Here is a 72,089-nt window from a genome sequence, read left to right on the forward strand (position 1 = left end):
GAGGTAAGTGCACTTTTGGCATTCCTCTCACAGAGGTAAGTACACAGCTGGCATTCCTCTCAGAGGTAGGTACACAGCTGGCATTCCTCTCAGAGGTAGGTACACAGCTGGCATTCCTCTCACAGACAATGACACAGACCTGGAATCCTGTTATAAAAGCCAGTGAGGTTTTGTAACAATTTGAAGGAGGCCGACCAATGGGAAGCGGCGCTGCGCGTCACATGACGGCGCTTTATATAACACTTGTGTGGACGGCTCTTATTCGGCGTATTGCAGGAATGGAGCAGCTCAGGGACCCCGGAGGGGGGAAATGAGAGAAGCCCGGTCCGGGGACAAGGCAGGATGGGCACCCAGGAGGCAGAAGACCGTCTAATGCTGGAGTTTGCCGCCCAGGCTTTCCAGGCGAAAAACTTCCAGTTGGCATGTGAGATGTATGAGCGGCAGCCGGCCGGGGTGGTGGACTGGCGGGCACAGTGCCTGGCATGTACAGGGAAGATACACGATGCCTTCAGCTTGTACCAGGAGGCGGCGGCTGAGGACTCGCTGTGTGAGGAACAGATGGAGACTTTGGTATCTCTCCTGGCAGAGGAGATCCGGAGAAGAGAGCCGCCATCCCCGGAGAGGAGCCGCTGGGGGGTCCTGACATGTGCGGGGTGCCTGGGCATGCTGTATGAGCCGGTGACTGTGCCATGTGGGCACACCTTCTGCAGGAAGTGCCTGGATGGGGGGCAGTGCGGAGTGTGTCAGGAGGAAACCCACCATCACTATAGAATCAATGTGCTGCTCAGCAATGTCATCAGCAAGTGGTTCCCCTGCCAGGACCAGGCTGCCAGGCTCACCCAGGAGGGCAGTGCCCTGTACAAGGACAACCGATTGGAAGAAGCACTGGACAGATATACCCAGGCCATCACATTAGGTAATGGACTCCTTATTGTGTGCCCCCTTCCTGTGGCATCGCCGGTGTCACAGGGCATCCATCCCCACCCGCTCATAGCTGCCTCTGATTGTGTGCCCCCTTCCTGTGGCATCGCTGGGGTCACAGGGCATCCATACCCACCCGCTCATATCTGCCTCTGGTTGTGTGCCCCCTTCCTGTGGCATCGCTGGGGTCACAGGGCATCCATCCCCACCCGCTCATATCTGCATCTGATTTAAAGGAATGGTAAAGCCCAAACAAAAAAAAAAAGTTACCCTATGTGGGGGTGGGGGGATTGGGGGGGGGGCTGGTGCTGTGCCCACACTATGCGGGTCAACTGCTTCTTTTTGTCTAGATCAGCCTTTCTCATCCATTTCCTTCCACAGAACTCTGGATGAGAAACCCTGACCTAGGCGATCGGAGAACCCAAATATAATTACCCAATCCCCATCCTACAAGACCAGTTCCTGTGGCTCCGACCCTCACAGTCTTGTGCAGTGGACTGCTCCTGCTCATCAAGCCCATACACCCACTCCAGATGTGAGGATGCCAGGAACAGTCCACTGCTGGATCGTGGGGGAGCACCGTTTGCCAGTGGAATGGAGGATTGGGTGAGTATACAGCTATCTCCTCTGCCCTGGACAAAACAAGTGGTTGATCTGTGTAGTAATTAGAACTTTTTTTTGCCCGGAGTTGGGCTTTAAAGATGAACCCAACAGTAAACTCAAAAATGTCTCTCATGGAGTGGGGCTCCACCCGCAATGCAAGGGTTAGCTGCTTGTGTCTTAAAGTGAACTTGATGTAAAAATGGGTGAACAGGCCAGGCAGGATTTGGAATGCAGAAGAGATGATTTGTCTCTGCAATAAAGTTTCCTGCCTGCCCTGTGCAGAGAGCTGTGCTCATGCAGCCCGCTGGAGAAATTTGGCAATGCTGAAGCTGAGTGAATTCCTGCAAGTATATCGGCCCAGGCAATGAAAGCGGCCAGCGATCAATACCCAGAGCATTCTTCCCACTGATCACCAGTGTAAGGGAGCATTCTTCCCACTGATCACCAGTGTAAGGGAGCATTCTTCCCACTGATCACCAGTGTAAGGGAGCATTCTTCCCACTGATCACCAGTGTAAGGGAGCATTCTTCCCACTGATCACCAGTGTAAGGGGGCATTCTTCCCACTGATCACCAGTGTAAGGGGCATTCTTCTCACTGATCACCAGTGTAAGGGGCATTCTTCCCACTGATCACCAGTGTAAGGGGGCTTTCTTCCCACTGATCACCAGTGTAAGGGGGCATTCTTCCCACTGATCACCAGTGTAAGGGGGCATTCTTCCCACTGATCACTAGTGTAAGGGGGCATTCTTCCCCCGGGTCACCAGTGTAAGGGGGCTTTCTTCTCACTGATCACCAGTGTAAGGGAGCTTTCTTCCCACTGATCACCAGTGTAAGGGGGCATTCTTCCCACTGATCACCAGTGTAAGGGGGCATTCTTCCCACTGATCTCCAGTGTAAGGGGGCATTCTTCCCACTGATCACCAGTGTAAGGGGGCATTCTTCCCACTGATCACCAGTGTAAGGGGGCATTCTTCCCACTGATCACCAGTGTAAGGGGGCATTCTTCCCACTGATCGCCAGTGTAAGGGAGCATTCTTCCCACTGATGACCAGTGTAAGGGGGCATTCTTCCCACTGATGACCAGTGTAAGGGGGCATTCTTCCCACTGATGACCAGTGTAAGGGGGCATTCTTCCCACTGATGACCAGTGTAAGGGGGCATTCTTCCCACTGATGACCAGTGTAAGGGGGCATTCTTCCCACTGATCGCCAGTGTAAGGGAGCATTCTTCCCACTGATCACCAGTGTAAGGGGGCATTCTTCCCACTGATCACCAGTGTAAGGGGGCATTCTTCCCACTGATCACCAGTGTAAGGGGGCATTCTTCCCACTGATCACCAGTGTAAGGGGGCATTCTTCCCACTGATCGCCAGTGTAAGGGGGCATTCTTCCCACTGATCGCCAGTGTAAGGGGGCATTCTTCCCACTGATCACCAGTGTAAGGGGGCATTCTTCCCACTGATCACCAGTGTAAGGGGGCATTCTTCCCACTGATCGCCAGTGTAAGGGGGCATTCTTCCCACTGATCGCCAGTGTAAGGGGGCATTCTTCCCACTGATCGCCAGTGTAAGGGGGCATTCTTCCCACTGATCGCCAGTGTAAGGGGGCATTCTTCCCACTGATCGCCAGTGTAAGGGGGCATTCTTCCCACTGATGACCAGTGTAAGGGGGCATTCTTCCCACTGATGACCAGTGTAAGGGGGCATTCTTCCCACTGATGACCAGTGTAAGGGGGCATTCTTCCCACTGATGACCAGTGTAAGGGAGCTTTCTTCCCACTGATCGCCAGTGTAAGGGGGCATTCTTCCCACTGATCACCAGTGTAAGGGGGCATTCTTCCCACTGATCACCAGTGTAAGGGGGCATTCTTCCCCCGGGTCACCAGTGTAAGGGGGCTTTCTTCCCACTGATCACCAGTGTAAGGGGGCATTCTTCCCACTGATCACCAGTGTAAGGGGGCATTCTTCCCACTGATCACTAGTGTAAGGGGGCATTCTTCCCCCGGGTCACCAGTGTAAGGGGGCTTTCTTCTCACTGATCACCAGTGTAAGGGAGCTTTCTTCCCACTGATCACCAGTGTAAGGGGGCATTCTTTCCACTGATCACCAGTGTAAGGGGGCATTCTTCCCACTGATCTCCAGTGTAAGGGGGCATTCTTCCCACTGATCACCAGTGTAAGGGGGCATTCTTCCCACTGATCACCAGTGTAAGGGGGCATTCTTCCCACTGATCGCCAGTGTAAGGGGGCATTCTTCCCACTGATCGCCAGTGTAAGGGGGCATTCTTCCCACTGATCACCAGTGTAAGGGGGCATTCTTCCCACTGATCACTAGTGTAAGGGGGCATTCTTCCCCCGGGTCACCAGTGTAAGGGGGCTTTCTTCTCACTGATCACCAGTGTAAGGGAGCTTTCTTCCCACTGATCACCAGTGTAAGGGGGCATTCTTCCCACTGATCACCAGTGTAAGGGGGCATTCTTCCCACTGATCTCCAGTGTAAGGGGGCATTCTTCCCACTGATCACCAGTGTAAGGGGGCATTCTTCCCACTGATCACCAGTGTAAGGGGGCATTCTTCCCACTGATCGCCAGTGTAAGGAAGCATTCTTCCCACTGATCGCCAGTGTAAGGGGGCATTCTTCCCACTGATCGCCAGTGTAAGGGAGCATTCTTCCCACTGATGACCAGTGTAAGGGGGCATTCTTCCCACTGATGACCAGTGTAAGGGGGCATTCTTCCCACTGATGACCAGTGTAAGGGGGCATTCTTCCCACTGATCGCCAGTGTAAGGGGGCATTCTTCCCACTGATCACCAGTGTAAGGGAGCATTCTTCCCACTGATCACCAGTGTAAGGGGGCATTCTTCCCACTGATCACCAGTGTAAGGGGGCATTCTTCCCACTGATCACCAGTGTAAGGGCATTCTTCCCACTGATCACCAGTGTAAGGGGGCATCCTCCCCACTGATCACCAGTGAAAGGGGGCATTCTTCCCACTGATCACCAGTGTAAGGGAGCATTCTTCCCACCCATCACCAGTGTAAGGGAGCATTCTTCCCACTGATGACCAGTGTAAGGGGGCATTCTTCCCACTGATCACCAGTGTAAGGGGGCTTTCTTCCCACTGATCACCAGTGTAAGGGGGCTTTCTTCCCACTGATCACCAGTGTAAGGTGGCATTCATCCCACTGATCACCAGTGTAAGGTGGCATTCATCCCACTGATCACCAGTGTAAGGGGGCATTCTTCCCACTGATCACCAGTGTAAGGGGGCATTCTTCCCACTGATCACCAGTGTAAGGGGGCATTCTTCCCACTGATCACCAGTGTGAGGTGGCTTTCTTCCCACTGATCACCAGTGTAAGGGGGCTTTCTTCCCACTGATGACCAGTGTAAGGGGGCATTCTTCCCACTGATGACCAGTGTAAGGGGGCATTCTTCCCACTGATGACCAGTGTAAGGGGGCATTCTTCCCACTGATGACCAGTGTAAGGGGGCATTCTTCCCACTGATCGCCAGTGTAAGGGAGCATTCTTCCCACTGATCACCAGTGTAAGGGGGCATTCTTCCCACTGATCACCAGTGTAAGGGGGCATTCTTCCCACTGATCACCAGTGTAAGGGGGCATTCTTCCCACTGATCACCAGTGTAAGGGGGCATTCTTCCCACTGATCGCCAGTGTAAGGGGGCATTCTTCCCACTGATCGCCAGTGTAAGGGGGCATTCTTCCCACTGATCGCCAGTGTAAGGGAGCATTCTTCCCACTGATGACCAGTGTAAGGGGGCATTCTTCCCACTGATGACCAGTGTAAGGGGGCATTCTTCCCACTGATGACCAGTGTAAGGGGGCATTCTTCCCACTGATGACCAGTGTAAGGGGGCATTCTTCCCACTGATCGCCAGTGTAAGGGAGCTTTCTTCCCACTGATCGCCAGTGTAAGGGGGCATTCTTCCCACTGATCACCAGTGTAAGGGGGCATTCTTCCCACTGATCACCAGTGTAAGGGGGCATTCTTCCCCCGGGTCACCAGTGTAAGGGGGCTTTCTTCCCACTGATCACCAGTGTAAGGGGGCATTCTTCCCACTGATCACCAGTGTAAGGGGGCATTCTTCCCACTGATCACTAGTGTAAGGGGGCATTCTTCCCCCGGGTCACCAGTGTAAGGGGGCTTTCTTCTCACTGATCACCAGTGTAAGGGAGCTTTCTTCCCACTGATCACCAGTGTAAGGGGGCATTCTTCCCACTGATCACCAGTGTAAGGGGGCATTCTTCCCACTGATCTCCAGTGTAAGGGGGCATTCTTCCCACTGATCACCAGTGTAAGGGGGCATTCTTCCCACTGATCACCAGTGTAAGGGGGCATTCTTCCCACTGATCGCCAGTGTAAGGGGGCATTCTTCCCACTCATCGCCAGTGTAAGGGGGCATTCTTCCCACTGATCACCAGTGTAAGGGGGCATTCTTCCCACTGATCACTAGTGTAAGGGGGCATTCTTCCCCCGGGTCACCAGTGTAAGGGGGCTTTCTTCTCACTGATCACCAGTGTAAGGGAGCTTTCTTCCCACTGATCACCAGTGTAAGGGGGCATTCTTCCCACTGATCTCCAGTGTAAGGGGGCATTCTTCCCACTGATCACCAGTGTAAGGGGGCATTCTTCCCACTGATCACCAGTGTAAGGGGGCATTCTTCCCACTGATCGCCAGTGTAAGGGGGCATTCTTCCCACTGATCGCCAGTGTAAGGGGGCATTCTTCCCACTGATCGCCAGTGTAAGGGAGCATTCTTCCCACTGATGACCAGTGTAAGGGGGCATTCTTCCCACTGATGACCAGTGTAAGGGGGCATTCTTCCCACTGATGACCAGTGTAAGGGGGCATTCTTCCCACTGATGACCAGTGTAAGGGGGCATTCTTCCCACTGATCGCCAGTGTAAGGGAGCTTTCTTCCCACTGATCGCCAGTGTAAGGGGCATTCTTCCCACTGATCACCAATGTAAGGGAGCTTTCTTCCCACTGATCACCAGTGTAAGGGGGCATTCTTCCCACTGATCACCAGTGTAAGGGGGCATTCTTCCCACTGATCGCCAGTGTAAGGAAGCATTCTTCCCACTGATGACCAGTGTAAGGGGGCATTCTTCCCACTGATGACCAGTGTAAGGGGGCATTCTTCCCACTGATCACCAGTGTAAGGGGGCTTTCTTCCCACTGATCGCCAGTGTAAGGAGGCATTCTTCCCACTGATCGCCAGTGTAAGGAGGCATTCTTCCCACTGATCGCCAGTGTAAGGGGGCATTCTTTCCACTGATCGCCAGTGTAAGGGAGCATTCTTCCCACTGATCACCAGTGTAAGGGGGCATTCTTCCCACTGATCACCAGTGTAAGGGGGCATTCTTCCCACTGATCACCAGTGTAAGGGCATTCTTCCCACTGATCACCAGTGTAAGGGGGCATCCTCCCCACTGATCACCAGTGAAAGGGGGCATTCTTCCCACTGATCACCAGTGTAAGGGAGCATTCTTCCCACCCATCACCAGTGTAAGGGAGCATTCTTCCCACTGATGACCAGTGTAAGGGGGCATTCTTCCCACTGATCACCAGTGTAAGGGGGCTTTCTTCCCACTGATCACCAGTGTAAGGGGGCTTTCTTCCCACTGATCACCAGTGTAAGGTGGCATTCATCCCACTGATCACCAGTGTAAGGTGGCATTCATCCCACTGATCACCAGTGTAAGGGGGCATTCTTCCCACTGATCACCAGTGTAAGGGGGCATTCTTCCCACTGATCACCAGTGTAAGGGGGCATTCTTCCCACTGATCACCAGTGTGAGGTGGCTTTCTTCCCACTGATCACCAGTGTAAGGGGGCATTCTTCCCACTGATCACCAGTGTAAGGGGGCATTCTTCCCACTGATCACCAGTGTAAGGGGGCATTCTTCCCACTGATCACCAGTGTAAGGGGGCTTTCTTCCCACTGATCACCAATGTAAGGGGGCTTTCTTCCCACTGATCACCAGTGTAAGGGGGCTTTTCACTGATCACCAATGTAAGGGGACTTTCTTTCCACTGATTACCAGTGTATAGGACATTCTTCCCATGACCCTCAATCAATTTATTTTAGCTGGGGTACCCTGAAATCTGAAAACTAGAGTAAGGTGGAGAAAAGCTGGTCTAGACTAAAGACAGGACTTTGCGGTTAACAATGCTTTTTAAAAATGCAGTGAGACTATGTAAGCATCTGTTAGAAGCAGTTGACAATAAGAAGAGATGAAGGGTTAAAGTATGGCTCAGATGATTGTGTTCCTTGTGTAAGCACTCCTATTAGTGTAATTGGCCATGGACTGTAGAGGAATGAGTTATTAGTGATACATTCCACAGAGAGAGATCATCTGACCCAGTGATTCCAGCTATCACACTACACACAAAAATGACCTTCTTCCTTCTTGTGGAATATACTAGAATTCTGTTAGTGAGTATTACACTATACATACTGGATATCAGGTAATGTGATTGGTGTAGAAACACCATTTGTGTGTGTGCCAAACTGCCAATTAGCCACTTTATTGATTGATTTTTCTTTTTTTTTTCTTTTTTATTTCTATAACCCTGCTTACATGTATAACTTAGAAAAGGAAAAAGAGCAAACATTTCTATTGGTTGCTGGGGTGTGATTTTTAGGTTCTGTGATTTGGGGGGGGGGGTGGTGATGGGCATAACTCCCAAGGTGGGATTGGCATATATCCTGCGTTGGTGACAAGGGACTTCCGGAGCTCACCAATGGCACTGATTTTTATAGTACTGTGCCAGGTTACCTTTAAAGTGGAACTCCAGGCAAAACTTTTTTTTTTTGAACAGTGTGGGAGGGGTTGAGACCTGTATCAGTTTGATTTTTTTTTTTAGTTGCTGACTGTATCCCCTTAGGGGAGATTTCCCCTTCCTAGTTATGGGGTGTCACCGGGACAGAAGAGGCATATTTTTTCTAGTGGGATTGGGGAAGCGCTGGAAGGTTTTGCTTTCTGTTTGTTCCCCTGTTGGAGAGATTTTTCTCACTTCCTGTCATAATAAGAGTTGGTCACTGGCACAGGAAGTGAAGGGAAATTGACCCAGTGGGGATAAAGACAGCCAAAATTACTTTTAGGGAGCCTTTCACACTGTGTTTTTGCTTTGCTTTTACCCTGCAATAGAAATATTTCCCTTTTAAATCTTTGAAATCAATGTAAAATGCATAAAAAATGCACAACGGTTGGGTTTCTGATGCAATTTTTGAGTCACATGTCCATGTTTAACAAGTGCGTGCTTGGGGTCAGGCAGACAGAAAATGCACCAAAAACTTGATATGCATTTTTACCACGTTTTTAAATGGACCAATGTAAAAGGACCCTAACTCTACCTGGACCTGGACTCTCTATCCAAAGACAATAATGTGGATGGAGCGTCACTTTGGTATTTATGAGCCTAATATATATCCATCTGTCTTTTTATTTAATTAAATCATAAGTGCGGAACAGAAGGGGTTCACAGCTAATTCTACCCAAAACGAATGACTCTGTTGAATGGGCAGTGGTGGAAGTGAAGCATATGTGGGCAGCTTACCTCCAGGAACTAGACCCTCTCTTCTCAGGAACTCTTAGGTTCCCTTGATTTGACAGAACCATTCCTTGGTAATTACTGAAGCCACCCCCTGGCACCTGAAGCCTTCCTAAAAATGAGTTTTCCTTGCCAGGAACCTGACCACATTATTAACCAATTAAGCCCTGGAAGATTTTACCCCCTTCCTGACCAGGGCCTATTTTGTGATTCGGCACTGCGTGACTTTAACGGACAATTGCGCGTTCGTGCGACGCTGTACCTAAACGAATTTGACGTCCTTTTTTCCCCACAAACAAAGCTTTCTTTTGGTGGTATTTGATCACCTGTGTGATTTTTTTGATCATGCGCCATAAACAAAAAAAAGCTTCAATTTTGCAAAAATAACAATATTTTTCAATTTTTTTTATATGAAATTCCCCAAAAAAATGTAAAAATCAAAATTTTTTAACATTATCGGCCAATTTGTTTTATGCTACATATGTTTGGTAAAAAAAAAAAATCGCAAAAAGCATATTTTGATTGGTTTGCGCAAAAGTTATCGCGTTTACTAACAAAGGGAAAGATTTTTTGTCATTTTTGTTGTTTTTTTTTTAACGCGTAATGGCGGCAATCTGCGATTTTTTTTTTTTTTTGCGGTACTGCGACATTACGGCGGACTGACATTTTTGACACTTTTGGGGTTACCAGTGACATTACTACAGTAATCAGTGCTATACATATGCACTGTTACTGTAAAATGACACTGGCAGTGAAGGTGTTAACTTTTTTGAGAGGGAGGGGTTATGTGTGTCCCTAGGGGCGTGATTCTAACTGTGATTGGCTGTGGCTTGAGGTGTAGGAACAGTGATCAACGGTCCTACATAGTAGAACCGTATGATCACTATTCCTACACAGGGGAGAAGGACAGGCGGCTTGTTTACATCAGCCGCCTGCCTTTCGCCATCTCCACCGACGATCGCGAGTGACCGGCGGACGATCGGGTCCGCCGGTCACATGCGCGGGGGGGTCCGTGACCACGTGGAAGCGGGAGAACGCCTTCGGCGGCGCGCGTTCCCTCCCGAGACCCTCACAGGCTAGCAACGTGGTACTACGTCGCTTTGCCTGTGAGGGGCTGACCGCCGCAGTAAATAGTCATGCGGCGGTCGGCAAGTGGTTAACACAGTTACATTAAAGCGGAGCTACACCCTGTGCTGCCTCATTTGGCACCTTTGGGGGGGTAGGGGGACGGGGTACCTGTTTTTGATGGTTATCCACTCCCACTTCCTGGTGATTTCGCCATGCCGAGGTCACCCGGAAGTTTAGCCTCCATCCCCTGTCGCCAGGCCATTCACAAAGAACAGTGCACTTTGCGCATGTGCAATAAGGAACCAGCTGTGAAGCCGCAAGGCTTCACTGCCTGTTTCCCTTACAAGACATGGCGGCACCAGAGAGCCGATTGAAAAATCAACTGGGGTGCTGATATGGTGGGATACCTGGGCAGGTAAGTGTCCTAATATTAAAAGACAGCAGCTACAGTATTTGTAGCTGCTGACTTTTAATTTTTTGGTGGGGGGACTGGAGCTCCACTTTAGCCTCAAATGCAGGCTCTGCAGTAGCAGCTACTGGGGGTTAATCGGGGTCAGCCTTTTAGATTCAGCTGATGAGTGCCACCTTGAGCATCGGATATATGCAAGACGCTAGTGAGTATTCGAACATGCTTGTGCCCACTAGGTACTGAATTGTCAGGTTTAGGTGATCATACTCTGTAATGGCAGGTCCACCTAAACTGGTTGGATGGAGGCTAGCAGGTTCAACCTGTTGACTCCCCATAACCCGCAGTGGTGAGATGTGTCTTCACTATTACAGCTCATCCCCTGGCTAATAATTCAGAAGAGTGAGACGATTCCACAGGAGGACATTGACACAAGTGATCTAGGTAAGTTACAGGTCCAGCAGGTAGGTGGTGATAGAATACCCCTATCTTCTCACTGACGGAGTCTCTGATGGTCAGCGATTACATATGCCGCCATCTTTTTGGGGCATTGACATATCTGTGCCTGCAGGCTATAAGGCATACATTACTATACTATGCAGCTATAGGCAAAGGATATAGAAATATTTATTTCTGCTGAGAATGTTACAGAATATTTGTATTTTCCATTGCATTATCTAACGGTGTTTATTATTTGTGTGTTACAATATTATACAATAAAGAAATAATTGTCACTTCTTCAATCCTGAAATGACAAAGTAATAGAATTCGAGTTCTGTCCTGTTCTTTCTAGACATTTGTGTTTGTCACGCAGGGTTTTGAACGTTTTACCTGTAAATAGCGCGGGGTATTCTATTCGCTCTACACAGACATTTTCCCAGTCTATTAATACAGCACCACATGCTCTTTACAAGAAGCCTGACCGGTTTGCTCCTTGGGAAGTGTCGCTATGTAGAGAAATTGGGTCAGGAGAGCAGAGTTGCATAACTATAAAGAATATACCGTCTGCCAGTCTCCCTGCCCCCTCCTCCCTTCCAATCATTGTATAACCAGTGAGGTAACAAAGAACTAGGTCAAACATTGGCAACCTTTTTCAACATAGACTGCAATTTAAAACAGATAAGTGGAATATTTTACACAGTCTGTATTATAGAAACCACATTTGGTTGATTTTACATGGCAAGAAGAAAAGCTTGTTTAATGGACCTACATAGACAGCGTATCTGAGCAAATAGTGGGGGACGTCTGCTGTAGTATGTCAATTCCTGATCGCATTAGAATTTCTCTGATAAATGAATACTTGAAAACTGGGCTGACATAACCTGGGAGACAGAAAGAGGAGGCAGTCTTGTTGCTCAGACTCACCGTCCTGATGGTTGCCCTTATTTTCAAACTTGTACTGCAAATGGGAACAGTTTGCATTTGACTTGTTACTCAGTACAATACTGGAAGTTTGGTTCCACAGTACTGGCAGAAAAATAATTGTGTTGGATTCAATAAGTACAATGTATGTGTGCTTCTAGAACAGCTATGGTTATATATACTTCTAGGTTTAGATACACTACTTCTACAGTAACTATTTTTATATACTCTACTTCTAGAACATTTATCATTATATAATCTACTTCTAGAGCATCTTTCATTATAGATTTTACTTCTAGAACATTTATCGTTATATACTCTACTTCTTGAACATCTATCAGATACAGTAAACCCCCCTCCATTGCGGGGATTACGTTCCGGACCCAGCCGCGAAATAGAAAAACCCTATTAATATGCATTGTAGGCATGTTTTTTTTTACGGTCACTGTACGTGTAAAAGCATTTTAAGGTCTTTAAACACACTTTTAAAACAATAGAAATTAGAAAATCATTTAAACACATAAAAGATACTGAGAGACATAGCAAGAGCTATGGAAAAATACAAAAATATTTCATTTTTAATGATTTATATAGTAAAATAACATTACAAAAAAAAACGCAATATACCAGGAAGGCAAAAACTGAACCGCGATGGAGCGGGGGTTTACTGTACTCTACTTCTAGAACATCTATCTTTATACTGTATATTCTACTTCTAGAACATCTATCATTCTACTGTATATTCTACTTCTAGAACATCTATTATTCTATACTCTACTTCTTAAACATCTATCATTATATATTCTACACCTAGAACATCCATTATATATCCCGCAATATACCAGGACCGCAAAAATTAAACCGCGATGGAGCGTGGGTTTACTGTACTCTACTTCTAGAACATCTATCATTATACTGTATACTCTACATCTAGAACATGTATTATTCTATACTCTACTTCTAGAACATTTATATACTCTACTTCAAGAACATCTATCATTATATATTCTACACCTACAACATCTATAGCACAGTTCTATACTCTACTTCCAGAACATCTATAGTTCTATATTCTACTTCTAGAATAGCTATGGCTATATACTGTACGTCTGTAACTGCTATTCTTATATATGTTAAGTATGGGAATATACAGTATACAGAATAGCGTATAGAAAATATATAGCATTTATGGTATATACTGTACTTTTATACCAGCTTATGGTTATATATTCTTCTAGAACAGCTATAATTATATACTGTACTTGTATAACAGCTATGGCTATATACTGTACTTGTGTAACAGGCAGCTATAGCTATATCCTCCTATAGCATCCATGGACAGGATCGATTCTGAGACCAATATTTTGCATTTACTATACATGTAAAGCCTGGTACACACAGGTAGTTTTTAGAGCTGAAGCTCTGCAATGCATTCATGTTAGAAAGGCTACAGCTGGTCACACATTACTGACTAATAATATTAGGTTGAATGAACGGTTGAAAAATCTCTTTTGCGACAGGGCCAGTCATTCTTCATTCAAAGAGAAAAGGAAGGCATTAAAGCTGAACGCTTGAAAAGCCACTAAATACACAGATGAAATGCATACTGTATATGGAAGTAGCTTTTGTTGCTGGAAGGATCTGTATTTTTGACCATCCATGCCTTTACATAACTTTGTCACACACTAAAGGCCAGTTCATACCTTTGAGGTACGTTTAGGCACGGTTTACACGCGTTCTTAGGCGTGCTACCATTAAATTTCATTAGTACATGTGTTTTGATGAAAGCACATTTAAAGTCCTGCATGCTTTTAATGATGTGCTACCATCAAAAGGTGCATTCTATAGAGTTCAGTGCTAAAATTGTGTGTAAAATGTACCACACAGGTGTGAACCAGCCCGTAGTACTGTCTGTCAGACACCCTGTGACTGGACAGTGAAAAAAGAAGCAGTGTACACATGAGAGAATTTATCATTCTGCTCTCCCCTCCTATCAGCATGCTAATTGCACTGTAACACATCTGATTGGCTCTTTGTGCAGCCCCCCCCCCCCCCCCAGTCTGAACTCTGCAAAGGGAATTGCAAGACCTGATACCAAGTCAAATTGTAATTAAAAACACATAGAGATGTATAAAGGATTGCAGAGCTTCATTGGTTTTTGCATTTTATATCTGCCTGGAGCTGAGCTTTAAGTACACGTCGTGCACTGCTTCTGTTTCATGATAGACAGTAGTAATATTTCTAGGTGATCCCTTAGAATTCCCAAATGAACATGTCACTTATGAATGTAGGGTTGCTTGTGTTCCATCTATGGGACTCTGGATGCCATGGCAATTCATTTTGATGACACTATTTAGTGTGAAACATCTTTCTAAAGATCAGTTCAGTTTCTTTTCACACATAATGTCACAAAAAGACAGAGTATAAGAGAGCAGTGCAGGCAATGATGGTATAATTGGAATGTATGGAAGTGTCACAACCAGCAGAAATAATCTTATTGTGCTTTTTCTTCTTGCCGAAGTACTGCAGCATGGTTACATAAGGCAGTCATCGCTGCTTTACTTCCATTACTGCAGGTCAATGTAACAACATATAGGAGCCATTGAAATGTGTTTTTTGAATGTAATCTTTCTAGATATTTAAGTAAATGTGATGATCTTGTTGGGTTAATAAAGTGATATTGTGACTGCAAAACAAGCACTTTAGAGGTGTCTTCACATACCTTGGTAGCCCCAAATGAAGAGGCGCACAATTAGGTAATTCCTGATTTGTTTACAATGGTCAAGTTTTAAACAATTGACATGCTATGATTTTGAAGTGCCGAGGGAATTAGGATAATAAAGGTATGTTCACCTCTAGATACCTTCTTATTCTGTAACATTATCAGCGTACTTGTGTCATCCGCTCCGTATGTCCGCATGTCACCCCATCCGTTTGCGGGTGATATACGGACATAATGCATGTCAATGGGATTGCGGATGTCAGTGGATGACCATCCGCTGACATCCGATTTGCGTCCTTTCAGTTCTGTTCCGTTTTTTGGAACGTAACAGAACCCTATTTTTCTTCCGTTTAAAAAAACGGAAAGGACGCAAAATCGTATGTCAGCGGTGTCATCCGCTGACATCCGCAATCCTATGGACATGCATTATGTCCGTATATCATCCGCAAACGGATGGGATGATATGCGGACATACGGAGCGGATGACACAAGTGTCACCCGTGTCCGTAAAAAAAAATAGGGACTGAACAGACTAAATAAACTGAGCGCCCGTGTGAAAGTCTATTATAAGAGCAGGAGTTCTTTAATGTAAATAATCTTAACATTGGGTGTTAGGCTATGTTTGGATGTGCATCAAACCTTGCTGCTCCTCTGAAAAGTGATTCTCAGTGGCTTGATTTTCAGAGGCATTTGACAGGCAGTGAAGAGGAAATATGTCACCTCCTCGCCACCTGTTTTAACCCTGTAAATGCTTCATTACTGCGCTGCAACTACATGCATTACATGCAGCTGCAGGAAGGTTGTAACACTGCGTTATTCACTTAAATGGGTCACATACAGTCGAGGTACTGCCCGCCGAACATGACAGTGGGTATATTCTTGCAGTGACAACGCTGTCTGCATTTCCTTTTTAGGGGGGCAGTTGGGGGGCAAGTGAAAATGAGCCTTTAAAGAGGTTGTAAACCCTTTTTTTTTTTTTTTCTTTTTCACCCTGAAAAAGAAACCCATAATGAGCTAGTATGCATCGCATACAAGCTCATTATGAAATACTTACCTTAGAACGAGCCCCCGCCGTGCCGTCCGCTTACCTGTATGACGGGCGACATGTCCAGTCACCCGTCTTCCGGGATCGCGGCATCCAGCCATCTGATTGGCCGGAGCCGCGGTGACGTCACTCCCGCGCGGGAGCCGACAGTCACGGCACAGAGTTCTGAAGGAACAGCACCAGCGGCCGTTCCTTCAGAGCGCATGCGCCAGTGACATCACTGGCTGCATGTAAGGTAAATATCTCCTAAATGGTGCATGCTTAGGAGATATTTACAGTACCTATAGGTAAGCCTTATCATAGGCTTATCTATAGGTACAAGTGTCAGAGGAGGGTTTACTTCCTCTTTAATGTTGTGTTTTTTTTTTTTTTTTCAACTTTTTATATGTATAGTTTGTAAGTGTGTGTGCATGTAGTAATAATAATAATTCAAAATGTGTTCTCACAGAGTTCATAGAAACCAGTACTTGCTACAGTTCCCATGTAGAATATAAATATGAAAATAAACTGGCTTGATTTTAACAAAAATGTAAGTGCCGGTTCACATTTGTGCAATGCGGGAAAACTGCGAATATGCAGCATGATCCCGCATCACATCCGCACCTCTGGCAGTTCACACTGCCATATGCGATACGCAGGGGGTGTCAATTAAAAGGTAACGACACCCCCAGTTGCGATCTGCAAGTTCGCACAGAATCGGATCGCACTAGTGTGAGCCACTATGCGATCCAATTCTGCTGCAGATAAAAAAAAAAAGCCTCATGTGCGAGTTTAGTGTGGATGCGGTGCGAATTCAGCCATACAAAGTGTATGGCTGAAATTTGCACCGCACATGATATCACATGTAATTTAGGAGCAGTGCGCTCCGAATTACATGCGATCTCTGTGATCGCACTAATGTGAACCGGGGCTAAAATCTACTTTTTAGTATGTTCACACTATAACACACTGCATACAGTTTAATAAAGAAAATCACTTTCTATGATTTCTTGCTCAGTTTTTAGCTGGAGATGTTACCAGTAGCAGCACTTCCTGTTGCAGAGTGACAACATTAAGGGTCTTTTCACACGGAACGGAGTCCGTTCTGCTCAGCGGGGGATCGATCCGCCGATCCCCGTTGAGCAGACGAAGCTGTCAGATCCCCGCTGTCCTCTATGGGGAGATCAGATCTCCTCCAATCCCATCCAATCCGATCTGCCAGACGGATGGAAAATAGGGTTTCCAACCAGCCGGATTTCACGGAATCGGATATCAGCAGGTGTCAGCGAAGATGTCTCCGCTGACATCCGCTACCCCATAGGGATGCATGGAGCATCCGAACTGGTCCGCCTGAAAAACTGACAGGCGGATCGCATCGGATCGCCCGTGTGAAAGGGGCCTAAGCCACTGCCTTGCAATTAGCAGCATAGTTGTCAGCCTGCTGTGTGTACTCCTTTACATGGCTGTTTAGCTGCCTATCAGATCAATAAACCAGAAAAAGGGGGCCAGCCAATCAGTCCTCCCTTGTTGTGCCATATTACACGTAATTTCTTCCAATTCATCCACCATAAGCAAGATCTAACAATGAACACCTGATGTCTGTGGACACGTTCAGATCCCCTACATTAGGTTAAATCCCAAATCATGATCAATTTCATTCTGATTTAACAGCACCTGCATCCAGGTTTGGGTTCCTGTACTCATACACCATACAATGTGACTGTTGGATCCAACCAGGCAGCTGAATCTTTATAAATAAACTGAATTACCTATCTGTATGACTACTATGGTATTGTAACATAACCCCAATAGAGTATGATAGGGAATTACACTTTGTCTACTCAAACCTGGTCAGAATGAGGTAGGTGTGTCAGCTTTTTATTGATGCCTTTGTCCCATCTGAGAAACCTTTCTCCCACCTCTTGGCCTATTGATGGTGGTCACCGAGACAGGAAATCTCTCCAAGAGGGACAAATACAACAAAACAAAGACTTTCCTAGGAACGAAGGGTTAGAACATATTTTCTGTATCCTGCTGACAGTGGACACAGAGCAATGAAAATAGGCTTTACCCTTCCCTGCTTTGTCCTACAAACATAAAATGTGGCTGTAGCTCCTCTATAAAACAGCAGTATGGCATTCTGGTTTGGAAAAACTTCAGAACATAACCTGAAGAGATGAGAAAAGATTTAGAATGCTCATATACTATATGTATAAATTACTATCGGTCTGCGCTCCCTGTGAGATACATTTCGCTGGATTTGGACATATCAAGGTCTATTTAATTATGTTAATAGACATGGACTTTCCTTCCCAGATGACTATATAGTTAGAACTTACTCTAATAATTACATTTTAATGAGCATCCTTCTTTTTAATAACGTTAGAAGCCTAACATCATAAATGTGTTTAGAAATGCTTTATGAAATATCCCCACATGAGGGTACTTTGCCTCCTTAACTTATTAAAATGAGCTTGCAAACGCATGGAAATAAACACATAATGTCCCTTCGCTTATGTCCTGCTCAGTAAATTTGCCGGGTCTATAGTATAGGCGGTCCCCGGGTTACAAACAAGATAGGGACTGTGGGTTTGTTCCTAAGTCGAATTTGTTTGTAAGTTGGAACAGGTACATTTTTTAAGTTTAACTGCAGCCAAAAGAATAATTTTTAAGTTTTTTGGATAGCATAGGGAAGGGTTAACACCCCTGTACTAGTGTGAACCACCATGCAATCCGATTCTGCTGCGGATAAAAAAAAAAGGGGTCCATAGTGCTGATGCGGTGCGAATTCAGCCATACAAACTGTATGGCTGAAATTTGCACCGCACAGAGATCACATGTAATTTAGGAGCAGTGCGCTCCGAATTACATGCAATCTCTGTGATCGCACTAATGTGAACCGAACCTCAGTGGAAACACCTTTTTCCCATGAGAACTCTTCCAGGAGTGAATTTCCCTTCCTAGGGGGAGATTTCTCCTCACTTCCTGTTGTCTCTCTCTATTTGTAAGTAGGAGTCATTTGTAAGTCGAATGTTTGTAACCCGGGTACCGCCTGTATACTTCAAATCTTCATTTAGAGCGTCCTTTAATATTAGTTGATACCTAAATACGGATTTTCCCAGGCTTTATTAAAAGATGTACAGTTGTAATTAGAAGAACATACAGTGTTTCTAGAAGTGTCCTGTGGACGATTGATCTGATTTTCTGCCCCGTCATCAGAAATTTCTAAAGGATACCAAATGCCAGATTTTTGTAGCGTTGTTAATACCGCCTGACTTGCCCAGTGTTGGCACAACAATCCTATCCTCCCAACCCTGCTTTGCAGCCCAGCACATGTTTTGGGTCAGACCATTAATAGAAAGGACCAAAACTATTGAAAGCTGGGCCTGGCCTATATTCTGAATATTGGAACAGTTCTTCAGCCTTTAACTAAGAGATCTTTAAGCATAAATAAAAATGTGATCTTTCAGTCATGCCATTTCACAATTTACATGATGATGGCTCTTTATAAGTATTTTTTAAAAGTATACCTAAACCGAAGAATAAAAATGTAATATATGGCGCAGCATACTATTTCTTAGATGTGGTGGCTGCATTAGCTTTCTTTTATCAGGCTACATATATTCTCTGCAAGTACAAAAAATCACCTATTGATCCTGTTACAAATTGTATGTCCTTGTAACTTCCTGTGGTGTAGAGATTAGGAGAGGAAGGAGTGTTTATATAGCTCCAATTTAGGAGAGCAGCCTAGGATGACAATGTTGTTCTTCTGTAGATCTAGGACTGTGAAAGTTGTCACCCTGGGGCAGGAAGTATGTTATTGAGAGAGTTGGCAGGTGAAAAAGTGAAAAAAGGTCCCAAAAATGAAACGAATGCAACCACTTCATCTAAAGACAGTTAAGCCTCGTGCACACGATCAGATTATCAGACACATTTTCTTTAGTTTTTTTTGTTGCATGCTAGTCTCATATGGAAAGTGAAGAGGTTACTTTCATATAAAAATTCCCGTACGACAGAATTCAACTTCAGAAGTGATGTCATTTGTTGAATTGTTTTGTATGTATTCTTTAGTTTCTGAGCATGCCTAGTCTTGCTCTTGTGATTTTTTTCAGACGAAAACTGTACTAATTAAATGAAAATCGGACGTTGTTTTTACATACGATAAAAATTTTATAGCCTGCACATCCAGTTTTTGTCGTATGAAAATACGTAATCGGCTGTCAAAAGCACCATACTAACAATCCGAAAATTGACAGATCACTCATCGGACAATTTCCTTATCATGTGTATGGATCTTTAGACAGCAATTTTACAGCTTTCCCTTTGGGTTTAGATAAGTAGAAAAGAAAGTGGCACTTCCAGACCCAGGAACTTGGAAACTTGAGTTTTATTCTTCAAATCAAAGGTACAACATCAGACAGGAACACAAGACAAACTGGACAGCAGACACGTTTCACACCTTGTGCTTATTCATTGCAATAAGCAACATTGCGGTGGACAGATCGGAACCTTGACTGACATTTTTGACACATTTGGGGGTACCAGTGACATTACTGCAGTAATCAGTGCTATAAATATGCACTGTTACTGTAAAAATGACACTGGCAGGGAAGGGGTTAATTTTATTGGAGAGGGAGGGGTTAATGTATGCCTGGTGCTTACTGACGTGTGTGGGGGGGAGCTATGCTGAACTCTGCAATCTGTCACTGCCTGTCACTTAGGAGATCCGCCCGCTTGTGTTTACACAAGCAGGCGGATCTCCACACTAGATCCCCGGCGAGCGGCAATCACCGCTGCTCCTCCCCTGGCCCGACTCCCGCTGTGACTGAATACAGCGGGAGCGAGCCTCCGCCGCCGAGAGAGGGGAATGTCTGGCGACGTAGGACTACGTCGCCAGACGATCACGAAACCACTTTGCCGCAGTAGAGCTCTAGTGAGCAGACGGCAAGTGGTTAAAAAAGCAGCTTTACTCAACCCCTTTATCCTAAAGGAAACTTGAAATATTGTTTTAGGTCTCAGGGAGTCCTTGTAAAATGCATTCATCAGACTGCCCCTTGCATGTGTGGTCAGTGGGAAGAATGCCCTTTACATTTGTGATCGGTGAGAAGAATGCCCTTTACATTTGTGATCGGTGAGAAGAATGCCCTTTGCAGTTGGTAGTAAGTATGCCATCCTTAAAGACAACTAAAAAGATCATTGATGTCATGCCGCTGGGTCTGCCAAGTGTGTTAAAGTTGGAAATATGCAAACACTATCAGATTGGAAGTCAACTGACCACAGCTCAAGAAACCTTATGCTACCTTTGATGGAACCTTGGGTGAAAATGTCTGCTTTTAGATGTATGTACATGCAAATCTTTTTTTTATTTTCATTTTGCTTAGATAGAGGAAGGGTTGGAACTCTATTTAAGTTTTTATTGAGATTTGTGTCCTCACTAGGTGGATTCATTCCCTCTATTTTTAGTTATGACCATTATTACAGCAACAAAAGGTAACGGTAAATCCACAATTTAAAGTGATTGTAAAGTCTGTTTTTTTATAACATGCTCTGTGCAGTGGATTTGCACAGAGCAGCCCGGATGCTCCTCTTCTTGGTTCTCTCTTTGCTGCTCCTGGCCCCTCCTTCTTATTGAGTGCCCCCACAGCAAGCACTATGTTAGGGGGCACCTGAGCCGAGCTGCAGCCCCGTGTCTATTCAGACATGTAGCTGCTGTTCAGCCCCGTCTCCTATGACTGGCTAACTGACTTTGATTGACAGCAGCGGAAGCCAATGGCACCACTGCTGTGTCTCAGACAATCAGGAGGGAGAGTCCCGGACGGCCGAGGGACTCGTGGACATCGATGGATAGGGAGGGGGCTCAGGTAAGAATTAGGGCTGCTGCTGCACACAGAAGGCTTTTTATCTCAATGCATTCATTCTCTTTAAAGCGGAGTTCCGGGCACAGATGTCATTTTTTAATGAACATACCCCCGGGACAGTCAGGGCTAGCACATTCCACAATGGCTAGCCTCTGATCTGTCCCGGTTCGCACTTACCTTTTAGAAGAAATACTTACTTATAAAATTTCTTCCACAGCGTTTCCATCTCTGTTGTGGGCAGCTGAAGCCGGCGCGGTCCTCTTCTGTGTCTTCTTCCGCGTCTTCTTGTCCCAGAATGCCCCGCACCGGCCCCTCTCGTCACTTCCGGCGCGACGCCGCATTCCTCCACAGCTTCTGGGCATTCCCAGAAGCTGTTTAGCAGGGGAATGCAGCGTCGCCCGGAAATGACGAGCGGGGCCGGTGCCGTCGCATTGATTCCTGGGAGCTGTGACGTTCAGCTCCCAGGAATCATAGCGAGGCAGGAAGTGACGGGGTGAGCCGCGGCTCCGAGGGAGGAAGTACTCTGAGGTGAGTATCTTCGATCTTCAATTGCAATGTAAGTAAACAAAAAAAAAAAAAATAACTACCCAATTCCTTTTCAGGTGAGGCATACCTAGCGGAGGGGCACAAAAAAAAAATCTCGTTTTTGTGCCCGGAACTCCGCTTTAAGGAATGAAATGGAACAGGATGTGATGGTAAATCTTTTGATGGGGCACCTCATCCAGTGACAACTAAGAGGAGAATTCCTCTCACTTTTTAGGTATTTACTCATACTTCCCGTTGCATCTCAGGTACAGATAGCAAAAGTAAATCTCAATGGGACACAGATAGAACAAAAAAAATAAAAAATAGATAGGGGTTTTAGCTTTCCCTACTTTATACAATTAAAAAAAAAAAAAAAAATTGGCTGTGCACGTTTGTATATATACTTTAATCTCCTTGCAAGAAGTTATTTCCACAAATTATTTGCATGTTCAAATTCTTTGTACTGAAAGAATTTTAACTTTGTGTTTTCCCCTTTCCCTTCTTATTGCAGTACCACTTGACCATTTACTGTATAGCAACCGCTCCATGGTTTACCTCAGTCTAAAGTCTTATGAACTGGCACTGGTTGATGCAGAAACAGCCTGCAAACTGCAGCCACATTGGTTAAAAGTAAGTATGATTAGTGTTTTATTATATATGGTTAGCTACAAAGTATGTGAAACATACGTACAGTATATGGTATTGTTTAATAATGCGATGGAAAGAGAAGTGGTGCTATGCCATATATAGTGACCCCCAGCAACCAATCAGAATTCATTTCACTATGATTGGATGAGTGGATGTTCATTTCTGGTTGGTTGCCACAGCTTGCCGATGAACATTTCTCTTCTCTTTTTTTATTCACAAAGCCCATGTTACAGATAACTTACCTACATATGGATTCCTTTGTAGGGGCATCTGAGGAAAGCACAAGCATTGACAAACCTGGGAAAAATAGAAGATGCTTTAAAAGAATTTCTTTTCTGTCTGGTACTTGATAGTGAAAATAAAACGGCAAAATCTGAAGCCCAAAAGGTACCATTAACTTTTTTTATGTTGCTGTGTTCCCTGAGCTTGGAACAACGATTTGAAGGATTTTATATTTCCCTTACAGTTAACATCATTTTTATACAGGTTTACTGAGAAATTTAGTAGTATGAGTTATTTTTAGTCTACTATGACACGAATAGCATCATTGTAAAGATAACATTTAATCATATGCAGCCCTGAGTGCCGGTTCACATTTGTGCGATCACAGAGATCGCATGTAATTCAGGCAGGATAAGAGTTGGCGCATCACACATACCTATATAGCATCAAGGGGTATGCAGTTCATGTATAGTCATTAGTCTGGTGTAGTTGATGGCTGAAATAGATTACACTCAGGGCCAGCTCAGCTGCAGAGAGAAGTCAGCTCTGAAAGTGAAAATAAAAACAAAAAGCAGAGCGCCTCTAAGTGTTATCAGTTTAATTAAAAGGGTAATGCAGGTACAGGAAAACTGCTCACATTTAAAACAGTATAAAATAGCTCATCTGTTAGGTGGTCTGCAGGAACACAGGGGTCCACGGCTGGATGTTAGTAGCTCCAAGAGGTGGTGCAGGGGATGGTGAAGGAGGGAGATGTCTGGAGAGCCAAGAGACCAGATAGTAGGATGGCCAGCAGCTTCAGGAAGGTGTTCTGTTCCTCAGGGAGACACCTGGTGAGCCGAGAGACCGTTAGGTAGGATGGCTGTCGGCTTCAGAAGGACGCCCTGCTCCTCAGTACATCCGGCGCCAACAGATAGGGGAGCCCAGCGTGACAGATCCAGCAGCCAAACGCAAACGCAAAAGCGCACTGCTCCTAAAAGGACATGCGATCTCTGTGTGGTGCAAAATCAGCCATACAGTTTGTATGGCTGAATTCGCACCGCAATCGCACCTAACTCGCACAGGACCCTTTTTTTATTCCACAGCAGAATCGGATCGCATGGTGGTTCACACTAGTGCGATCCGATTCTGTGCGAACTTGCGGATCGCACTCCAATCTGATCTGGGGGTGTCATTAACTTTTAATCGACACCCCCAGCGTAACGCATATGGCAGTGTGAACTGCAAGGGGTGCGGATGCGATGCGGGAACACGCTGTATATTTGCAGCGTTCCCGTATCGCACAAATGTGAACCGGCACTGAACGATTAACCACTTTAGCCCCGCTTACATTGAGGCTACTGCGGCAAAGTGCCGCGATCCCGTCCAGCGACGTAGACCTACGTCGCTGGACTCCGCCCCTTGTGGGCGGCGCTCGCACGCCGCCGGAGGCTCGCTCCCGCTGTGTTCATTCACAGCGGGAGTCGGGCCAGGGTTGGAGCAGCGGCGATTGCCGCTGCTCTGCCCCGATCGTCGGGGATCGAGTCTGGAGATCCGCCCGCTGTGTGTAAACACAGCGGGCGGATCTCCATAGTGACAGGGAGTGACAGATCGGACTGTTCAGCATAGCTGGACATCCGATCTGTCCTTCTGTCACACAGTCACCTCCCCCCCCCACACGTCAGTAAGCACCAGGCATACATTAACCCCTCCCTCTCCAATAAAATTAACCCCTTCCCTGCCAGTGTCATTTTTACAGTAACAGTGCATATATATAGCACTGATTACTGTAGAAATGTCACTGGTACCCCCAAAAGTGTCAAAAATGTCAGTCAAGGGTCCGATCTGTCCGCCGCAATGTCGCAGTCCCGCAAAAAAAATCGCAGATCACCGCCATTACGCGTTAAAAAAAAAAAACACCAAAAATGACAGAAATCTTTCCCTTAGTTAGTAAACGCAATAACTTTTGCGCAAACCAATCAAAATACGCTTATTGCGATTTTTTTTACTAAACATAGGTAGCATAAAACAAATTGGCCAAAAATGTAAAAAAAAATGATTTTTACATTTTTTTGGGGGGGAATTTCATATAAAAAAATGTGAAAAATATTGTTATTTTTTCAAAATAAACGCTCTTTTTTTGTTTATAGCGCAAAAAGTAAAAATCGCACAGGTGATCAAATACCACCAAAAGAAAGCTCTGTTTGTGGGAAAAAAAGGACGTAAATTTTGTTTGGGTACGGCGTTGCACGACCGCGCAATTGTCAGTTAAAGTCGCACAGCGCCGAATCGCAAAAAGTGGCCTGGACGGAAGACAGCAAAATCCTCCGGTGGTAAAGTGGTTAAACTGGTTCCATAGATCACTCTCCTTTTTAACTAGAAGAAATATGCAAAGTTCCAAACTGCTCCCACTCTATCCAAACAAAAGTCTTGGCAGAATTTGGAAGTTAATTTATAGAGTATACTGTGTCTGGGACCCTTTTATTGTCATTAACTGTCCACTAAAGAGTAGATTTTGCTATAGTGTAGTAATGTGGTGTACCTGGCACAATACCCATTTGCTTTTATAAATAGTGACCACTACTTTTATTATGCCCACAGCTGCTGCTTAATATATTAAGTCCTGGACACAGACAAGGAAACTTTCCAGAAGTTCTTCAATCGATGTCACATCCATCAAGGTTAAAAGGAAGTCATATAAGCTCAGACACCAGCATTAATAATTATAGGTTATACCAGGTAAGAATAACAGGGTACTTTTTGTAGAATAAACAATATGAGAGGAAACCTTTTCATCAAAGTGACAAACTGAAAAAAGAAAGCTGTTAGCAGGTAGAGGTGCTTGCACATGTCTGTATCATTGATATATTCTACTTATGGATTCCCATTTCTATTGGCCCATCACTGTGAGAGGCTTCCTCCTTGTCCAATACGAGTGTGTGTGTGTTTGTGGGGGGGGGGGGGTGTAGGCTCTATTCACCACTAGAAGAAAGTGCTGGAGTCATAACATAGCAGATAATAATGAACTGTTTGCCTGCACTATATCATTGCTAACAACACTTTTTTTAAGTAAGGCCCCTTTCACACATATGGTCCGTTCAGTTCATTAGTTCAGTCACATCAAATCATCAGTTCAGTCACGTCAAAATGTATCCGTTTTTCCATCCGTTTTTTTCATCCGTTTTATGCATTGGTAGTGGATGTAAAAATAAAACGGATGAAAAACGGACCATTTGTCAGTTTACATCCGTTTTTTTTTCCGATCCGTTTTTTTGACGGATGAAAAATAGGGCATTCATCCGTTCCAAAAAACGGACATTGACGGAAGCAGATGAAAACGGATGTTAACGGATGATCATCCGTTGTCATCCGTTTTTACATAGAGGTGCATTGATGTCCGTCAACAGATGGATGAAGAACGGACAAACGTATGTGTGAAAGGGGCCTAATAGCTTAGGTTTTCATTAGCTTCTCAATTTGTTTACAAACTGTGAGAAAAGATCTGTTCAATCAACATACTTCTGTTCTTCCCTATTACTATTCTACATCACTCCATGGTGAGGACAAATCCTGACATATATTCTATCTCCATACACTCACTAGATTTTGCACCAAACATGAAATCTTTCCTTTTTTCTGTGCTGCATCCCATCCAGCTTTCATGCTTTGTCCAATGAGATTATTTCAGTGGTAATTAGAGAAACCCCTCTCATTATGGGAATTGGTGCCAAAGAAAGGGTATTAATGCTGGATACACACTATACAAAATTTACTAGGTGGGTAGCCCTGTCAGCGACATTCTGTTTGACAACCTTCAGATCAAAAATTGAAGGAGCCGGAGAGAAATTTGTTGGCTGAACAGCGGCTGCATCCAGTCAGATGTGGCTGCTGGTCGGGCATTCAGGCGCCGGCTACAGCTGTTAGAATACAGTGGGAGATTCCTCAATTTATGCTGTACATTGCGGATTGGGGCATCTGTTAGATAATTTTCTATCAGTCTGCAGGCTGAATGAAAATAATCTGTATGTATTCCCAGTTTAAGAGCAGGCATGTGCTAGAGCAGAATAATACAGGTATGACAAATAGGTGCCTCCTAAAGCACAGTTCCAGAAATAACATATCACATTTAAAAGCTACTGCATACAATCTATTAAATTATATAATATAATTAAAAAAATGTGTTTTCTTCCTGATTAGTCTAACATGGAATATAAGAAAAACGTAATTCTTCCTGAGCAAACTATTTCCACCGGATGCAACAGTGTGCGGAAATCACTGCAGACCTTAGAAAATATAAAGGAAGGCCACAGCGCAGACACCTTGTCCTCAGAGGAACGCCTGAAAACTTCACTGACATGTCACACTTTAAAAAGAAAGTTCTGCAAAAATGATACAAGCGAGGTTACAAGTCCAGAGTTGCCCAGCAAATTACCAAAAACAGGTATGAATTTATAACTGCTCGAGTTTACTGGATTTAATTATATGCTTTCATTTATGTACTGTTAAGAAGAACAATACAAACAAGGGAATACTGATTGAACTTTCTAGTAGTGACTGATTTTTTTCTTTTTTTTTTTTTTTTTTCTTTTGAAGCAGAACTAAAGGGATCAATATTCACCTTTCCAACAGTCTCTCCCCAGAGATGGCATCTTCTCCTTTTTGGCCATCTTTGTTGGCTGGCACAGAATGACATTACTCCAGTGCATGCACAGGAGCAAGTCAGTCTGGTGCACGGGGATCAAGATGGCTGCTGTGAGCTGAGCTGCCAGTTTCCATTCTGAGGGTTGCTGTGAACAGACAGAAGAGACATAGGGGTTGATTTACTAAATCTGGAGAGTGCAAAATCTGGTGCAGCTCTGCATAGAAAGAATCAGCTTCCAGGTTTCGTCTTAAAGCCTCTTTCACACTGTGTGTCCGTCGGACGGACTCCGTTTATCTCAGCAGCGGATCGATCCACCGATCCTCCGCTGAGCAGGAGAATGACAGCTGTTCTCCGCACTGTGTGCGGAGACACAGCTGTCAGAGCCCCATACATCTCTATGGGGGAATCATCCGATCCCATCCGATCCGCTGGACGGATGGAAAATAGGGTTTCCATCCATCCAGATTTGATGGATCGGATGTCAGCGTACATGTCTCCGCTGACATCCGATGCCCCATAGGGATGCATGGGGGGCCTGTTCAGATCCGCCAAAAAAACTGACAGGCGGATCTGAATGGTCCGCCTGTGTGAAAGGGGCCTAATTTAACAAACTGAAGTTAGAAGCTGATTGGCTACCATGCACAGCTGCACCAGATTTTGTACTCTCCAGTTTTAGTAAATTAACTCCATTAAATGTCTCTTCTGCAAAAAAAAAAAAGACTGCCAGCTCACAGATGAATTGGAGAGAATTCCTTTCCACAAGTCACACGTTTACACAGATGAGTCAAAGCTTTGTGGCCATGTGAAAGCATAGCTAAGCTTAAAGAAAATTTATTTAAATTGTGTTTTATGGTAAAATGTATGTAGGGCAATAAGCAGCAATAGGGGTGCAACATTTTAAAGTAGCTTTACTGTAGGCAATTAACATTTTATTGAAAATCTCAACTTTTCTTGGGAAGTTGCGCTTGGCCTTGTAAAACCAATAGTCATGGCGGCTGAGCATCACATTAAAGGACCAGTAAAGACGGTTTGAATGTAGATGGGGGCAGATTATGTTAATTTTTTAAGCAGTTGATTTATAGCAAACTACAGATACGCTAGTTTATTCTTGGTATATAAATTGACATACACTTCTTTATTCAATTATGGCTTATAGGTTTCTAAATGAATACTGTTTTTATTAAACTCCAATTCACAACTCCAATTATTTGTTTCATTGAATACCTGGGTAAAGATGGACTATGGGTTGTTCTGCAAATGGACCTCAGAATTTGGATTCTGATACTGTCCAGCTAATTGTCTCTAAATATGTTGTTCATTAATGGATACCTTCTAATGGATTATAATTATATATTGTACTTGTTAACTTTTACAGATGTGTCAATGAATGAGAGCGCAGACATGAGCTTACTTGTCTCTTCACCTGTGGACTCATCAGACTTGGAGTGTTCACTCTGCATGAGGTATCCCTTTATTCCTCTTTATAGGCTGCTGACAACACAACCAATCTGTGATCGTATTTAACTGCAAATTTTGCAATTAGAATTTATCTATATTAGTTATTAAAGAAGTCCTTTATAGCTAAAATGTTCTGGAAATTTGTGTTATTCAGTAAGAGAATAAATGCTCAGGGCTATAGTGTGCTCAGTGCATTAACCAGCAGAAGGCACCAGATTTCAAATTAAGGAGGCTTTGTCACAAAGAAAAACATTTGAGTATTAAAGAAGATCTTCATGAATTTTTTTCCTGGCCAGTTGTAGTTCAGCTTTAAGGTTTTGATGGAAGTATCCTTTCTTTAACCCACCGATCTCATAATAGTTCTGTGGCAGTGACTAAAGCCTCGTACACACGCACCGATTGTCGGCCGAACGATCGGCCGTCTTTTGTCCAGTGTTGTTGTGTTGGTTGAAATGTGCTCTAGACTGCACACGAATTTTGTCGGCCAACAACAACCAACTGCAGAAGTGATGTCATGTTCTGGTCTACTTTCCGTGTGTTTTTTCTTCTCTGAGCATGCCCAGTCTTGCTCATCTTATGTTTGTCGGCCGAAATCTGTACTGACTGACGAATAATCGGCCGTTCTGTTGTTGGCCAACAAAATTTTATAGCATGCAGACCAGATTTTGTTCGGCCGAAAAGTCGCAGTCGGTTGTTGGAAGCATCATACTAACAAGCCGACAATCGGCCGATCGGACGTTGGCCGAACATTTACGGCCGACAGTCGGTATGTGTGTACGGGCCTTAAGTGGTTCAGCTACACTACCAGGGCTAGTATGTAGCATATGAGCTGGGAAATAGCAACTTTCATCTGAGCCTTCGTACAAGGGGTTTTGATTTCTGATGGATTTCCTTTAAAATCATCAGATGATTGAAAGCACAACTCCAGCCAAAATCTTTTATTTCTTTTTGCATAGAGCAAAGCATTAGAAAATGTTAGATTTTTATTGTCTGCTGTATTGGGAAAATTTGCCTTCACTTCCTGTCAGAAAACGAAGTGAAAGAAATCTCTTTAATGGTGAAACAGTTGTAATAGTGTGAGAAAGGGCTAGAACTTCTGACAATGCTTTTATTGCTGTATGCGCCACTTGTTACAGTAACGCCAGCACACCCTACTCCTTGTACGGGCCTAAGAGGAACAAGAAAGTAAGGTAAAATCTCTTCAATGTGGTCACAGACAGATACAAAATTTTAGCTCTTTGCCACTTATCCAAAACGAAATAAAAAAAACATGGCTGGAGTTAGGCTGAGAAATTCTTGATTTAATTCTTTATACTTCTCAAATTGCTTTTTGCTCTGCTTTTCTGAACTTGTTTCAAAGCCTAACATTTATAAAGTAAGTTAGTGCCAGGTTCATGGCTGTTCAGTATTTCATAGAAACCAATCAGATACCAGTTTTGGATGCATAAGTATAGTAAAATGAATGGCCAGCTTTTCATTGGTCATTGCAGAAATATGCACTTTTCCTTTGCATTTTGTCATTAAGCAAAGCACATTTGTAAAGGAGATATTAAGAAATTATACCCAGTCTAAGGGCACCACAAGAACCCCACTGGTAATAGTTAAGGGTTCAGCTGCATGTCTGCGTCACTGGCAGACAGATTATATTAAACTATATGCCTGGTGCATTTCCTCCTTTAGGATCAGTAGACTGTGTTCCTTTCGGAAGACTAATTAATAACCCATTGCCCAGTCTCCAGTCTACAATCCAAGCTGGAATTAACCCAGTTCTACTTTTCAGGCAGCACAAATGTCACATTCAGATCAAGAAAAGAACTAAAAGGTAATATGGTGACTGATGCTGTCTGTGCCGTAGTAGTGGCTTTTACCCACTTAAACATACAGAGAACCCCTTATTCAGCTTTGACTCTTTAGTTTGTTATTGCACCTTCTGGCACTAGGCCAGTATGGTGTATTCTGTTGTAAATTCAGGATGAATCCACTCCTTCCATTTACTTGGTGCAAGGTATTGTTGTTTTCTCTTTTTACTCTTTTGGCTTCAGGTTGCTGTATGAGCCCGTCACCACTCCCTGTGGACACACATACTGCCTAAAGTGTCTTGAACGATGCCTTGACCACAACCCGAAGTGTCCATTGTGCAAAGAAGACTTGTGTGAGGTTGGTTTAAACTTTTAAGTTTCTTTGAATGTGTGTAGGTAATTTAAAGCTTTAAACCCCACAATAGTGAGCTACTGAGGGCTAAAGATGGCCTCTTACATGGGAGGATCTATTGTTGGGAATATACAAACACAATCCCAAATAATTCTTCACAAACATCCATTTGGCAAAAGCCCTGTCCATTAAAAAGAGTGAAAACAGCTGTCAGTTTCTCTGAATTTAAATTGGTTGTAAACCTCCAATATGAAATATGAACAAAGCATATCCCTCTAAAGTGTGTACTTGTCTCAACGTAGAGCACTGTGTCCTTTCTGTCTGCTACTTTGTTTCTCTGCTCTCAGCATGAGTCCCTTCTAACAAGTTTTCCTGACACTAAGAGAAAAAAGGTGACAGGGGAGGGAGCTCTCAGCTCTGTTACTATGTGCTGTGTGAAGGGGGGTGTGTCCCTCCCCTCCAATCAGCTCTCAAAGCTCTCCTCACTGAGCTCTGCAGCTTTAAACGCTCAGACAGGTATAAATTCTGAACTTTGAACAGATGTAGAGAAGAGAATACTGCAGATAAACAGGTACCACTGATGTAGGAGGATTTGTTAAATCTCTGTGTATCACCTGAAGCCAGTCACTTCACTGGATATACAGTATGAAGGGATTTACAACCACTTTAAAGTGGAACTAAACTCATCAATTAACCTGTTTTCCCCAAACAGTTATATTCTAGGCATTCTGTAAAAAATAACTGTCACATTTGCTTCTGCTCTAAACTGACCAGTCAAACCATCAAATGGCTGGTGTCATAACTAATCACATGTGCAGCAGCATGGCCGCTACAGATCAGAGACTCAGATGGCAACTTAGCCTGGCCATACATGTTCAATCTCCTTGTACAGTTTTCCTTTAGATTTACCAAAAATCATATAATATGAGGTCAAAACTAAACAACACTTTCAATTATATCCAATTAGGCAGGCCCTTGCACTACATAGTTGAAAGTTAATCTATAGAAAATTGTACTGAAAATTTTATAATGTGTGGCCAGCCTTACGCGGTTATAAAGGATAGGAGGGTTTAGTTCTGCTTTAAGTTCCCAGGTCTGCACACCTTCAGTGGGCGTTATGAGTAGATGTTTCAATTAACGACAAACAGCTGCTGAGCAATGTATGTGTGCAGGAACTTCAAAGTGAACAGGAATAGAATCAGGGACTATAGCAATAATCTTGCTTTTTTTAACTGGGTTTTACCGATGACTAAGCTATCACATCTGGGTGGACTGACCCCTTTTAAATAGAACAATCTACTGATTGTTGCATGTGCGGCAGTCACAGGTGACAGGTTTTCTCTGTTCAGCCCTGCTTTACCAGAAGTCCTATACTTCACAGTCCATGGTTTTCCAGATATCTTAAGGCTCTGGTCTATTTAGAATTAGAATTCAGGTCTGTGCACTTGGGGCTGTAGTGTATAGATTGTATCAATATTCTACCCGGTTTCATTTAAAAAAAAGTTGAATAGTGTGTGTGTGGTTGCTCTGTAGCCCAAGGTGCCCAGTAACATGCAATTCAAGCCTTCTAGGCGGGTGCTGACATCTTCAGTAGTTCCTACACTCTACCCTGCAATACTTAAAAAGTAGTATTAAACCCCTGGCTTTTTTTGGCTCCCAACACTAATCACAAAAAAAAAAAACATTTCCCAGTAAACTATTTGTTAAAATTCTTACCCCAACAGTTGCAGTTTACAACTTCCAGTGCTGCTGGCTCCTGCTGTCTTAGTGCTGCTTCCCTGAACTTTCAGTCCTCACAGAAAAGAGTTTACGGTTGACAGTACAGTCTCCTGTCAGTCTGTTCACTTGGAGAAAGGGGGGGGGGGGCAGGGGTGTCCTAGACAGGGGTCAGGCTCAGAGACCAGTAGCTATATTGGTGGAGGAGCTCCCACCAACCAGCAGAATAAGTATACATGCAGGTCACCTTGGCAGATGATACAAGCTCTCCTGAGGTACTGGGTCTACGCACTAACTGGTATTCACCAGATTACCTGATGGTGGAGAGGGGTGTTGCTGCCTGTTAGTACCAGGTCTTGGCCCTCAGGATCACCCCACCAGGAGGTGAGCAATTTGAGGTCCAGTAGAAGATATAGCAGGTAGGGATCAAGCATAAGCATAGTCAGCAAACAAGCCAAAGGTCGGTAACAAGTGGTTGCAGGTTGGTAGTGAAGATACAAACCACAGCAGCCGTGACAAGAACAGGCTATTGGCTGGAAAGAGTACAATAATCTGGCAAATAGGAAGTTCAAAGGCATGGTTTAAATAGGAAGTTCAAGGGATGAGGAAAGGGTTCAAGGTTCAAGTGAAAGCAGACACAAGGCAAGGTTTGAAAGGAATCAGCCAGGGAGCAGCCCAACATCTCGGCTGGCTCAGCCAGAAGAGATACTACAAGACACCGCAGAGGTTGCTGGTTCAGATCTGGGTCCTGACAAGGTCAATATGTATTCTGCTACATGTTTTTGGTAAAAAGAAAATCCCAGTAAGAGTATATTGATTGGTTTGAGCAAAAGTTATCGCGTCTACAAACTAGGGGAAAGATTTATGTAATTTTTATTTATTTTGTTTTTTACTAGTAATGGCGGCGATCAGCGTTTTTTAGCGGGACTGCGACATTGTGGCGGACAGATCAGACTCCTAAATGACATTTTTGACACTTTTGGGGGGGCCAGTGACATTACTACAGTAATCAGTACTAAAAATATGCACTGTTACAGGGAAGGGGTTAACCCCAGGGGCGATCAAAGGGTTAAATGTGTCCCTAGGGGGTGCTTTCTATCTGTGTGGGGGATGTACTTATGGAATGAACACAGGTACCTGTGTTTCTAAATAGGAGGAACACAGGAGCCCTGTGTTCATTGCTGACAGAACAGCGGTCTACCGCTGTAGCTAAAGGAACACTTGGAATGTATATGTGTTTTTACTTTGTGGGATAAAAAGCTGGAACCATACACTGTCTTATGACTGACAACTTCCAAAGTGGTTTTCATTCTGTTTTATGTTTCTTTCAGTATCTGGCGGTGAGAAAGTTCTGTAAAACAGAGCTGATGGAAGATCTAATAGCTAAGTATTTCCCTGAGGAACTTAAAGAAAGGAAAGCAATCTATGAGGAGGAGATAGCAGAGCTTTCAAAGTAAGTCACACAAGGAACACAGACATGTCATTCTAATAAAGTTTTGATGTTAACAAAATGTAATGTTTACAAAGAGCACATAATTGTCGCTGATACAGTTGAAGTCTCAGATGGGGTGTTCAAACTAGTTCCACAGTTTATTATTCGCCTTGATTTTTGAGAAACAAAAAAAGGAATATGGAGCTGCTCTCATAGAAACCAGAACTCTGAGAAATAACCCTCCTCCCCAAATTTGCTATGTTACTTTTTTTTCTAATGATAAGATAAAAGCTCCTTTTACTTATATAATTCCATTGGGACATGTTCTGTCAGGTCCCAAGTATCCCTTCTTCACTGTAGAGGAGGGTCCTTCTTTAGGTGCCCATCCAATGCCTGGGTTTCATGGACACTTCCTAGTGGCTGTCTAGCAGCGGGGTCCCCTCAGGCTGCACAATGATGATGACCAAAATTCACCCAACCAGGAAGTAGAAGGACCCCCTAAAAAAGGGTTCAGGATAGCAAGCGGGGAGAGAATGAGGAACATCTGCTCTCCAATCTCTTATCACATATCAGATCCCGGCTGTAAATGTATAAAAGAGGAGCTGCTCAGTCACAGTGCAGGGGAGGCAGCAGGGTCCATTAGACCCCTGATGTCTGTATAAAAAGAACCTGTAACTGCACAATGCTATCTAAGAGACCTTCTCAGCCCCTATGTGATGGCAACAAAGTTAAGTGTTTAAAATATAGGAAAACAAAAATATGTGAGCCCTCTCCCCCATGAGTGCTGATACGTGCAAACATGCACATCTACGATGCATGTGCACAGTCCTTTGTGCCACACTTAGGTTATACCTGTGCACACTGGAGTGATAGAAATAATGCTAGGGCCATCATTTATGGTTAACTGTAAACTGTTAAGCTGTAGAGGTTTTCAAAGTGTCACCTATATACAATTTTGGGTGTAGTTGTTTTTTACTATTTCAGTAGTGGTCATAATTTTGAGAATTCACATATTTACCAAATTTTTACTCAACAGTATCAATTTTATTATATTCTACAAAAATTTAGCACTTGTATTGTTTGTGTGCACCAAAATTAATTTAAGGTTATTTTCAAACATTTGAACCAAAACATTGTGGCATACAAAATTGTACCTCTTTTTTTTTTTTGGGGGGGGGGGGGGGTTGGTGATAAGTTTAAAGCTAAATAGGGCGCTCTTAACACGTGGAAGTGAAACATTTAAAATTTGCTCTGGCAGCAGAAGAGTTAAAGCTGAACTCCCGACAAATGAATGCTTACACAGTTAAAACTCTGTCAAAACACATATATGAACTTTATCTGCCACCTGACTAGTATGTACAGTACGTCTCTGCCCCCAGCCTGTGAATTGTACACTGAAGGAACAGCAAAACACTTGAAGCTCATTCTGATCTCTCCTTCTGTCAGCATATGTGCATGCAGCAGGACCCGATGGGCTTCGAATACTGATACTCTCTGTTTCAGTGATGCTGTACAGGGGGTTGAGGGGCTGATACCAAGCGAGATTCGGGTGCTTATGGTAGCTGTATATAAAAATGCATTTAATATTCTTTTAAAGAAAAACATGGCTGACTTAAATGGTAATTTTTTAAATATCTGCCTGGAGTTCAGTTTTAATCTATGAAGATGAACAATAAATCTGTAGCCTTCTTACTTTTTCCAAGCTCCAGTTTTTTTGTTAATTATTTATGGAATGTAACGTGTTTGCTCTGGTTTTTAATAAATCATCCCACTGTGCAAACTCCCTAGAGACCATAAGTTTCTCTGTGCTGCATTAGCTAACAGCAATATTGAACATAATATTAAGACGTCTATTGAAATCATTTTAATTTTATACCCAGTCCAACCATTGTAGAACTGCACAAACTGCAAGAATCAATAAAAAAATATACAAAATGGTTTGATTTTAAAATAGAATTTGTGGATACAGAATTTCGTGCTTGAACCCAGTTTTAAATAATGTTGCATGTTTGGGTGTAAGCCTTTGGGCTAAAGACTTACTTTTAAAAGATTGAAATAGGAATTAAGGCTTTCCTCTGAAATATACAATTTCTTACACTGACCTTAATTTACTATCGTTGCATATAGCATTTTCTATGGTTATTTTGTTAGAGAACCAGTCGTAGAAATGCTTACACCAAGTCTTAACATTATGACTAATTGTAAAAGTTTTTCTTTTCTTTTTACAAGCTTGAACAAAAATGTCCCTATATTTGTGTGTACCATGGCTTACCCCACAGTCCCATGTCCTCTGCACATATTCGAACCTTGTTATCGTTTGATGATTCGGAGATGTATGGAAACTGGAACAAAGCAATTTGGCATGTGCATTGGTGACTCTGTGAAAGGGTGAGCAAATTTGGCTTTATCTATCATCTCTCTGTTTCTCACACATTATTTGGGTGAGGATGCCATGGGTACAGAAAAATAAATTTGCTGAATACAATACCCTGCACTATATATTCCCTAACTTAGATTTGGGGACACTGCGAAGAAGGTGATATCAATAACTATGAATATTTATCAGTAGGGGCAGTCAAATGCAATAAATTGAGAATAAAAATCCCTTTGGCAGGTACGCCATTCTGTTCTAGTATGTGGAAATAAGGTGAGAACATGCAGAAAATGGTAAAGGAGAACTAAATTGACACTATTGGCCAAAAAGGCCTCATCATAGAAATACATCAATAGTGAGCTTTGAAAAACGGAAAGGGTTGGTTCGGGCTCTCAAACCAGGATCCTGGGTTTAGTTGTGTGTACAAGAGCAGCCTAGGATGCAAAATGTGCAAGCAAATGTAGAGGAAATTTAATGATGGGCAGGCACTAGAAGTAGCCAGCTGTGCTGTGCTGACCATGGATCAGGTAAATGTATGTCACTTTAGATTTTCTTTAAAGGAATCTAGGATTTGTTTGTGGTAATGTCGTCTGATTTCACATGGGCACTTCTAATTAGTATGGGCCCCAAAGGATGAAAATTATTTTCCAAGTGCATGGCTTTTTGTCTTAACTGGCCAGGGCCAGGTAATAAATTCACCAGTAGTTATGCATTGGCATTTATTGCACACCACAGTAGTAAACAGCAAGTCACAGAAAACCAAAAATCATATTGTCAGTCTATTTACCCCACAGTTCTCTACTAATAAAAGCGGATTTCTATCTTATTGGTTTTTGTTTTTTTTTTTTGTTACTAAAGGCTGTTTGTCATTGCAATATATATGTTCTGTTTTTTTTTTACATTCTTTTAATTATAATATAATACACTCAGGATGCTTTCTAAATAACACATTGGTAAAATCCATAGATTCCCAATTAGAAGTGATGATACCTCTTTCTAAATTATATGAAATGCATTTTGAGTAGTGACCAACAGACTATTTGTCTAGAACATTGGTCTTCAAACTATGGCCTTCCAGTTGTTAAGGAACTACAATTCTCATCATGCCTAGTCATGTGAATGTCAGAGTTTTACAATGCCTCATGGGATGTGTAGTTCCGCAACAGCTGTAGGGCCAAAGTTTGAGGATCCCTGCTATAGAATATGAAGAAGCACTTAAACTGACCTCTTGATTTAATACCTCTTCTAGATTTGCAGATTATGGATGCATTTTGGAGATCCGTAATGTAGAGTTCTTTTCAGATGGTCGTTCAGTTGTGGACAGTATTGGAAAAAGAAGGTTTAAAGTTATTCAGCACAGTCAAAGAGATGGTTACAACACAGCTGATATTGAGTACATTGAGGATGAAAAGGTTAGTACCATATTTATCGGCGTATAACACGCACCTCAATGTTAGGAGAGAAATTTGAGGAAAAAAGCTTAAAATTTAAAATAAACAGCTTTGAACTCAGAACATTTTTTTTTAATCAAATGACATCTCACCAGTGTCCAGCAATGCAGCCTCATCAGCAGTGTCCAGCAATGCAGCCTCATAAGCAGTCTCCAGCAATGCAGTCTCCAGCAATGCAGCCTTATAAGCAGTGTCCAGCAATGCAGCCTCTAGCAATGCAGTCTCCACTAATGCAGCCTCGCAAGCACCATTGACACGATCAGTTTTTAAAAAGGCCGGGAAGCAGCGCCGAGAGCAGAAGGGGGCGGGCCGGGCCGAGGAGAAGGGAGAACGATCGCTCGTTGTCATCGGAAGTCCCGCCTATGATAGACGTCACATGTCTCGGCAGAGGAGGCAGGACTTCCTATGGCAGCTCGTCCTTCCTTCTCCTTGGCTCGGACTCCCCCTCCTTCTGCTCTCGGCGCTGCTTCCTAGCCTTTTTTTTTTTTTAAATATCGGCGTATAACACACATTATTGCTTTTTCCTCCATTTTTAGGAGGAAAAAAGTGTGTGTTATACGCCGATAAATACGGTATTTAGGAGAAAGTAGTTATCTATGACTAGGTTCATGAACGCTGGTTGTACATGAAGAAATCTAATAATTTTACAGTAAGATCTGTGAATGATCTTCTCTCTGTTAGACATGCAATATTTGAATGTTAGAAGATATCTAGAAAGGCCATAATGGTAGCAGTGAAACTGTGGGTTATATCTCTTTACCCCTGCTTCATCAGCTGCTATACATAAAATATCTAATGTGACTTTCCAGTCCCCCAGCTTCCTTGTCACAGCAACAACTGGTCTCCTATGTTACACTTATACAGGTTTTAAATTTATATAGATGGCAAGATTGTCCCAGAGTTACACTGAAAATAATTTCATTATGGCCGGGGCATAACTCGAGCATACAAAGCAAGGCAGAATTCTGACAGGTCATTTAACCTGGCTCATTTCCCCTCAGCACTTCATTTTCAATATGCGTAGCACATTTGCAATACCTTTTACATTCCCATTGCAATTCATGCTGAAAAAGGTGCTGAAGTTAAAGGGTACTGAAACAACTGCTGCTTAACCAGTATAAATCATAGAGGATATGTATAAAGAAAATGTTTTTCATTGTCACATATATAACACATCAATTAAAACTGACATAGACAAATGTAAAAAATGATACGTGATCAACTGTTAAAAAAGTGATCATTGCAACAGCTTGGGTAAAGTATTCTCATATTCCAAAACGTTTCGAGACGCTCTCTTCTTTAAGAGAACAGAGAAAGAACAGATCACTAAACATTGATGATAAAAACACATCGCACTAGGGGAATGCCCACCCACTACCAAGCAGCAGTTCCAATTATTAGTCTGGATGCTTGTAAAATCCCAATCCTCATATATTATAATTATTAATTTATATATATATATATATATATATATATATATATATATATATATATATTGATTTTTGAAGATGGGGGGGGGGGGGTGAAAACACTTAACTTTTGTCGTATCATAGAGGATATATATTGCCAGAACACCATGAATATTTATTTTAAAGTCTGAATTTTGAAGAGATGACCTCCCAGTCCATATTGTGCAGCCATTCAAGGCTGCATAGGCATAGGACCCCTTTCATCAGGCATGTTACCATTGTGCTATATAAATATAAATGAGCCCTTTTTTTAAAGCAATCATATGGCCACAATAGGCCTTTATACTGCTTTATAAATGGACATCATAGAATATATAAAAATCAATTACTTTTAGGATGTTTGACAGAAAATGTGGTATAGAGAAGCCATTGTTGAAAAGTCTGCATTCATATGTGCATCTTAATACACAGATGAAATTCCTTTAGACTGGGTTCACACTGAATTCAGAGCGGCTCGCAGCAGGGGGTCCGGTGTGTCCCCGTGCACCATTTCAGGCCTGAATTTGTGACTGATTTCAGATCTGAAACGGACCAGAAGATGCACAGGACTTTTCTGCAAGCGGGTCTGCAGCTGACACAGATCTGTGTGAACTGGCTCCATTGAGAGCCGAACACAGTCTCCTGTCATGCGCATTGGATGCAGCGAAATCTGCATCCAATTCGCAACAGTGTGAACCCAGCCTCAAGGTAGCCGTTTTTTTATGCCAAAAGATTTACATTTTTTCAATTTCTAAGATTTTCATAGACCTGGCACACAGAGCAGGCAGGACATTTACACTACACTACTGTCATTGTTACAGTTAAGGTATGCAGAAGAATGATCACTCCAGCGTCATTGAATAGTAAAGGGGTAGCAGCCAACTGATGAATTCATTCCTCTGCTCTCCTGACGGTGCTCCTTGCATGTTGGGCCTCTGTATGTGGCTATGCTGTGACAATGTCTCACATATGTGGTATTGCCATACTCAGGAGGAGTAGCAGAATGTATATTGGGGTGTAATTTTTGCTATGTACATGCTATGTGTTAGAAATATCTTATAAATTGACAACTTTGTGTAAAAAAAAAAAAAAAAAAGTTTTCATTTTCTTTCCACGTTTTCCAAAAACGTGTGGAAAAAATTACATGTTCAAAAGACTCATTATGCCACATAGAATATACATTGGGGTGTTTGCTTTCCAAAATGGGGTCATTTTGTGGGTAATTCCATTGTCCTGGTGCTCCAGGGCCTTCAAAAGTGTGATAGGTCGCTAGGAAATTATATGTGTAATTTATGCTCTTAGAACACCTGACGGTGCTCCTTGCATGTTGGGCCTCTGTATGTGGCCAGGCTGTGAAAAGTCTCACACATGTGGTATTGCAATACTCAGGAGGAGTAGCAGAATGTATTTTGGGGTGTAATTGCAAGTATGCATATACTGCGTATGAGAAATAACTTGTTGTTATGACAATTTTGTGTAAAAAATTATTTCTTAATTTTCCCAGAAATTGTGGGAAAAAATTACAACTTCAAAAAACTCACCATGCGACTTACTAAATACCCTGGACTGTCTACATTCCAAAACGGGGTCATTTGGGGGGTATTTGTACTGTCCTGACATTTCAGGGCCTCAAGAAATGATAGGCCGTCGGTACATCAGGTGTGATTAGGTGTGATCAATTTTCAATGATTGGCACCATAGCTTGTAGACTCTATAACTTTCACACAGACTAAATAATAACCACTAATTTGGGTTATTTTTAAGAAAGATATGTAGTAGTATAAATTTTGGCCTAAATTTATGAAAAAAAAATTACTTATTTGCAAAATTTTATTATAGAAACTAAAACAAATTTTCGCTTTTTTTTTCAAAATTTACGCTCTTTTTTCACTTATATCACAAAAAATAAAAAACCCAGTGGTGATTAAATACTACCAAAAGAAAGCTCTATTTGTGTGAAAGAAAATGACAAAAATTTCATTGGGTACAGCGTTGTATGAGTAATTATCATTCAAAGTGTGAGAGCGCTGAAAGCTGAAAATAACAATATGCTAGATTATGCAAGTGTTTAATGTTTATGAAGTAAATTCAAATGTCATATAGAATAACCAGTGTATTTGTTGGAAACTGGGGATTACTGGTTTAAATACATTTAGGATCAGCCACAGCATGACCCCCCCATCAGTTTCTCTACTTCCCATCAATTAGCCATGCATCTCCCCCACGCCCCATCAACCACAGCAGTACCCAGTCAATCATAGTACCTCCCCAATTTATCACAATGTCCCCAGCCATCAAGCATCCTGTGTCCCTGTCCCCTACTGTAGCTGCTGTCCCTTCCGCCATCACTCACAGCAGCCCACTCTGCCAATCAGTTAAAGTTGCCCCTGTTCTGAGTCACAATGCTCCCCCATTAGTCAGAGTCCCTCCAGTGCCCTTCCCATTAGTTACAAATCCCAATGTACCCATCCACTTGAAGGATATAACTTTACACCAGTTGCTTACTTCAGTGGTCCTCAACTCCGGTCCTCAGGGCCCACTAACAGGCCAGATTTTAAGTATTTAAACAAAGTGTTTCTGTATAGACCACAGAAAAAAGAAGGTTAATTAGTCAGCAATGACATGTCAGGCTCTTAGTATAGTGAACATAGATGTTTTATTAATAAAAATCTTGGGGTATAATAAAAACCGTGCAAGAAAATTGTTGGTAAAATACAATCAGTGCAGTGACAAGAAACAAGACAGACAAGACATTAACATAAAGTGACAAAAAAAACCGGCCGGCTTGAATTTGTATTACTTCAAGTGGTATAAATATACAATCAAGTGCTTTATCCGCATAAATATTCTTGAAGGGACTCCTTAGTGAGCAAATGGTCGCCAATTTTGATTGGTAACTGTGTATGGGCAGTTAGTAACTGTGTATGGGCAGTTAGTATTATCTGGTTGCTCCAAAAAGCCACTTAGCGTGGTGTTTGTTGATATATTCGGTAGAGGCAGGGATGGGGGGTATTCCGCCCAAGAATGTTAGTGGCTTTTTTGGGGCAACCAGATAATACTAACTGCCCATACATAGTTACCAATCAAAATTGGCGACCGTTTGCTCACTAAGGAGTCCCTTCAAGAATATTTATGCTGATAAAGCACTTGATTGTATATTTATACCACTTGAAGTAATACAAATTCAAGCCGGCCGGTTTTTTTGTCACTTTATGTTAATGTCTTGTCTGTCTTGTTTCTTGTCACTGCACTGATTGTATTTTACCAACAATTTTCTTGCACGGTTGTTATTATACCCCAAGATTTTTATTAATAAAACATCTATGTTCACTATACTAAGAGCCTGACATGTCATTGCTGACTAATTAACCTTCTTTTTTCTGTGGTCTATACAGAAACACTTTGTTTATATGCTGTTATTGGTTAAGCCAGCCTAATACACTTAGTCCATACAGGCACAGACATAGATTCCTTGATAAAATTACTCCTCACAAACCACTTTATATGCCAGATTTTAAGTATTACCTTGGGGAGATGCAGACTAGAGTACTGCAATCACTGAGCAGCAAATGATATCACCTGGTATGTATTTCAGTTATCTTGCAAACCTGGCCTGTTAGTGGGCCCTGTAGGCCAGGGTTGATGACCACTGGCTTACTTGACTAAAGAAAACCAAGAAGATGGAGTCAGCTGCCGAGCTAAAGTCCTGATTGCGTAAAGCCCTGATGTCAGAAGGACCTTGGGTATCATTGTACCATGCTTCTGTAAAGCTGGCACTGAAACATGGCTGATAGATTAGGAGCTTTGTTCCCTGGTGTCCAACAAATGAAGAGCCGTACAGCGAGCACCAGCAGGCCACATGTTGGGCACCAGGGCTCTTCTAACAGAGTTACACCAAGGAAAGCTTCCCTGCATCCCCCAAGATGTGCATACCCTCATCTCCCAGTCACTTGCATGGATAAGCAAGGAGCAAACATGCCTACAGGGATTTCATGGACTCTGTCTTCACACCACAATGAATGCAGAGGCTGCTTATCTATCTTCACTTTCACGCTTTATTTTTTTAGTATTGCTTTTGTTTCTAGTCACTATTGTGTCCAAGATAATTTTGAAGCACCGAAATGATGTTTAATCTAAAAGTGGCAAGAACCAAGCATGAGGAGCTAAAAAAACCATGGTATATTGTAATACAATACCATGTATTTGGTGCCAACAAATCTCAAATGGAGAATGTATAGGGTACAAGTGATTCCAAGATAGGTTTTTATAATTAGCCAATTCCCTTGTGTTCTAGAAGATGAGTGCAAGAAATCCTGGCGCTGTTCTGTGAGATGCTACAACATTATACCCAAAAGAATTTGTTTATACTTTGAGAGTCTGCTTGCAATAAAACAATGAAAATATACTTTGTAAGGGTAGAAGTTTGTGAATAAGCTACATTTTAGAATACAGAGAATTCAGAATGTCAATGTGAGAAATTTAAATAGTTTTATTTTATTTTCTAGGTTAGAGAAGAAGATTACGAGGAACTCCGTGTATTGCACAATGCTGTGTATGATCAGGCGTACAACTGGTTCAGTACTCTGAAACTAGCATTGAAAACTCGAATCTTGAGTCATTTTGGTCCTATGCCAGCTAAGGATTCTGATTTACAGGTACATTATCAAATAATGATTCAGATAACAGTTGTAATGGTGGTACTGTATGGTCCTAGAATAGGCTATACTTGGGTAAGGTCTAATACCTCATTGATGAAGGTACATTTTTAAAATTAAAGATAAAGAAAATGGGTACATCTGGTTAATTTTAATATTTGAAATGTTAGTTTGAAAGGCATCATAATCAGCTGGCTCTATACATCAAATATTCATACTTTGATTGAGACAATAACCTGGAACAAGCATGAAGATAAGGAAATCTGAGTGAAATCCAAGCTCCATCTATCCAAGCTCCATCTATCCAAGCTCCATCTAACAAGAATAACAGCAAAAGAAAATAGAACTTTCAGAAGAGGGGTCAGCAGTGGCAGCTTCTGCACTTCCTTTAGCAAAGGCTTCCCTTTATGAACTGTTATTACACAGTCATAGATTTGAACTTGAGGGTGCTTACAGGGCCTTCAGAAAGCTGCTCAATGACTTCAGTTTAGTTTAATTTGTGCTTTCCTGAACCTGATGCTCTTCAGTGCATCGTTACCAAGCAAAGATTAAATAAATAGCATATGCACATAGCTTTGTATACTTGAACTGATTAACTGTCAATTCAAGATGTCATTTGGAGGGGAAGGTGGGAGAAATTAGGCACTGCCTATTTTCATTCACTATTTGATCACTGTTTGTAGTTGTCACATGGCTGCAAGTACAATCAGGTGAAGTAATCCATGTATGTATTTTGTTCTCTCTTTCATCCTATTTCAATTTTTTCTTCACCTGTACTTACTAAAAGATATGCTTGTTACCATAGGTGCTTCACTACATTCACAGCCCTGAGGCATAAAGTATATTACAATCAAAATAGAACTAACCTAGGCCTTGTATAGCATAGCCTCTAATGGTTTGTAGTGTTATGAGAAAGGGAAAGGGTTCTGCATACTGCAGTTGTGATATGTTGACCTGCATTTTGCCATTAAAAGCAGCTAAATAATATGCTCCAAATTTTTCAATAGAACTCTTCCAAAGTGCATGTTATTGCATATAAGTACAGGTATGAATATATTTGATGTGGATGTTTTCTAGGAAACCTTGTCAGGCGGTCTGTTTTACCCTCCGCAGCCAAAAATACTCCTCCCTGCCCTTCCTGCATTCTCCAACTCTCATTTTTCCGTATTGTTTTGAATCCAAGTGGTTGCTATAAAGCAGTTCAGATTGCCTGAGGTGCCTGATGTGCCAGATTGCCTGAGTTGATCTTCCCTTAGTCACATGTAAATGGAAAAGAGGAAAAAAAACCTCCATAAATACAAAAGACATGTTAAAACAATAAAATTACCATTGTAGTAAAACAACAGGTGTTGGTCGTCTACCTACTGGAAAGTTTTGAGCCCAGGGCCAGGGTTATTTCATGGACCACCAACATTGTAATACATTATTATCATTATTTTATATTTCAAATAAAGTCTTAGTTGCAGGCTTTGTATTTTTTCAAGATATAGCACTGATTTGTATAGCACTAATTACATTTGGATAAAACATATGACTAGGGAACAAGTGGAACCCCATTTTCTTGTAAACCTAAAGATAATACTGTGCCTTTCAATGAAAAAAGAATATCAGATAGGAATAATAAGTCCCCACATATATAGATATATATGTAAAAATCTGTTTTTTGCTAGAAAATTACTTAGAGCCCCTAAACATATATATGTTTTAAGTCAAGGCCCTAGAGAATAAAATGATAGGTGTTACAATTTTTTACGTGACACGGTATTTGTGCTGTGGTTTTTTTTTAAACGCAATTTGTTTTGGAAAAAATACACTTTAGTAAATGTTTATGCATAAAAACACAAAATAATACCCAATTGTTTGGTAGAATATAGACGATGTTACATCGAAAAAATAGATACCATGTCATGCCTTAAAATTGTACACGCTCGTGGAAGGGCGCCAAACTACAGTATTTAAAAATCTCCATAGGCGACGCCTTATAAGCTTTTACAGGTTACCAGTTTAGAGTTACACAGGAGGTCTGGTGCTGGAATTATTGCTCGCATACCGTTTACGATGATGCGTCACATGTGTGGTACAATGTTACATTTGCATGTGTGACCTAAGTATGCATTTGTCTGAGCACAGGGGAACGGAGGCGCTTGGAATCTTTTTTTTATAATATAAAAAAAAAAAGTTTTTACACTTTACTCTTTCATTTTTTTATTTGTTTTTATCAACTCTATTGCTATCACAAGGGGTGAACAACATCCCTTCTGTCACCTGTAAAAGCTATCCTGTGGCTAATTAGCCACTTTTATGTTAAAGCCCATAGCCAGCTGAAAAAAAGATACCGGGATGATGCCAGTAGCTGCAGCCATGATCCCGGTATAACTCCTAACTGATGACGTACGGGTTCGTCACTGAGGCTGAAGTGGTAAAAAAAGCCTGTATTACTTTGACCACAGGTGGACAACTAATTCAAAGTTCATGAGCCAGATAGTCCAGCCTAGGAGCTGATAAATATTTTTATTGAACGAGGGAAATGTGACTATAATGACAAAAGACCAGTGCAAGGCCTAAATTATTAATGTTGCATAATAGTTTTTATGCATTTTTTTAAATACATTTCCTTTATTTTTTCTAGGTAAATCCCAATGGCCCTGCATGGTGTTGGTGGATTCTCGCTGTTCTTCCTCTTGAGAGCAGGGCACAGCTCCCTTTTCTCGCAATGACATCACTGAAAGATCGCTTAACTAGCATTCGGCGTGTCCTTATGTTTATGTGTCGTACACGTACACGATAATGACATTGTACGCATTGCGTTCCATCTGACAAATACATAGTGCACATGCCAGAAATGTATGTCATACCGCAAGGTTTTTCTGCCTTGCCAATTTAACTTATTGTTAATGGTTTATTTTTCTTTTTTGTTTTTCAACTACTGAATGAAAACAAATCCTGGATGCCTTTTATATGAAATGCAGTATACACATATTTTCTTTGAAGCTTTTCCATTTTGATAAAGTTTTGTTATATAAAAAGTTTTTACAGAGCTGTACAGATTTGTGATCATCCGTAATGCATAATTTATTTTTCATGACCATTTCCTCTGCTTTTATTTGTGCTTGATTCATTGTTTAAAAAAAAAGAAAGCAAAGAAAAAACTGTTGTTAGTGCCTTTTTATTGTTTTATAAATTTATAAGAAAAATAGATATTTCCACATTTTTCTATGTTATTCCATTTAAATTTGCTCACATACTGTACATGTGATTGCATAAAACAAATGTATAGCCAAAATATTTTTTATAATTGGATAGGGTAGGGAAATATTAGAACCGCCTGTTCAGAGAAACACCCAAGCTCAGCTGCTTATACCTTAAGTGTAGATGCTAAAGACCGGTGCACAGGCTATGGTGGCCAATTACTCATATGATTCACAGCAAAATAAAGTCGGCTACTGGGTACACTCCTCGTGTTATGAGGAAGGCTACAATAGCCAAAACGCGTTAGCATTTCATGTACTGTATTTATATTATGTAGCCAAGTGACAAGAGGAGCGTACTGAGTGGCAAGCTTTTTTCTGCTGCATCTCAAAAATGATTTTAGCTAATTTTATTTTATTTATATATATAACACTGGAATAATATGGAAATATTATTCAGATTTACATTCATCTATGTTGTACTTGTGACTGCATAAGGCAAATGTATAGCCAAAGCAATTTCTTTGTTGGTTTGGATAGAGTAGGCAAAGATTAGAATCCTGTCATATGTTTTTTTTTTCCCAGAATGTAACTAAAACAGAATGTTATGGGAAATTCAGAAGATTACAGTTGTCACCAAAACAAGACGTTCCAGTGACATCTGTCTAAGGAATTCCTTTAACTTCATAAAGATTTTATTTCAATTCCTGTTGCATCTGCAGGACCTGAAGTGAAGGATAATCTCCCCAATGGGAGACAAACAGCAAAAGAAAATAACTGGCAGGGGTGTTAAACCCTTCCCTCCTCTATCAAAACTGAAAAAAATGTTTTGGCTGCACAGACACTGTAATTAATACAAGTGTAACATTACCAAGACCATGGGTTTTCACAGGAAAAAGTTACTATCTTTATTGCTGTGTCTTCCCCCCCCGTTGTACTATGCGACTTAACCACTTCCAGCCCAAGTCCATTCTGGCACTCCTCTCCTACATGTAAAAATCTTCATTTCTTTGCTAGAAAATTACTCAGAACCCCTAAACATTATATATGTTTTTTAAAGCAGAGACCCTAGAGAATTAGATGGCGATCGTTGCAACTTTTTATGTCACACGATATTTGCGCAGCAATTATTCAAACAATTTTGTTCACGGTAATACCTCTCATATATGTGGTTTAAACGCTGTTTACATATGCGGGCATGACGTACTGTTTATTGTTTGTAAACGTATTGCTTATTTTATTTTTAATTTTTTTTTTTTTTTTATATCACTTTTTTCCTATTACAAGGAATGTAATCATCCCTTGTAATAGGAATAGGGCATGACAGGTCCTCTTTACAGAGAGATCTGGGGGTCTATAGGTCCCCACATCTTCTTTAGGCTGGAAAGCCTGAGATAAAAGAAAAAAAAAGCAATCTTAGCCTTTCCAGCAAAAAACACGGCACTGTTTACATCTGCCAATGCTGGAAGTGACGTCATAACGCCAATCCTTCCCTATATTTTTAAGTCATCGGTGCTTTCCACATATATCCCATGTTTTATAATGTCACATATACTAAGAAGGTAACTGTTCATGGGGAACTGGAAGCTGGGTTTAAATTAGGCACTTAAAATGTAAGAGAGGGTGTAAAGGGCTGGACTTTGCATTCTGCAAGTGATCAAAAAACAGAGGGGGGTTAGTCTGACAGATAAAACCAAAAGTGATATTAAAAGGAATCATTTTTTTAAAAATAAAAACACAAACATGTCATACTTACCTGCTCTATAAACCTGTCATACTTACCTGCTCTATGCAGTGGTTTTTCACAGAGCAGCAGTCCTCCTCTTCTCGGGTCCTTTGCTGGCACTCCTGGGCCCTTCCTCCTGTCGAGTGCCCCCAGAACAAGTAGCTTTCAATGAGGGCACCCAAGCAAGTGCACTCCCGAGCCACTGCTCTGCGTGTCCATTTGGTCACTTGCCTGACGAAGGGGCCCTGTGTGGCTCCGAAACATTGCTGTATGTTTATCATGTGACCACAAAAATAAATCCCTTTTCGAGGAATCCTTGGTGTGCTGATGACATTTCTTCTTTAGAGACACGGAGTCGGGGCTTGGCCTCAGCCCTTCTCTCATTAGCTGTCTGATGTGATTGACAACAGGGGAGCCAATGGCTCCCACTGCTCTCTCAGCCAATGACGAGGGAGAGTCCCCAGAGAGCGGATGGTCTCGTGCACATCGCTGGATCGAATGGGGTAAGTAATTGGGGCTGCACAAAGAAAGATGTTTTAACTTCATGCATACATTTAGTAAACCTTCAGCCTTTATAACCACTTTAATGATTTCTAGTTCACACTAGGTAAAAGCATTTATCCTAATATTATTTCACTTTTATAGACCAGGATTGTGTCACAGACCATGTCATGTGGCGCATAGTTAAAGAAGATTTTCGCTAAGGCTATGTACATCTAATCTGGCTGTATATTATAACCCTGCTGGAGTTTTAGAGAATCCAACAAGCTTTGGGGATTGGAAAAAAGACGAACAATTTTAATATTAATTTGTCACTGACCTGGACAACGTATGTGTATACATATCAATATGATCTGGCAAATAATGGTGGATGCAGTTAATGCAAACTTAGTTCTAACACCTCTATCAAGTTACCCTAGATCAGTTAGAGATTGAGGTAGGCTTCAAGCATACTACATTAGCTGTGGCTGCAGGAAAAACACAAAATGCAGTGCGATTTTGCCATGGCTTGCATTTTCCTACGCCCATTGTGCAAAATGTTCCTATCGCGTTCAGGAGAGGAAGGTTGAAGCTCCCTTAACCGCAGCAGCTCTTAAACTCTGCTAAAAGCCTATGTGTACATTGACACATAGGCCTTTATGGAGTTGAGTTTAGGAGCTTTTGCAAAAAAAAAAAAAACACCAAAAGCACCTAAATTCCAGTTTAGGATGTCCAGTGTACATGAGCCTTAAGCCTAGTACACATGAGCTGAATGCTGGGGGACATCAACCGGTTCAATAAAAAAAACGGCCGAAATTCAGCCCATGTGTATGGCAGCCGGTCCGACACAAGCTGGCCTTGAATGCTGGAAAACCAGCAGTGGACCAGCAGGAGTCACTGATCGGAGTGTTCTGGCTGGGGGGCGCCCTGTCAGAACACAACAGCTCAGTGAGGGACATCACTGTACTAACATCAGATTGTTAGTACAGCGGCTCCGACCTGTGTACTAGGCTTAAAAGTGGTAGTGAAGTCTTTTTTTACGCTTGTACCTACAGGAAAGCCTATAATAAGGCTTACCTGTAGTTACAGTCAATATCTCCTAAACTTGCACTGTTTAGGAGACATTCACACTGCATGCAGCAGGTGACGTCCCTGGCGCATGAGCTCTGAAGGGATGGCATACCCCTGCCGTCCCTTTAGAACTCTGCCGCGGCCATGAATCCCGTGAACATGCCATTGCAGCTCAGCTAATTGGATGGCTGGAGAACCCGGAGGGAAGACCAGGTGAAGATGGAAACCCTGTCAGTGGTGACAGCACGCTGCTGGAGGGCATCGTAAGGTAGGCATTTCATAATGTGCTAGTATGTGATACTAGCACATTATGCCATTGTCTTGCAGGTATTTTTGAGCTTTTTTAAAGGCTGCAGTTTACTACCACTTTAAAGCAGAACTGCACTGCATCTGAGTGCAACAAACCAAAAAGACTATTTAATTTTTTTTATAGCATTCAAAGCAAACTCACCCATGTCTCCATGCTTGTATTTTATTGATAAATCACTTCGAAAAACACCCCTCTATCATTTCTGGCTGTAGCCATCTTGAGTAAGGACAGATGATTCATGTAGCATTTACTGTCTGGAATCCACCTGCCATTAGCAGGAAAGTGTGCTTAGCAGAGAAAGATTCTCCTCCCCTCCTGAAGACTCCTGTGATGTATGATATTTGCCTAGACCTGGAAATTAGAAAGTAACTGAAGAAATATAAAAATAATTTTTAAACAAGTAAATATGATATACTCGCCTATGTTTTTACTAATGCTAGCAGCATTGAAAAGGCAATGTTACTTGAGAGTGAAGTTCCAGTGTGGTTTCTTTCTGCATCTCTTTTAAGTTTTAAAGTGTTACTAAATCCAGGATGGTGCATTTAATATACAGCTATATGATCTCCCACAGTACACAGAACATGGAAACGCAATCGTTTTAGTAAACAAAAACTGCTAAATACCTTTTCTCATCAGCAGTATATAGGAGTCTTGTGACGTCTATCAGTGTCTGGTTAAAGCTTGTAGGAGGAGTTTTCATTCTTTTCTGACAGTCCTATGAGGCTGCAGGACCCCTGACCCTCTGTCTGGACAGTGCTGATTGGCCCTGTGCTGATCACATGCAGTCTCCCAAGAAAAACAAAAAACTCTCTAGCATTACATATCAAACTGAGCATGTGCAGCTTGTCCCCTAACCTCTGTTCTATAAAGAGATGGTTTGGGGACTATGGAAGAAGGGGAGGATCGGAGAAGACCGGATTAAACCGTTTTTCTCTTTCGTTCATTGACAGACACAGCTCCTGATTCTCCTTAACCATTGGGTTGTACTGTCCCCCGCAGGAGTAGGACACTAGGGAGGAAAAAGCTTGACCACACCTATGGGCAATCCCAGGGGGTATACACCCACTCTCAGCTATAGGCAGTCAGTTTTTTTTTTTTTTGTGCCTAATCAGGAATAAGGACCTAGTTCCTTGCTGGGATTTATGGTCCTGGCATTTTTTAAAATGTAAATAGAATATTTTTTCCTCTCTGTTCCTGGTGTGGTAAGTAGCTGTCCCCCCACTACCCCTAGAGGGTTTTGGTGTGGGCGTGGGGCCCTCCCTGGGATAGTCGGACCCCCGGATTCCCTTCCCCCCAGCCCCTCTAAAATTTCAGTCACTTTGGGTCTTTCAGCCCCCCCGCGCCTGCTGCTGACCGGGCTGCTAACCAGGTTTTTCTGGTGCGCAACAGGGGGTTGCACAGGGTTCCCTGCCTTTCTGGGGGTTGGGGACTAGGGCAGGGATTTCCTCTGGACTCCCGGCGGTGGTTGTTGGGCTGGGGGAGCGGATAGTTTAGCATCTGCGGGTCTCACTCCACACACAAAATTTAGGCCGTGGCTTTGTGGCCAACTACTCGGAAGCTATGTGAGGCGGCCCCTGTGAGTGTGGCTGAAGCCCCTGCATCCTGTTTGGGCATCCGCCCTCCCCTCCACTGCCCCTGGGTGGTCGGCTCTGCTGGGGCTTGCGTCCTGGTGGCTGAGCCCCCTTAAAAATTTAGGCCGCGACTTGCGGCCTAGTAGGCCATTGAGGGGGGGGGGGGGGGCAGCCCTAGTGCGTGTAGCTGAAGCCCCCACTCTTCCTTTTGGCTTCTGCCGGGCTGAGGATCCATGCAATTGGGGCTGGGCCCCCACAAAAATTTAGGCTCCGGCTTGCAGCCTGCTGGGCCATATAGTCAGCTTTGCACCTCCCTTGGACCGGGTGGGGCTGTGGGGGTGCTTCATTTTTAATAACAGTCTTGCTGTCAATATTGTGTGGGGCACCTGCTTTGTTTTAGCAAGGGTATCCTGCCTGCGCGTCTACGTCACTGTGGATGGCTCCCTTTTAAGGGGGCTATTTCCTCTATGGAGGGCGACCCCCTTGTTTTTTTGCGGGGTGGTCCATTTGTGGAACCTTGGCCGGTGTCCCCTTGCGGGATGGCAGTCAGCGACCTCCCCTGATTGTTATATTTTGTAGGGAGATCAGTATATCGCGACCCTACTGGGTCTGTGTCCAGGTACCTTGAGTGCTCAGATAGTGAGGATAATTCCTCTGCTCCTCTAGTCGCGCTTAAATAGGTACTGGTGGATGGACTGTTTGTGTCAGTGCGTTAAACTTAAAAATGGATGTTGCGGCTAATGCAGCATCGGAGGCAACGGTTCCTTTTGGCACCCACAGGCCCTCCAAAGCGGCTCTTTCTGCATACCTTGACAACTTGTTACAAAACACTGGGGTTGTCCAAAACGCAGTGGTTGCTAGGCATTTTTTGCTTGCGGTACCCTTATGGGGATTTACTGCGTTAAAAGGTGGATGGAGCCACCTGTAGTGGACTTGCCGATTTCCAGGTCAATTTGGGTTACCTTCATCCCGGTTGAGTTGTCCCCGACCTTTACAGGCTCAGCTAATAAGAGGGCGGATGCTCTGGCCCACCATATGCGCACTGTGGCTGGTTCGGCAATTAGACCGGTAATTACTTTTGCCTGGTGTCGCAAACTCTGACCAAATGGGCTAAGCTTTTACACCGGGACCTGGAGGGAGATCAGCTTCCCCCTGTCTTTGCGGAGGTGGTGGACCAGTTGGTCCAGGGGCTACAGTTTGTCTGTGATGCCTCTGTGTATGCGGCTCCTTTGATTTCTAGGTTGTCTGTATCAGCAGTGGTCCTTCGGCGTATTGTCTGACTGAAATGCTGGTCTACAGGCTAGATTTCTAAGAAGGCCTAATCTGATTCCCCTCTTGTAGAGGATCGCCTGTTTGGAGCTTCCTTGGATGACATTGTTAAACGTCTCACAGGGGGGGAAGAGTACTCTTCATCCGCAGGCCATCTAGGGCAAGGAGCCTTGTCATAGACGTGGGTCATTCTCCCTGGCTCCTAAACGGTCTCTTCCTCTCACAGGGTCTCGGGGGTCAAAAGTCAGGAACTCCACCAGAGGTTCCAAGAGGACCTGGTTTGACAAACCACAAGCGGGCTCTTCCAGACCTGCGGACAAGGCTGCCTCTGCATGAAGGGGCGCCCTTACCCATGTCTGGGGTGGGGGGATGTCTTCGCAGGTTTCCAGGTCCATGGACCTCCCTGGTACAGGACAAGTGGGTCCACAAAGTTATTCGTTCAGGCTATGAGATCGAGTTCGGTCTTGTCCTCCGAAAAGGTTTTTTCCCTTTCAACCTGCACTTTTCCCCAGATCGCTTCCGGGGTTCCAACTTCAGAACATTTTCAGGGGTTTTTACTCAAACCTCTTTACAGTCCCCAGGAAGGAAGGCAAGGTACATCCAATTCTGGACCTCAAGGCACTAAGCTGCTTTGTGCGGGTACAGAAGTTCCACATAGAGTCCATTCCCATAGTAGTGGCGTCACTACTTCAGGGGGATTTCTTCTCACTTCTATCGACATCAAGGACACCTACCTGCACATTCTAATATGTGCTGACTCTCAATCTTCAGTTGCTCATCAGTTACCATACAAATTCATATGAATCTCAGTGTATCACAGGCAAAGTGACGTACCGGTACGTCACTAGCCTGTGAGCCAATAGGGGGCAAGCGCGCACCGCCGGAGGCACGCTCCCGCCCCCGCTCATTCCCTAAGCAGGCCGCGCGTGTGACCAGCGGACCCGATGTCCGCCGGTCACTCGCAATCGTCGGGTGGAGAGGGAGAAGGGCAGGCGGCTAATGTAAACACAGCCGCCTGTCATTCTCCCCTGTGTAAAAGCACAGATCATACGATCCTGCCATGTAGGACCGTTGATCTCTGCTGTTACACACACAGCCACAACCAATCACAGTTAGAAGCACGCCCCTAGGGACACACTTAACCCCTCCTTCTCCAATAAAGTTAACCCCTTCCCTCCCAGTGTCATTTTTACAGTAACAGTGAATATGTATAGCACTGATTACTGTAGTAATGTCACTGGTACCCCCAAAAGTGTCAAAAATGTCAGTCAAGGGTCCGATCTGTCCACCGCAATGTCGCATTCCCACAAAAAAAGAAAAAAAAAAATCGCAGATCGCCGCCATTACTCGTTAAAAAAAAAAAAAAAAAAAAAAAAAAGACAAAAATCTTTCCCTTAGTTAGTAAATGCAATAACTGTTGCTTAAACCAATCAAAATACGCTTTTTGTGATTTTTTTTTTACCAAACATATGTAGCAGAAAACAAATTGGCCTAAAATGTTATAAAAATTAAATTTTTACATTTTTTTGGGGGGAATTTCATATAAAAATATGTGAAAAATATTGTTATTTTTGCAAAATTGTCGCTCTTTTTTGTTTATAGCGCATGAAAGAAAACAAAAAACAAATCGCACATTTGATCAAATACCACCAAAAGAAAGCTCTGTTTGTGGGAAAAAAAGGATGTCAAATTTCATTTGGGTACAGCTGCGCACGACCGCGCAATTGTCCGCAAAAGTCACGCAGTACCAAATCGCAAAATAGGCCCTGGTCAGGAAGGGGGTAAAATCTTCTGGGGCTTAAGTGGTTAAAGCAACGCAGTGCCGTATCACATAAAAATGGCCTGGTCATTAATGGGGTAATACCTTCTGGTGCTGTGGTTAAGCAGCTGTTGGTTATGTAGCTTTGTAAGTTGAAGCTGTCATCCACAGATTGATGCCTTGAAGTTCATAAACGCTCTTCAACGGCAGATATAAGGTACAAATGTTGATGAAAAGGTTTGGGGCCTATAGAGCCGGATAATTAATACTGGGCTCCCAATTAGAGAGACCATGATACTTGGGCTTTTAGCCACATATATCCAGTGGTAGAAAAGAAAATGTAAAACAAAAAGAAAAAACACCAGTGTGTCACTAGAGCAGTCTTTCTCAACCTTTTCAACACAGAGGAACCCTTTAAATAATTTTACGGGCTCAGGGGAACCCTTGCTAGAAATTACTATATCTACATCTCATAATACGTCACTGTTATATTCAGTGGGAAAAATGCTCCTTACACTTGTGGTCATGGGGAAGAAATTCCCCCTTACAGAAAGCTAAAAAGATTAATGGTGTTGGGGGGAACTTATCTGAGAGGCAGAAATTGTTAATTGCTCAAGGAGCCCCTAGCAACCTCAGGAGGAACCCTATGATTCCATGGAACCCTGGTTGAGAAACCCTGCACTAGAATATACTGGAAATAATGTGGGAATTATTAATAAGATAAGCCTGTTATTTCTTTAGTTTATTTTATACATATTCTTTAGGCTCCGTTCACATGTAGGCGTTTTGGGGCGTTTTTGGGGCGTTTTTCTGCTCTAGGATCAGCTCTCAAAACGCCCAACAAGACAAATCCTATTCATTTCAATGGCCCCTGTTCACATCTGAGCGTTTTGAAGCTGTATACAAAACGCCCAACGCTCAAAAAAGTACATGAGCTTCTTTTTGGGCAGATTACAGGCGTTTTCCATTGATCTCTATTCAATCTAAAAACGCCTGCACAAAAATCGCGGCAAAAATCGCGGTAAAATCGCGGTAAAAAACGCCGCAAAAATCGCGGTAAAATCGCGGTAAAAAACGCGCGAAAAACGCTACGCTCAGGTGTGAATGTAGCCTTACCTAGAAAGCCATTTAAAATGCACAAAAAAAAAAAAAACTACAAATAGTAGAAACAAAAACCAACACACTCCTCAGCTAGAACGGACTTTGTATAAGCCTGTTGTCTGCCAATTCTGTTTCCAACCTGCAGAACATAACAGAATGACGCTTTTATACAATATCTGTTTGAGTTTAGACACTGAGCTATAAGAAATAAGATACAAAGGCATTCTTTGAAAAGTAAAAGAAGAAAATGAAAATGCTGGGAAGAAATCGGAGACTACTTGTGCTAGTTAATCAGCAGTGTGTTGCTGTGACATAACACCCAGACAAAACAATATGTACGGCACAGACTGTAACATAGCAGCGAGTACAGTACAGAGCTCAGAGGTTGCTTACATAAATGAAGGCATGGGGCATTCAAGTGCAATCCAGTCGGCCCATTGCCACTCAGTGCTCATCACTTAGCAATCAATGCCAGAGAAGGCAGCCTCGCTGCTCTGTGTTTCATTTCTGCCTGTCTAGAATCTAGATTCAAATATTTTAAACAGTGACACAAAGAAACAAAATGGTATTAAATCCAAAACCAACATGCACTATATTGCAGCTTACCAATCATCAGATGTGGTGGCTGCATCAGTTTTCTTTGGTCTTTTTTGCTGGTTTTCCCCTGGTAATCTGGACAGTAACACACCTCCTTTATTAGTGAGACACAACTCTGGAATAATGAGAACAGGAGGCACAGGAGCACTGTCAGTCTGGGGGGATATGAGCGGCTGATGTAAACAAAGCCACCTGTCATTCTCCCTGGTGTAATTGTAGAGATCATACGATCCTGCTATGTAGGATCGTATGTCTCTGTGGTTACATCACTAGCCACGCCCCCACAGTTAGAATCAAGCCCCTAGGGATACATTTAACCCACTGTTTACCAATAAAGTTAACCCCTTCCCTGCCAGTGTCATTTTTACAGTAACAGGGCATATTTATAGCACTGATTACTGTAGTAATGTCACTGGTACCCCCAAAAATGTCAGTCAAGGGTCCGATCTGTCCACCGCAATGTCGCAGTCAAGGAAAAAAAAAAAAAAAAAACGCAGATCGCCGTCATTACTAGTTAAAAAAAAAAAAAAACAATAAATCTTTCCCGTAGTTAGTAAACGCAATAACTTTTGCGCAAAGCAATCAAAATACGCTTATTGCGATTTTTTTCACCAAAAATATGTAGCAGAATACAAATTGGCCTAAAATGTTAAAAAATTTTGATTTTTACATTTTTTGGGGGGAATTTCATATAAAAAATTTGAAAAATATTGTTATTTTTTCAAAATGGCCGCTCTTTTTTTGTTTATAGCGCAAAAAGTAAAAATCACACTGGTGATCAAATACCACCAAAAGAAAGCTCTGTTTGTGGGAAAAAAAGTACGTAAATTTAATTTGGGTACAGCGTCGCTTGGCCGCGCAATTGTCCGTTAAAGTCACACAGTGCCGAATCGCAGTCTTTGAGCAGCCAAATTTAAGTGGTTAAAGGCCTAGTTCACCTTTGGAACACGTTACATGTTCCACCCGTTTATTGGATGGAATGTGTAATAAATTTCAGCATCTGCACATTTTTCCCCAGATCAGCCACTACCCTGTGAAAGAGGGTGAGGGATCTTCTCTTCTCTCCACATAGCGCCAGACATAGTGTGCAGCAGCTTTCAGCAGATTGCTGCAGGACAACGCTGTATTCGCTGGGTGGAAAGGTATGCTATTGGCACTGAACCCTGCACACACCATTTGGGAAGGGATTGATTAGCCCTGGGCAGGTGAAGTTTCTCTTCAGAGACAATTTGTTTGCGAAAACATGGTGTACAATAAACAACTGGATTTTGTTTAATAAGATAATTTGAACCATATCAGTTTCATCCTTTGCTGCACTTAGTGCTGCTAATCTCCTACAATCGCTTTCTGTCTACATGCATGCACTCCAGCAATGACTGTATGGTGGTTCTCAGGGTGGATTCCCTCAGGGTGACAATAGTGGACCATGTCTGTGTAATATTAAAATAGCCACTTGTAGCCTCCGTTGTAATCTCGTATAACAGGGACGAATAACCACAATTGGATAACAGGGATAGAGCCTGGTCATGGTATAACCTGTATACCAGGAAGTGCCTGAATCAGAACCCTTCTGGCCTGACCCTTCTAGGTCCTTTTTCAATGAAAGTTTGATGAAGTACCTGATAATACGGTATTAACTAAAAAATAAAATAAAACAATATTTGTATAATAGCACTCCAATCCCACATATTCCTTCGTATTTAGCCTCTGTAACACAAGCACAATACATTTCCCAGCTTTGTCCATTCTCGAAGCAATGACTTCTCTATGGCTCCATTTATTCAATTGCACAACATATCAGACCTGCAACCGCTCAAACTAGCTGGTTTTAATAAAATAACTGAATTTTTGTAAAATCTTACTGTAAAATTCCTTTCTCTGAGTCCTGACAGTCGCCGCCCACTCATTCAGTCTTCACCAATGGGTATTGACCTCTTATCCATAGGAGCAAGCTAGGCATAAGACTTGTTAAAAACAAAGTAATTTACATAGACACACCTATGGGGGCTGTCCCACTGGTCCAATACTCCCCTGCTATCAGCATTCCCAACTCAGTTTGGTAGCAAGCAGTTAGAGTCCAAAAGAACCCCAATAGAGGGGCGGGGGCGGCGACTGTCAGAGGACTCAGAGAAAGGAATTTTATGGTAAGATTTTACAAAAATTCAGTTTTCTCTTACGTCCTCTGACAGTCGCCGCCCACTCATTCAGTCTTCACCAATGGGATGTCCCAAAGCAGTGTAGACATGAGGGGTGGGAAACATAACCGTCACAAAGGCAACGCAGCACCCAAGTCAGAGAAAGGAACCTTACTCGAACAGAAAGGTAAATCCTCTGGGCAACAAAAACAAAGCTCAACTGGAGCAACAACCCAGGAAAGAAAATAAACAAGGGGAAAACAACCCCAACAGCCAGGGACCCGCAAAACCAGGGTCCACTTAAGGCACTTCCGCACAGAGAACTTTGCAGCCAAAGGAGGCATCAGCTGATGCCAGAACATCAAGTTTGTAAAATTTGGAAAAGGTGTGCACAGACGACCAAGTCACAGCCTTGCACACCTGGACCACCGACGCCTGATGCCGGAAGGCCCAGAGTGCGCCTTGACAGGGAAGGGCGGAGCCCGGTCCCTAAGTGAATAGGCCTGTACAATCGTCTGTCTGATCCATTTAGAAATGGTTGCCGCAGACGCAGCCAAACCCTTCCGAGGTCCCTCAGGAAGGACAAAAAGAGAATCCGACTTCCGGAAGGATTCAGTGGACGACAGGTAAACCCTGATCGCCCGGACAACATCCAAGGAATGTAAAGCAAACTCCCTAGGATGCTTAGGATTCGCACATAGCAAAGGCAAAACAATGTCCTCATTAAGGTGAAAATCAGAAACCACCTTAGGAAGGAAGAACTGGTTAGGTCGTAAGACCACCTTATCCCTATGAACCACCAGGTAAGGGGAGCGGCAAGACAGGGCCACCAACTCCAACACTCTGTATACTTAACGGGCCAACAAAAAAAAAAAATGTTTATTGTTAAGGTATACATACACTTTAAGGGAATTTGTCACTTACAAAAGCAGTTGTTTGACATGCTGCAATTCACTAATTATTAGCTACTAGACATTAAGCCCATTAAATTAACGGCCCTAGAACATATGTGGTCAAACATTTGTAAAAACAGACTTGTTCCAGTTAAGCGAGAGCCTCTGTCAGCTCTCGCTCATCTCGTTCTTTTTTTCTAACAACGCGAGAGCCGCATGACGTAGCCAGCTCTGCGCATAGCGTCCCTGTTGCCCTAGCAACATCGGGGACACACGCAGAGCTGACCGAGCGGCTCTCGCGTGACATCGCTCGCCCGCCGCCACTTGTAACGGCCGCTGCAGCTTAGCAGTAAGTCCACGCGAGCGCGCACCCGCCGCATGCCCACGCACACCCGCCGCTTCATCAGTTTCGCCCGGTGACGTGTCGGATAATGCCTCCCATCGAAGAATGCATCCGACGGACTGACGTCACTCCAACTGACTGCTCCGATCAGCTGTGCTGGCGGTGACGACACTGACACGCGCAGTTTGTTGGATGCACTATCCGACGGTAGATAGAGAGCGGAGGGGAGAGAATCTATTGTCAGATTCTGCTTCGCTCTCTGTTCTATCTATGGGGACGGATTGGATTACAGAGTTTTCATTCTTATATGAGAAATGGCAGAATATTGTCTGATTAGAGAACACAAACACAGCTCTTATCGGGGCACATTAAAGGGGAGTGCCCTTTCGACGCCGCCCGAAGTCTCTGCGCTGTCCGTGGGGCACATGCACAGTAGCGCAATCCCATGGACACAGGGACTGGACGCAGAGACACTTGTACTTTATATGTATAGATGGGATGGCGTTTGGAATGAAATGTAGCTGTATAGAGGATGAATACCATCACACAGGACATACCCATACAAAGTATCCTTCACTCTGATCACCACCCCATGTCTGTGTGGAGGGTTTAGTAAACATTGTACAAAGTAATCAGGACCACTGGCAGAGGTAGGTGGTAAAGGTAGGTGGCAGAGAAGGCAGGTAGAAGGGGTAGGTAGGTGACGCTAGAAGTAGGTAGGTGATGGTAGAAGTAGGTGGTAGAGGTAGGTGATGGTAGAAGTGGGTGGCAGAGGTAGGTAGGTGATAGTAGAGGTAGGTGGCAGAGGGAGGTAGGTGGTAGAAGTAGGTGATGGTAGAGGTAGGTGGCAGAGGTAGGTAGGTGGTAGAGGTAAGTGATGGTAGAGGTGGGTGGCAGAAGTAGGCAATGGCAGAGGTAGGTGGCAGAGGTAGGTGATGGTAGAGGTAGGTGGCAGAGGGAGGTAGGTGATGGTCGGTGGCAGAGGTAGGTGATGGTAGAGGTAGGTGGTAGAAGTAGGTGATGGTAGAGGTAGATGGCAGAGGAAGGTAGGTGGTGGCAGAGGTAGGTGATGGTAGAGGTAGGTGGCAGAGGTAGGTGATGGTAGAGGTAGGTGGCAGAGGTAGGTGATGGTAGAGGTAGGTGGCAGTAGAGGCAGGTAGGTGTCAGTGGGTTACGGTGTCCTGAGTAATGATCGCTATGCCGGTGTCCTGTCAGATAATGCCTCCCCGCCTCTTCTCAGTCCGTTGTTCTTCCTGCACTGTCTCCTGCCGAAAAATGCATCTGACGGACTGTGCATGCGCAATAACGACGTCAACCCCAGCGGAGCAGTCAGCTGGAGGTACGTCATTTACCGCGCATGCACAGTCCGTCAGATGCATTTTTCCACAGGAGGGATGATCCGACAGGCCTCTTCCTTCCATACCGGAGCCACGCTCTTCTCCGCCACTGAGGTGGAGTACTTCTCCTTCCCCAGCTGGATGATGGAGTAGGCGTCATTGGTGGCGACCTTCCCCTTGGCTCTCAGGCCCTTTGGCTTGTAAGACGGTGACCTGGACATGTGTGCGTCTGTGACTGATACCAATACTGATCACCTAGCAACGTCACACGTACTCACTGAGCACGTGATCGGAACGCCAGCCAATCCTGTGGAGGATGCTGAAAGGTGGGCGGGGATCCACTCTTGTACACGCCCACCCAGCGCCGGCCGGCCGCCCGAAGTTTCTGCGTCCCAACGGCTGTCCGTGGGGCACATGCGCAGTAGCGCAATCCCACGGACACAGGGACTGGAGTGGACGCAGAGACACTTGCATTTTATTAATATAGATTTGAGATTAATTTTCAAGGCCCAAATGACATTGCAATAGAATAGTAAACAGGTGCCTTGTTGAATAATGATCTATAGGACTCCAGCACAGAACAGTACTGGATACTGTGAGTAAAATGTGATAGTATGACACAAAATGAATTTCTTCTACTGGGCTAAAATGATCTTGCTGTCCCTCTGGTCCATGCATGCTGCCTCAGCACATCCATTAACCTTCCAAAATACCTTGGCCTACACTCCTGAAAGCATGTGCAGTCTATACAGGAAAATACAGCCTTTTCATGTCTGCAAAGGGTACATTTAATCAGAAATGTATCTATAAAACAATGCTGAAACTTGACTAAAAAAATATTTGCCCTATTTTTAATCTTGCTGAATCATACAAACTTATGATTGCACTTTTCTTACAATTACACAAAAACAACATCTATAAAAGGGAAGTAGGTCACAGATGTTCTGACAAGTATGTGCAGGCCTAAATATATTGTTTCAGCTCTTTCTTACCATTGCCAAATCATTTTGTTGTTTCAAGTTATCTGAATAAAGGAGAATCATTTTTTTTCAGGGTTCCTGTCTGAACAGGTTAACCTCTCGTAGTAATCCTCCCAAAGGGCCTATTGAAATTTCTTCTATTCGGCAAAGATTTGGCACTAAACAGTCTAAAATAAAACCATTGTACTATTCCTTCTAGGCAGGGCCATTTTAAATCACTTGTGGGCCCACGGCAAACATCTCATGGTTGGATCTTCATTTCAGCTTTGCAATCCCTCCACCAAAAAACACACATGCCAATACCACATGTAAAGACAGAGAGGGAATTTCCAGCTTTGTTCAACTCTAAATTCCAGAATGAAAACTGTAATAGGTATTTCCCCACCAGTACATCTCTCTCTTTACAGTAATGCCTGCTACTAATCCCTGTATATTTAAAGCTGAAGTTCAATCTGTTTATATTTTCTCTTTCTTCACCTCCCTCTCTTCATTAACATGCAAATGACATAAACAGATTTTCATTACAAACATCACTCCTGGATCTCTGTGCTTCTCTATGTAATGCAGACAGATCATGGCTGGTGGATGGGGCCAGCAGGGTGCTGTATATAGTTTCCAGAAAACACCACAACGCCCTGCCTCAATACTCCTCTAATAGTTATCAACCCAGATGCAAGCAATTGACTGTCCCTTTGTAGATCTTATGTGATTTTTAGAATCCCTTGATGGGTGAATCTCAGTCCAGAGTGGGAGTTCCCAGGCAGACTAGATTTACATGTACTGTCCTAGGTAACATCTATGTGATGCTGAGCCTCCATGAATGAAAAAACTAAAATGAAATGACTGAAAGAAGCAGGCAAGGGACTGGACACCTGTTAAAGTGACACCAAAGGAAATTTAAAAAAAAATAAAAAATGTTTTAATATATATATATATATATATATATATATATATATATATATATATATATTTATATATACACACACGCAAAACACACACACTATTTTATTTTGATACACACACATATACACATATATATATATATATATATATATATTTTTTTTTTTTTTTTTAAATAACAAACGTTATAATTACCTGCTCTGTGTAATGGTTTTGTACAGAGCAGCCCTAATCCTCCTCTTTTCGGGTCCCCCCGTCCACAACCTTCTGGGCTCCTCACTCCTGCTGACTGCCCCTACAACAAGCCACTTGCTAAAGAGACAGTGATAAATAAAGATATAAATATCTTCAGCATCTCGTGCACATTCTGAGAAGCTGAAAGTGTACAGTGAAATCAGAGTAAGCAATTTCAGCACAGGAGGGGAACCGTGCAAGACTTTAAAGCGGAAGTTCCACCCAAAAGTGGAACTTCCACTTTAAGGATTCCTGACCCCCCTAACATGCCACATTTGGCATGTCGTTTTTTTTTGGGACAGGTACCCGCTCCCACTCATGCTCAGACCAACTTGGCTGTGAAGCCGTAAGCTATCACAGCCGGGTGCCCACACTAGTGATGCCAGCGCTGGGGAGAGGCAAGAGAGAAGCGAGGCTTCGGGGGGCCGCATCACTGGACCGTGAGACAGGTGAGTGTGTGTTTATTAAAAGTCAGCAGCTACACTTTTTGTAGCTGCTGACTTTTGATAAACACAGTAACGGCTGGTACTCCACTTTAATTTAAAAAGGTAGTAAACACCGCTTACTGACTGGTACCTACAGGTAAGCTTATAAAAAAGCATACCTGTAGGTACAAGGAATATCTCCTAAATGTGCAGATACTCACTATTCCTTCAGATAAATAAACAGAAGTGATGACAGCGCTATCTGGATTGGAGTGGATGACTATAGTTCCTCAAACTGTATAAAATCAAAGCCAATGGTAAAGGCTAAAAATTAAAAGGTTTATTGATCACAATACAAAATTGTACACAAAGCAAAATTAAACCCATGATACGATACCATGCTGGTGGTTGTGCATTTAGATGGACTAATGTCCACTGGGTCCGTTAGGCTGAAGGGCAGGAGGTTGCAGTGTGGCAATGAAACCACTGAGACCCAGCCCCTTCAGAGCGTTGTGCAGCAAACGTGGCTTCCATGTGCATGAGCGACGTCATTGCAGGTCGGCCATTCAAATGGCTGGAACTCATGAATCTTGAAGGAAGACCCGGTGAAGATGGAATCCCTGGCAGCGATACTATTACATTATGACATTAACTTGCAGGGGGATTTTTCTATCTTCTACACTTTGATACTGCTTTAAAGTGGAGCTCCCCAAAAGAGGAAGTTCCACTTTAAGGCCTCCTCTTCCATTCCGGTTTGTGAAATGGAGCTTTTGGGAAGTAGGGGGGGGGGGGGGGGGGGTCAGATAAAGTAGGTAGGTTAATTGGCTCCTGTCTAAATTGGACCCAAAAAGGTTTGGAAATGTATGTATGTATGTATCCAAGACAGACTGTAAACTCTTTGAGGGAACAGACTGATATAAATATACAGTATGTAAAGCACTGTGTAAATTGTCAGCTCTATAAAAATACATGAACAAAAATATATATAAATTACTTTTAATCAATCTCCAGCAGTCACACTCTGTATGTGAGAAAATTCTAGGCTGTAACTGTATGAAGGAGATTTATTGGCACTGGACTAGGCAGAAGGACACGATAGCTGTGATGGAACTTATGTTAGTTTATTACTCAGGAGGAATAAGCCCTACTGATTATCAGAAACATAAAGAAAGGCATCAATAAGATCCCCAGTTCTCCTAAGCGCCTTTATAGCTACATTCCTCTCCACGGACAGCTGTGCCATCAATACCTCAATGTCCCTGAAATCCAGTCCAGTTTCATCCTCTGACTCCTCACCAAAAGCCTGAAAGATGGCCCCATCTGCAATGTAAGATGAAATATTCTCTTTTGTTATTAGCTTTCCTCTGGAGATCAGTCTTATCTTTTCTGGTGGAGTTTTTAGATGCTGGCACAGGAACAAAAACATTTCTTCACCACTTTCACTTTTTGGCACTCTGACTTCTGATTTTCTGTGTTTGCATTTCATTTTTATCACAAAGTGATTAGCCTGCTCTTGCTTCTCTGAATCATTTCCATCATCTTTATCAGTGCCTTCTGGAAGATGAGCTCTCTCTTTTGTTTCTGGAACTTCTGAACATTGGGGCTTATGTGTAAGCCAGTGTTTTTCTTGGCAGTCTTTGGAGCTGTGCACAAAAGAGTAAAAGACTGGATGAGATTATTAATACATGAAGTAAAGAACGATTTCTTATGTAATGACATGGGAATGTATTTCCACCTTTTAAGGCAAATTGGGATAGCACCTACTTTAAATGTTACACGTACCCATTCAAAGAGCACTATATAAAAACATATATAATTACTATAATATTTACGTTATTGCACTTTTAAACATGTCTGCCCCTAAAACTGGTCATACACTGATTGAATTTTGGCTTGTTGCTGATGAAACCATCGACATTTGAGCAGGGTTGCCCTGTCAGGACCAGGGGCGTAACTACAGAGGTTGCAGGGGTTGCAATTGCAACCGGGCCCCATGCTCCAGGGGGCCTGTGCGGCTCCCCTGCACACCTGCATAGGAGGGGCGGCGGGGGCAGCATGTAGAGAAATCACTGTCCTCCTTTCTCCTCCTGTAGCTGCAGGAGGAAAATGGAGGAGATTGGTTCCTCTGTATGCTGCCCCCGCCGCTCCTCCTATCCAGTTCACTTGTGTTCTGCTGTCTCTGGGCCCCTGTGTGCTCCCCTGGTTCCCCCCCTCACTGTGGTGCCCCTCCCCCTAACTGTGCTCCCTCCTCTCTCCTGCCAGCTGCTGCAGGGGATGTGTCACTATAGAGAACCAGGAAGGGATCGGTAAATATGTAATTTACCAGCTCCTTCCTTTTCTGAATGAACAGTCATAGTCAGTGACATTGTAAAAATATAAAATAAAATGATAAAAAATAATACAATTAAAATACCAAAAAATAAAAACCTACTGACACCAGTGGGTGAACTTGTGAAAGGGTCCTGCTGCAGGACCGTAATAAAGGGCCCCGCAACAAGAGTAAAGGGCCCCAGGATCAGTGGGAAAAACCCCAGGCTTGAAGAGAATGGGCCTGGCCAGGGGTCCGGGGGGCCCTTCATGGTTTCCTGCACTGGGGCCCTGAAGGTTCTAGTTACGCCTCTGGTCAGGACCTTATCACCCAACATTAGTGATGGGCCGAATACCCCCCTATTAGGTTCGTACCAGAACATCTCAAACAGGGAAAAAGTCCTAGCGAACATGCAAACTCTATGAAAGTCTATGGGACATGAAAAATCAAAAGTCCTCATTTTAAAGGCTTATATGCAAGTTATTGTCTTTAAAAGTGTATGGGGACCCGGGTACTGCCCCGAGGGACATGTATCAATGTAAACACTTCTTTTTTTTAAACTATCGTTTTTACAGGAGCAGTGATTTTAATTATGCTTAAAGTGAAACAATAAAAATAAAAAGTTATTTTAAATATAGTGCCTGGGGGGTCTCCTTAATGTGCCTGTAAAGTGGTGCATCTGTACTTACTGTACATATGTATGTAGCCTGCGGCAGCTATACTGACATTTCTAAAGGAAAAAATTTAATTTAAATGAGAAAAACAGGGTAGGGTCCCCCCCAGTCCATACCAGGCCCTTTGGGTCTGGTATAGATTTTAAGGGGAACCCCACGCCAAAATAAAAAAAAAAAAACCTGCGTGGGGTCCCCCCCAAAATCCGTACCAGACCGTTATCCGAGCATGCAGCCTGGCAGGCCAGGATGGGGGGGCGAGCAAGCCCCCTCCTAAACCATATCAGGCGGCTTGCCTATACATAGGGAGGGTGCTCCCCAAAGCACCTTGACCCCATGTTGATGGGGACAAGGGCCTCTTCCCGACAACCCTGGACTGTGGTTGTGGGGGTCTGCGGGAGGGGGGTACCCCTACCCATTCATCAAAAAAGTGTACAAAAAAAAATATATATCATTTTGTTTATAGCACAAAAATTCAAAATTGCACAGGTGATCAAATACCACCAAAAGAAAGCTCTATTTGTGTGAAAAAAGGACGTAAATTTTGTTTGGGTACAGTATCGCACGACCACGCAATTGTCCGTTAAAGTAACGCAGTGCCGAACCAAAAAAATATGGCCTGATCAGGAAGAGGGTAAAATCTTCCGGTCTTAAAGTGGTTTATCTAGAGACGGGAGGGTTCACCACTGGTGGAACAGTCCATTTTTGAGAAGGAATTCTTCATAGGAATACCGCATAGCAAATCATTTAGGGACCACAAGGTGACGATTTGGCTGTTCCCACTCTTTACTTTAGCAATAATTCTGTCAAAATGGGCGGGGAAAGGAAACACCTTTGCCGCTCTGGGTGGCTTGTGAGTGCCAAAGGGAACCAACGCCTCCGTTGCAGCTTCACCTGCGTCCCCCATTTTTAAGGTCTCACGCACAAATACAATCAGTGCATCTACCAGAGCCTTTTCGTGCACAGTTGCAGAAGTGGAGGAATAATCCTTACTATCTGAGAACTATCTGAGACCTAGCAGAGTGTCCCACATCCGCAGCAGCGGAATCAGATTCAGGATCTGAGGAGACAGATGAGGCAGGGGGCGCTTTTTGCTAGCCCATCGCCCATAAACCACCTCCACCCGGGACACAAAGGACTCCAGGACCACCGTCAGTGCATCGATGGATGGTTGGGACTGAGAGGGCCCGCAGCCTCTGAAAGGGGATCAGGTGGGGAAACGGGCCCCAAAGACTCCATGAGTTCATGAGGGACGAGAAAAGGTGTAAAAACACTGCTAAGGAACACCCCAACCACTCTGGCACCACCTACAGAGCACCTAATTAAACCTCAGCAGAGAGGGAAGAGGACCCCATCAGACTCACTACCTAGCAGAAACAGGCACCTGCAGCCACCAGGATAATCTTCACTCCATGTGCGGCGATCAGGAAGTGAAAAGATCCAGGAGCCAGCACTAGGGGATGAGGAGGGGCTGCCACCGCCAAAATCGCCGCCCACAGAGCTCCATTGTCATGGCCGCCGCTATTTTCAATGGCAAACCACTGCAAAATGGCCACCGGATTACACAAACATGGCCGCCGTGCTCTGAGCACACAGGCTAACAGAAAAATGGCAGCCCCAGGAGGGATCCCTAGGCCTTCAGAAAACGGCACAGGCAGGAAGGGGGGCCCCTGGCAGGAGCCCCCACCAGGTACAGCCCCTCCCCCCCCACAGCCGATCGCCTGGTCACTGGCAGCACCCCCCCTGCCCCCATCCCCAGAAAAGAACCCTGCCCCCACCCCAGACGGTGGACCAGGCCACCCCACAGCCCCAGTGTCCGTAAAGGAAGAAAGGGGGGTGGAGGCAATATGGCCCACAGGGACCACCAAACTGGTTAGGGGGGGTGCCTAACGGGAACCCAGGGATTCGACCGTCCCATGGAGGGGCCCACTTCTACACCAAAACCTTCCAGGGGTAGAGTGGGGACAGTCACTTATCATACCAGGAACCAGGCAGGCACCGCTCCAGACAGAACCTCCTCTCCATCGAAATGGGGGGCTGTTGGCCAGGAGGATTGCTGTGACTCGGCCCGAGACCCGGTCGTATGCAACCTCGCAAGGCATTTAACTCGCAGGCCAGACACTGTCCGGTGGGGCTATGTCACGACGACCGACCAAGCGCGGAGCTGAAGGTCAGCGCGAGCTCGCTGGCCAGACTGGAGTGACCACTGGATCTAGATTATCCAGCCCGTCGCCCAGTCCGGAAGTTGATTGTTGATCACAGGAAAAAAACAGGAGAAGCAAATTCTTCTGTCCAAAAGTATCTTCATTGCTCTTCCATCCAGAGTGGAGACATCTGACATGTCCCAGAAGATTGCAGGGAGGGAGGGGGAGAGGAGAACTTCCGCTCAGGGTGCCGCGGCACTCCAAGCGGAAGTGGGAGCGGGTACCTGTCATAACTAGGTACCCGCTCCCCCCCAAAAAAAATGACATGCCAAATGTGGCATGTCAGGGGGTTAGGACTACCTAAAGCGGAAGTTCCACCTTTGGGTGGAACTCCGCTTTAAAGCAGAACTGTACTCACCTTGAATCCAGCCATGCACTGTCCCTGGTATTCTATTCTAGCCGCTGACATCTTCAAACCATACCTGCATGAAAACTGATTGGAAAACCATGCAGATTTTACTTGCAGAGACATCAGTTTACATGCGCATTTCAGTAATTTTTTATATGCGTCAGTTATGTGCCCTAATCACACCAATGTTAATGTCACATCAGTTTTTTTCCTGTGCAGAAAACTGTATACACTTTGCAGATTCCTGCACAGAAAAAAATCTGCACGTTGTGGTGTGAACAGGGCATATAGAGATCTATTGTTGTTTTCTGCAGGATGCGTACAGAAAAACTGACGTCTCTGCGCAATGGAGTCAACGAGGCCTTAATGCAGAAGGGACAATGCATGTCTCCTCTGCATTAAAAATCCTGCCTGTTTGCCAATTTTCATTCCTAGCCTAAAGTTCCACTTTATTCAGTGTTTGACCTGCAGTTGGGGCTGCACATGGGATCAGTTGTGACACCAGTCATCTGATGGCTTGACAGTTCATGAGAGCACCAGCAAAAGTGACCGTTATTCACAGTATGCCTTGACTGTAACCGTTTGGGGACACCATTACTTGGATGGGTTTCACACTGCGTTAGGCACTGGTGAGTGGCAATACATTTTATTTTGATTTTTGTTGTTTAGTCGGGCTTCATGGCTCATTTACACCTGAGCCACACTGGAACATGGTCCATGTTCCTGTGCGATTCCTAAACATTCCCGTGCAGTGTGATTTTGCAGCCTGTTCCTTTGAATGGGCTGCAAATCGCATCTGAATGCAAAAAAAGTTGTTCCTGCACTACTTTTCAGCCCAGGTTTACACTGGGGCCGTTTTGCTGAACTAATTTCAAGCCGAAATTTCAGTCCGACTTCAGGGGCGATTTCACAGCCACAGATGTCTATGGAAATCTCCCACCCCCACCCCCCCCCCCCCCCATCCCCAAATAAAAGTAGTACAGAAACTACTTTTGGGAATCGGTGCAGCGCCACAAGTCAGTGTCGCACCAATTCGGACAGTGCCATTGCTGGCAATTGGCTCAGATTTCACATATGATTTGACACATCAAATCAGACCAATGTGAATGCTTGAAAACACAATGCATGGAATCTGGTTCTGCGTTTGCAATCTGCGTTTACAGTGCCAGTAACATTATGTTGGCATCCGCGGCAGATTCCAAAGGCAATGCATTTTGAGCGTGGTGCGGGAAACCCATATGGCACACGCCTTTGGTCACCGTGTTCTGGTGCAAGCGGGCCCTTACTGTTACATCTCCTTTATAGAGAACTGTAACATCTAATCATGAACACATCACTTCATCACCAATCTCACAAGCACTTTGAAGCTAACTCTCCCTCAGTGGGCAGTGTAATCACCATTCACCCTTTAAACCACAAGCTTTTATATGCAGGAAGAACTTCTGAATAAACCTTTCTTCCATTGATAACAAACTCAACTCTGCCACTAGATATGTGCACTCAGATATGAGGTGTAGGAGCAATCTCACCAGTACAGGACCCCTCTACACCGAGCACACCGCTTCATCCCAGGCAGAGGCCTGCACAGCCTGCACTCCTCACACACACCGGCCATCTCTATAGCAACAGGCTAGAAACAAAGGTCGGTACCCCCTCCCAGCACTTTCCATTATTTAAAACGATTTAGTTAAATATTAATGTGTACATATTCTATTTTGTTTTACATTTACAAAAATATATTTTTTTAAATATGCCATTTATAGAAAGACGAAAAAAGCAGAATGTATCGAATCTGCGGATCAGGTTCATAAATGTATTTAATAAAGGAATGGTACTGTGGGGACCTCTAGTGGTGACGTTTGGTACTGACATGTTGCACAGTAAGCCTTTCACACAGGTGGATGTTCTGCCACTGGTAAAAGTATGTTTTGTTATTTTGAAATTCCAACGCTCTTGGCACAAAAATTGCTCACATTTGTACACTGCGTTACATGTGA

The 72,089-nt window shown here is 43.5% G+C and overlaps 2 protein-coding genes across 3 annotated transcripts; one reads left to right on the top strand and one right to left on the bottom strand.

The window, feature by feature from the left end:
• Positions 1–230: 230 nt before the first annotated feature.
• LONRF3 (LON peptidase N-terminal domain and ring finger 3) lies at positions 231–47,354 on the top strand. Of its 2 annotated transcripts, XM_082263495.1 has the most exons (12): positions 232–916; positions 22,580–22,698; positions 22,981–23,103; positions 25,516–25,653; positions 27,112–27,355; positions 28,932–29,019; positions 31,057–31,171; positions 34,213–34,334; positions 36,543–36,701; positions 37,937–38,099; positions 44,092–44,241; positions 46,871–47,353. In XM_082263495.1, exons 1-12 carry the CDS (start codon positions 343–345, stop codon positions 47,027–47,029), a joined length of 2,154 nt encoding a protein of 717 aa, XP_082119621.1. In that variant the 5' UTR covers positions 232–342; the 3' UTR covers positions 47,030–47,353. The 2 variants fall into 2 exon arrangements, with proteins under 2 accessions (XP_082119622.1, XP_082119621.1); XM_082263496.1 differs by lacking the exon at positions 22,981–23,103 and having other exon boundaries at positions 231–916; positions 46,871–47,354.
• An 18,188-nt stretch (positions 47,355–65,542) lies between these two features.
• On the bottom strand, positions 65,543–71,691 carry LOC309559600 (uncharacterized protein). The gene is made up of 2 exons (XM_082262924.1): positions 71,622–71,691; positions 65,543–66,203 (listed from the first exon to the last, which is right to left on the bottom strand). The coding sequence occupies exons 1-2, from the start codon at positions 71,657–71,659 to the stop codon at positions 65,705–65,707; spliced, it is 537 nt and encodes a 178-aa protein (XP_082119050.1). The 5' UTR covers positions 71,660–71,691; the 3' UTR covers positions 65,543–65,704.
• Positions 71,692–72,089: the final 398 nt, after the last annotated feature.

Source organism: Pelophylax lessonae (assembly GCF_965119305.1).
Source record: "Pelophylax lessonae genome assembly, chromosome: 7".
Taxonomy (NCBI): Eukaryota; Metazoa; Chordata; class Amphibia; order Anura; family Ranidae; genus Pelophylax; species Pelophylax lessonae.

Coding starts and splice junctions, on each gene's coding strand:
- LONRF3 (XM_082263495.1), top strand. CDS start 343: ATGGGCACCCAGGAGGCAGAAGACCGTCTAATGCTGGAGTTTGCCGCC. Junction 31,172..34,212: donor GCAAAGAAGACTTGTGTGAG/GTTGGTTTAAAC, acceptor TGTTTCTTTCAG/TATCTGGCGGTGAGAAAGTT. Junction 38,100..44,091: donor AGTACATTGAGGATGAAAAG/GTTAGTACCATA, acceptor TTTATTTTCTAG/GTTAGAGAAGAAGATTACGA.
- LOC309559600 (XM_082262924.1), bottom strand. CDS start 71,659: ATGAAGCGGTGTGCTCGGTGTAGAGGGGTCCTGTACTG. Junction 66,204..71,621: donor TGTAGAGGGGTCCTGTACTG/GTGAGATTGCTC, acceptor TTTTGTGCACAG/CTCCAAAGACTGCCAAGAAA.